The sequence below is a fragment of the Arachis stenosperma genome, chromosome 4 (assembly GCF_014773155.1).
Source record: "Arachis stenosperma cultivar V10309 chromosome 4, arast.V10309.gnm1.PFL2, whole genome shotgun sequence".
Classification (NCBI taxonomy): domain Eukaryota; kingdom Viridiplantae; phylum Streptophyta; class Magnoliopsida; order Fabales; family Fabaceae; genus Arachis; species Arachis stenosperma.
The window spans coordinates 91,813,085-91,885,173 of record NC_080380.1 but is presented as its reverse complement, the minus strand read 5'-3'; the positions used below and the strand labels follow the sequence as shown (position 1 = coordinate 91,885,173).

The 72,089-nt window shown below is 41.8% G+C and overlaps 2 protein-coding genes and 2 non-coding genes across 4 annotated transcripts in view; 1 reads left to right on the top strand and 3 right to left on the bottom strand.

The window, feature by feature from the left end:
* The window catches only part of LOC130975198 (uncharacterized), a 393-nt gene extending 270 nt beyond the window's left edge, over window positions 1-123 (bottom strand). The window contains exon 1 of the mRNA XM_057900021.1: window positions 1-123. This exon is cut by the window's left edge and continues 270 nt beyond it. Coding sequence (XP_057756004.1) covers window positions 1-123 — 123 coding nt within the window.
* Window positions 124-12,086: 11,963 nt separating this feature from the next.
* On the top strand, window positions 12,087-12,194 carry LOC130978828 (small nucleolar RNA R71). Its single transcript, XR_009086440.1, has one exon. It is a non-coding gene; the product is annotated as a small nucleolar RNA R71 (small nucleolar RNA).
* Window positions 12,195-39,504: 27,310 nt separating this feature from the next.
* LOC130978667 (small nucleolar RNA R71) lies at window positions 39,505-39,612 on the bottom strand. The gene has a single exon (XR_009086286.1). It is a non-coding gene; the product is annotated as a small nucleolar RNA R71 (small nucleolar RNA).
* A 30,652-nt stretch (window positions 39,613-70,264) lies between these two features.
* Window positions 70,265-70,663, bottom strand: LOC130975197 (uncharacterized). Its single transcript, XM_057900020.1, has one exon. It carries the CDS (start codon window positions 70,661-70,663, stop codon window positions 70,265-70,267), a length of 399 nt encoding a protein of 132 aa, XP_057756003.1.
* Window positions 70,664-72,089: the final 1,426 nt, after the last annotated feature.

Here is a 72,089-nt window from a genome sequence, read left to right as displayed (position 1 = left end):
CTTATCATGCATAGCCTTCATCTTTCCTTTGTATAGCCTGGAGTTATCGTATGCTTCTGGGCGAAGGTTCTCTAATTCTTGTAGTTTCATTTTTCTTTCAGCTTCAGTCTTCTCAAATCCCATGTTGATTTCTCTCACTACCTAGAATGCCATGTATTCCACCTCCACAGGGAGGTGGCAAGCCTTCCCGTATACTAGGCGGAAAGGAGCTCATCCCGATTGGTGTCTTGTATGTTGTCCGATATGCCCAAAGCGCATCTTGTAGCCTGGTGCTCCAGTCCTTCCTATGAGGCTTGACTATCTTCTCCAGGATACGCTTTATCTCTCTGTTAGACACCTCTGCTTGTCCGTTAGTCTGCGGGTGGTAGGCAGTTGCTACCTTGTGGACAATCCCATGCTTCTTCAGTAGTCCTGCTAATCTCCTATTACAAAAGTGAGTGCCTTGATCACTCACGATTGCTCGTGGTGATCCAAAGCGACAGATAATATGGTTTCTAACAAATGAGACAACAGTGTTAGCATCATCAGTATGGGTAGGAATGGCTTCCACCCATTTAGAAACATAATCCACAGCTAACAATATATAAAGATAACCACTAGAGTTTGGAAATGGACCCATGAAGTCAATGCCCCAAACATAAAAAATTTCACAGAATGGCATAATTTGTTGGGGTATCTCATCCCTCCTGGATATATTCCCAAACCTTTGACATGGGGAACAAGATTTACAGAAGGCAGTAGCATCTTTAAAAAGAGTGGGCCACCAGAATCTACATTCTAAAATTTTTCTAGCTGTTCTTTAGGGGCCAAAATGTCCACCACTCTCTGAGGAGTGGCAGGCCTCTAAAATGGACTGGAATTCTGATTGAGGTACACACCTTCTAATTATTTGATCAGCACCATACCTCCACAAATATGGGTCATCCCATATATAATATTTGGACTCGCTTTTTAGCTTGTCCTTCTGATGCTTTGTAAAATTAAGAGGGAATGTATGACTAACTAGATAATTAGCTACAGGTGCATACCAAGGATCTACTTCAGATACTGCATGCAAGCTATCAAATGGAAAAGCATCATTGATAGGAGTGGAGTCAGCCTTATTGTGCTTAAGGCGACTCAAGTGGTCGGCTACTAAATTCTGAGAACCACTCCTATCCTTAATTTCTAAATCAAATTCTTACAGCAGTAGTATCCAACGTATTAGCCTTGGTTTGGACTCGTTTTTAGCTAATAAATATTTTAGAGCTACATTGTCTGAGTACACTACCACCTTAGTACCAAGTAAGTGGGCTCGGAATTTATCCAAAGCAAAAACAATGGCTAGAAGCTCTTTTTCAGTGGTAGTGTAATTGGACTGAGCAGTGTCTAATGTCTTTGAAGCATATGCAATTACAAAAGGATCCTTACCTGCGCGCTGGGCCAGCACCGCTCCTACAGCATGGTTGGAGGCATCACACATAATCTCAAAGGGTTGGCTCCAGTCTAGTCCTCTCACAATTGGAGCTTGAGTCAAGGCGATCTTCAGCTTATCAAATGCTTCCATGTAGGCCTCACTCAACTCAAACTCAGCATCCTTCTGCAGCAGTCTAGATAAAGGAAAAGCTACCTTACTGAAGTCCTTGATGAATCTCTGGTAAAAACCTGCATGGCCAAGGAACGAATGGACTTCCCTCACAGAGGAGGCGTAAGGTAAACTAGAAATGACATCTACCTTTGCTGGATCTACAGAAATACCAATATTAGAGACAACGTGTCCTAGAACAATACCTTGTTGGACCATAAAATGACACTTTTCAAAATTCAAAACAAGGTTTGAACTAACACACCTGTCTAATACTCTAGCTAAACTATCCAAGCAAAGGCTAAAAGAATCACCATACACACTAAAGTCATCCATGAAAACTTCCATACAGTCTTCAAGGAGATCTGAGAAAATACTCATCATGCATCTTTTGAACATTGTCGGTGCATTACATAAGCCAAAAGGCATCCTCTTATACGCATAAATTCCAAAGGGACATGTAAAAGTAGTTTTCTCCTGATCTTCAGGAGCTATATGAATCTGAAAATAGCTAGTGTAACCATCTAGAAAACAGTAGTGTGATTTACCTGACAGGCGATCAAGCATCTGATCGATAAATGATAAGGGGTAGTGATCCTTACAAGTGGCCTAGTTGAGACGCCTGTAATCAATGCATACCCTCCAGGCGTTCTGCACCCTAGTCGCAATGAGCTCTCCATGCTCATTCTTTACTGTTGTGACTCCAGATTTCTTTGGAACCACTTATACTGGGCTGACCCATTCGCTGTCTGAGATTGGGTAGATGATGTCTGCCTTTAGTAGTCTGGTCACTTCCTTCTTGACAACCTCTAAGATGGTGGGATTCAGTCTTCTTTGGGGCTGACGGACAGGCCTTGCTCCCTCTTCTAAAAATATTCTGTGCTCATAAACTTGAGGCCTGATGCTTACTATATCTGCCAAGCTCCACCCAATTGTTTTCTTATGTCTTCTTAGCACACTAAGCAGTTGCTCCTCTTGTTGGGAAGAGAGTTCCCTTGCAATGATAACTGGGAGCTTCTGGTTATTCTCAAGGTAAGCATACTTGAGGTGGGGCGGAAGGGGCTTTAACTCCAATCTCTGCTCATGGTTAGGCACTTGATCATCTGGAGCTAGTGACGGTTGTAATGTGTCTCTGTCTTGTCTAGGGGATGTCCCTACACTTGCACCTTGCTCCATGTGACTCTCCTCAACTTTCTCCTGATGAACTGCAGCTACAGTCTCATCAATGACGTCACACTGGAAGATGGAATGGTCTTCCGGAGGATGCTTTATAGCCTCATTCAGATTGAAGCTCACTGCTTGGCCGTCTATCTCAAAGGAATAAGTTCCTGAGAATGCATCCAGCTTGAACTTTGAGGTCTTCAAGAATGGTCTTCCGAGCAAGATGGATGACAGTCTTCCTGAGTCATTTTGGGGCATCTCCAAGATGTAGAAGTCAATAGGAAATGTGAGCCCCTTGATGCTCACCAGTACGTCCTCAGCAATTCCAACCACTGTAATAATGCTTTTATCTGCTAACATAAAATGAGCTACTGACCTTTTTAAGGGAGGGAGCCTCAAAGTATCATATATAGACAAAGGTATAATACTCACGCACGCTCCTAAATCACACATGCAGTCATAAAATATTACAACCCCAATGGTACAGTTAACCATGCATGGACCTGGGTCATTACATTTTTCAGGTATATCCCCCATTAAAGCAGATATAGAACTACCTAAAGGAATACTTTCTAATTCATTTATCTTATCCTTATGCATGAACAAATCCTTTAGAAACTTCGCATATTTAGGTACTTGCTAAATAAAATCAAAAAAGGGAACAGTTACCTCAACCTTTTTGAAGATTTCTACCATTTTTGGGTCAAGTTCCATCTGCTTTCTGGGCTTTCGTGCAAGGTGTGGAAAAGGGATAGGGATGGCGTCTCTAGGAGCTTGAGCTTCTTTCGGTGTGCCATTCTCTGGTTAAGTCACTTCTTCTTCAACCATGTCTTGTACTTCATCTTCCTCTTCAACATCCTCCACTTCAACCATGTCTTCAGCTGGGGCATGTTCTTGTGGTCTCGGTAACGTAAGCGGAAATTGGCAGATTAAGAATTAATTAGAGAAATGGCATTGCGAGTACAGTTCTTAACCGGTAGAAATCCACTTATCAATTTAGAAAAGGGTTGTCACAAATTTTAGAAATAAAATACTGAGAGTATGAGTCCCAGGTCTTCTCCCAATGAGTTGTAGGAAGATGTGCTATTTTATCAATCAGAGGTTTTCAAAAGGGGTTTTGAGTTTGATGAACAGAAAATTAAATTAGAGAAATTATATGATTTAAATAAAATCTTGACCGGGAGAAGATTAATTGGAAGTTCTATCCTTGTTGGAATTTTGTCAAGATCAATTAATAATTAGTCATTGTTTTCATTTAGTTAACCCTCAACGAATGAAGGAAAGTCAAATTAAAAGTCAATTTCTATTCACAAGTCCTAATCCTCTCCCTTGGGAAGGATTAGAGTTAGTGACTAACAAGCCAACCAACAATGAATCAATTATAATTAAACTCTTGAGTATTCCAACTCAAGGTTCTCCTTTTAATCAACTCCCAATCAAGTTGGGAAACTACTCCATCATAATAAATGTAGACTTCACAGAATCAATGGGAGAAATAAGAGAAGACATAATAAACAATAATGAAAAAGATTTATTAAAAGTAAAAATAGGTTTGTATTAATAAACTATAAAAATAATCTAATGTCAACTCTGGAAAAATTAAGAATATGGAAGAGTAAATGAAAAGTAAATAACAAACTATGGTGACCAGTTCCGGAGGTAGACTCTTCTCAAAAGCTAAAGCCAAAAATCTTCAAATCCTAATTTATGAATGTCAAAGAGAGAAAACCTAGGGGAGAAGTAAAATCAGATCTAAAAAAAACTTGAAATTATGCGGAAAGAATTGTTGTTGTTGTCTTTGCATGTTCCCTGGCTCTAATCTGTATTTCTGGGCTGAAAACTGGGTTGAAATGCGGCCCAGAATCTGTGCCAGCGACTTCTGTAATTCTGCAGATTGCGCACGTCACGCGGCCGCGTCGTCCACGCGTTCGCGTCACTCAGAGTTTTTCGTACCACGCGTGTGCGTCGTCCACGCATTCGCGTCATTCGTTCAGCTTCCATTTCGAGCGGTTGCATGAGCCATGCAACCGCGTGACTTCTCGCTGGTCATCTCCTCAATTCCTTGTGTTCCTTCCACTTTTGCACGCTTCCTCTTTATTCCTTATGCCATTCCTGCCATATGAAGCTTGAAACACTTAACACACAGATCACGACATCGAATGGTACGAAGGAAGATAAAAATATACAACTAAAAGGTCTTTAGGAAGCAAGTTTTAAATCACAGAATATTTTTAGGAACGAATTGTAAATACATGCAAATCATATGAGTAAGTGGGCTAAGACTTGATAAAACCACACAATTAAACACAATATGAATCACAAAATAGCGGTTTATCAACCTCCCCACACTTAAACATTAGCATGTCCTCATGCTAAGTTGAAGGAGATAAATATGAATGAAGAGGGACATTGGTGCACGAAATTGTGATCATCAACAATGGCGCCAAAAACTTGGTAGCACTCTCAAACGTGAATCACACTTAGTCACAACTCCGCACAACTAACCAGCAAGTACACTGGGTCATCCAAGTAATACCTTACGTGAGTAAGGGTCGATCCCATGGAGATTGTTGGTATGAAGCAAGTTACGGTCATCTTGTAAATCTCAGTTAGGCGGATAGTAAATGTTATGGAGTTTTCGAATAATAATAATAAATAAGCAGAAAATAAAGATAGAGTTACTCATGTAATTCAATGGTGGGAATTTCAGATAAGTGTATGGAGATGCTTGTCCCTGTTGGATCTCTGCTTTCCTACTACCTTACTTCAATCCTTCTTATTCCTTTCCATGGCAAGCTGTATGTAGGGCATCACCGTTGTCAATGGCTACATCCCATCCTCTCAGTGAAAAAGGTCCAAATGCTCTGTCACGGCACGGCTAATCATCTGTCGGTTCTCGATCATGTTGGAATAGAATCCCTTGATTCTTTTGCGTTTGTCATCACGCCCAACAATCGTGAGTTTGAAGCTCGTCACAGTCATTCAATCCCTGAATCCTACTCGGAATACCACAGACAAGGTTTAGACTTTCTGGATTCTCATGAATGCCGCCATCAATCTAGCTTATACCACGAAGATTCTGATTAAGGAATCCAAGAGATATGCGCCTGGTCTAAGGTAGAACGGAAGTGGTTGTCAGTCATGCGTTCAAAGGTGAGAATGATGATGAGTGTCACAGATCATCACATTCATCATGTTGAAGTGCAAGGAATATCTTAGAATAAGAACAAGCAAAATTGAATAGAAAATAGTAGTAATTGCATTGAAACTTGAGGTACAGCAAAGCTCCACACCCTTAATCTATGGTGTGTAGAAACTCCACCGTTGAAAATACATAAGTGATGGTGGTCCAGGCATGGCCGAATGGCCAGCCCCCATAAATGTGATCACTAGCCTCCTAAGATGAATAATAGAATAAAACTGAGACCAAAGATGTAACGTGGTCAAAAGACACTGAATACAATAGTAAAATGTCCTATTTATACTAGACTAGCTACTAGGGTTTACAAAAGTAAGTAATTGATGCAGAAATCCACTTCCGGGACCCACTTGGTGTGTGCTTGGACTGAGCTTGAGCTTTACACATGCAAAGGCTTCTTTTGGAGTTGCACGCCAAGTTGTAACGTGTTTTTGGCGTTCAACTCTGGTTCGTGACATGTTTCTGGCATTTGACTCTAGAATGCAGCATGGAACTGGCATTGAGCACCAGTTTACGTCATCTAATCACGAATAAAGTATGGACTATTATATATTGCTGGAAAGTTCTGGATGTCTACTTTATAACGCCGTTGAGAGTGTGCCATTTGGAGTTCTGTAGCTCCAGAAAATCCATTTCGATTGCAGGGAGGTCAGATTCCAACAGTATCAGCAGTCCTTTGTCAGCCTCCTTATCAGTGTTTTGCTCAGGTCCCTCAATTTCAGCCAGAAATTACCTGAAATCACAGAAAAATACACAAACTCATAGTAAAGTCCAGAAATGTGAATTTAGCATAAAAACTAATGAAAACATCCCTAAAAGTGGCTAGATTATACTAAAAACTATCTAAAAACAATGCCAAAAAGCGTATAAATTATCCGCTCATCAGACATGTAAGACTGGTGCACGAAATTGTGATCACTACAACTTCGCACAACTAACCAGCAAGTGCACTGGGTCGTCCAAGTAATACCTTACGCGAGTAAGGGTCGATCCCACGGAGATTGTTGGTATGAAGCAAGCTATGGTCACCTTGTAAATCTCAGTCAGGCAGACTCAATTGGGTATGGTGATAAACGAATAAAGCATAAAGATAAAGATAGAGATACTTATGTATATCATTGGTGAGAGCTTCAGATAAGCGAATGAAGATGCCTTCCCTTCAGTCTCTCTGCTTTCCTACTGTCTTCATCCAATCCTTCCTACTCCTTTCCATGGCAAGCTCATGTAGGGTTTCACCGTTGTCAATGGCTACCTCCCATCCTCTCAGTGAAAATACGTCCCTGATGCTCTGTCACAGCATAGGCTAATCATCTGTCGGTTCTCGGTCCGGCCGGAATAGAATCCAGTGATTCTTTTGCGTCTGTCACTAACGCCCCGCCTTTCGGAGTTTGAAGCACGTCACAGTCATTCAATCATTGAATCCTACTCAGAATACCACAGACAAGGTTTAGACCTTCCGGATTCTCTTGAATGCCGCCATCAGTTCTCGCCTATACCACGAAGATTCCGGTTAAAGAATCCAAGAGATATTCACTAGAGCCTTGGTTGCTTGTAGAACAAAAGTGGTTGTCAATCACTTTTGTTCATGAGTGAGAATGATGATGAGTGTCACGGATCATCACATTCATCAAGTTGAAGAACAAGTGATATCTTGGACAAAGAACAAGCGGAATTGAATAGAAGAACAATAGTAATTGCATTAATACTCGAGGTACAGCAGAGCTCCACACCTTAATCTATGGTGTGTAGAAACTCCACCGTTGAAAATACATAAGAACAAGGTCTAGGCATGGCCGAATGGCCAGCCTCCCAAAGAGGGTTCAATCATCAAAACATGATCAAAGATGAAAATACAATAGTAAAAGGTCCTATATATAGAAAACTAGTAGCCTAGGGTGTACAGAGATGAGTAAATGACATAAAAATCCACTTCCGGGCCCACTTGGTGTGTGCTTGGACTGAGCAATGAAGCATTTTCGTGTAGAGACTCTTCTTGGAGTTAAACGCCAGCTTTTATGCCAGTTTGGGCGTTTAACTCCCATTTAGGTGCCAGTTCCGGCGTTTAACGCTGGAATTTCTGTAGGTGACTTTGAACGCCGGTTTGGGCCATCAAATCTTGGGCAAAGTATGGACTATCATATATTGCTGGAAAGCCCAGGATGTCTACTTTCCAACGCCGTTGAGAGCGCGCCAATTGGGCTTCTGTAGCTCCAGAAAATCCACTTCGAATGCAGGGAGGTCAGAATCCAACAGCATCTGCAGTCCTTTTCAGTCTCTGAATCAGATTTTTGCTCAGATCCCTCAATTTCAGCCAGAAAATACCTGATATCACAGAAAAACACACAATCTCATAGTAAAGTCCAGAAAAGTGAATTTTAACTAAAAACTAATAAAAATATACTAAGAACTCAACTAAAACTACTAAAAACATACTAAAAACAATGCCAAAAAGCGTACAAATTATCCGCTCATCACAACACCAAACTTAAATTGTTGCTTGTCCCCAAGCAACTGAAAATCAAATAAGATAAAAAGAAGAGAATATACTATAGACTCCAAATTATCAATGAAACTAAGCTCCAAATTAGATGAGCGGGACTAGTAGCTTTTTGCCTCCGAACAGTTTTGGCATCTCACTTTATCCTTTGAAATTCAGAATGATTGGCTTCTTTAGGAACTCAGAATCCAGATAGTGTTATTGATTCTCTTAGTTAAGTATGATGATTCTTGAACACAGCTACTTATTGAGTCTTGGCTGTGGCCCAAAGCACTCTGTCTTCCAGTATTACCACCAGATACATACATGCCACAGACACATAATTGGGTGAACCTTTTCAGATTGTGACTCAGCTTTGCTAGAGTCCCCAATTAGAGGTGTCCAGGGTTCTTAAGCACACTCTTTTTGCCTTGGATCACAACTTCATTTCTTTCTTTTTCTTTCTTTCTCCCTTTTTTTTTCGTTTTTCTCCTTCTTTTTTTTTTTTTATATTCACTGCTTTTTCTTGCTTCAAGAATCATTTTTATGATTTTTCAGATCCTCAGTAACATGTCTCCTTTTTCATCATTCTTTCAAGAGCCAACAATTTTTAACATTCATGAACAACAAATTCAAAAGACATATGCACTGTTCAAGCATACATTCAGAAAACAAAAAGTATTGTCACCACATCAAACTAATTAAGCTAGTTTTAGAGATGAATTTGAAATCCTGTACTTCTTGTCCTTTTGTGATAAAAACAGTTTTCATTTAAGAAAGGTGATGGATTCATATTCATAGCTTTAAGGCATAGACACTAAGACACTAATGATCATAAGACACAAACATGGATAAACATAAAGCATAATTTTCGAAAAACAGAAAAGCAAAGAACAAGGAGATTAAAGAACGGGTCCACCTTAGTGATGGCGGCTTGTTCTTCCTCTTGAAGGTCTTATGGAGTGCTTGTGCTCCTCAATGTCTCTTCCTTGTCTTTGTTGCTCCTCTCTCATGATTCTTTGATCTTCTCTAATTTCATGGAGGAGAATGGAGTGTTCTTGGTGCTCCACCCTTAGTTGTCCCATGTTGGAACTCAATTCTCCTAGGGAGGTGTTGATTTGCTCCCAATAGTCTTGTGGAGGAAAATGCATCCCTTGAGGTATCTCAGGGATCTCTTGATGAGAGGGGTCTCTTGTTTGCTCCATCCTTCTCTTAGTGATGGGCTTGAGGTCATGCCTTCTCAGTTGAACCGGCTTTGGATGCCATAAATGGTTATGGAAAAACAAAAAGCAATGCTTTTACCACACCAAACTTAAAAGGTTTGCTCGTCCTCGAGCAAAAGAAGAAAGAAGAGAGTAGAAGAAGAAGAAATGAGGAAGAAGGGAGTGGCTTTGTGTTTCGGCCATAGAGGGGGAGAAGTGGTGTTTAGGTGGTGTGAAAATGAAGGAGTGAAGAAGGGTTTATGAGGAAGAGGTATTTGAGGTGATTGGTGAATGGGTGAAGAAGAAGAGAGAGTGTGGTGGGTTGGTGGGGATCCTGTGGGGTCCACAGATCCTGAGGTGTCAAGGAAAAGTCATCCCTGCACGAAATGGCACTCAAAATCACGTTTTGTGCCAAATTTGGCGTTAAACGCCGGGCTGGTGCCCATTTCTGGCGTTTAACGCCAGGTTCTTACCCTTTCCTGGCGTTTAACGCCAGTCTGGTGCCCCTTTCTGGCGTTAAACGCCTAGAATGGTGCCAGACTGGGCGTTAAACGCCCAACTGCTAGCCTCACTGGCGTTTAAACGCCAGTGAGTTCTTCCTCCAGGGTGTGCTATTTTTCTTCCTGTTTTTCATTCTGTTTTTGCTTTTTCAATGGATTTTGTGACTTCTTATGATTATCAACCTACAAAAAACATAAAATAACAAAAGAAAATATATAAAATATAATCATTGGGTTGCCTCCCAACAAGCGCTTCTTTACTGTCAGTAGCTTGACAGAGGGCTCTCATGGAGCCTCACAGATACTCAGAGCAATGTTGGAACCTCCCAACACCAAACTTAGAGTTTGAATATGGGGGTTCAACACCAAACTTAGAGTTTGGTTGTGGCCTCCCAACACCAAACTTAGAGTTTGACTGTGGGGGCTCTGTTTGTCTCTGATTTGAGAGAAGCTCTTCATGCTTCTTCTCCATGATGACAGAGGGGTATCCTTGAGCCTTAAACACAAAGGATTCTTCATTCACTTGAATGATCAGTTCACCTCCATCAACATCAATCACAGCCTTTGCTGTGGCTAGGAAGGGTCTGCCAAGGATGATGGATTCATCCATGCACTTCCCAGTCTCTAGGACTATGAAATCAGTAGGGATGTAATGGTCTTCAACTTTTACCAAAACATTCTCTACAAGTCCATGAGCTTGTTTTCTTGAGTTGTCTGCCATCTCTAGTGAGATTCTTGCAGCTTGTACCTCAAAGATCCCTAGCTTCTCCATTACAGAGAGAGGCATGAGGTTTACACTTGACCCTAAGTCACACAGAGCCTTCTTGAAGGTCATGGTGCCTATGGTACAAGGTATTGAAAACTTCCCAGGATCTTGTTTCTTTTGAGGTAATTTCTGCCTAGACAAGTCATCCAGTTCTTTGGTGAGCAAAGGGGGTTCATCCTCCCAAGTCTCATTTCCAAATAACTTGTCATTTAGCTTCATGATTGCTCCAAGGTATTTAGCAACTTGCTCTTCAGTGACATACTCATCCTCTTCAGAGGAAGAATACTCATCAGAGCTCATGAAAGGCAGAAGTAAGTCTAATGGAATCTCTATAGTCTCATTTTGAGCCTCAGATTCCCATGGTTCCTCATTGGGGAACTCAGAGGAGGCTAGTGCACACCCATTGAGGTCTTCCTCAGTGGCGTCCACTTCCTCTCTTTCCTCTCCAAATTCGGCCATGTTTATGGCCTTGCACTCTCCTTTTGGATTTTCTTCTGTATTACTTGGAAGAGTACTTAGAGGGAGTTCAGTAATTTTCTTACTCAGCTGTCCCACTTGTGCCTCCAAATTCCGAATGGAGGACCTTGTTTCAGTCATGAAACTTTGAGTGGTTTTGATTAGATCAGAGACCATGGTTGCTAAGTCAGAGGAGTTATGCTTAGAATTCTCTGTCTGTTGCTGAGAAGATGATGGAAAAGGCTTGCCATTGCTAAACCTGTTTCTTCCACCATTATTGTTGTTGAAACCTTGTTGAGGTTTCTCTTGATTTTTCCATGAGAAATTTGGGTGATTTCTCCATGAAGAATTATAGGTGTTCCCATAGGGTTCTCCTAGGTAATTCACCTCTTCCATTGAAGGGTTCTCAGGATCATAAGCTTCTTCTTCAGATGAAGCTTCCCTAGTACTGCCGGGTGCATTTTGCATTCCAGACAGACTTTGAGAAATCAAATTGACTTGTTGAGTCAATATCTTGTTCTGAGCCAGTATGGCATTCAGAGTATCAATCTCAAGAACTCCTTTCTTCTGACTTGTCCCATTGTTCACAGGATTCTTTTCAGAAGTGTACATGAATTGGTTATTTGCAACCATTTCAATGAGCTCTTGAGCTTCTGTAGGTGTCTTCTTCAGATGAAGAGATCCTCCAGCAGAGCTATCCAAGGACATCTTGGATAGTTCAGACAGACCATCATAGAAAATACCTATGATGCTCCATTCAGAAAGCATGTCTGAAGGACATTTTCTGATCAATTGTTTGTATCTTTCCCAAGCTTCATAGAGGGATTCACCATCCTTCTGTCTGAAGGTTTGGACTTCCACTCTAAGCTTACTCAATTTTTGAGGTGGAAAGAACTTTGTCAAGAAGGCATTGACTAGCTTTTCCCAAGAGTCCAGGCTTTCTTTAGGTTGAGAGTCCAACCATGTCCTAGCTCTGTCTCTTACAGCAAAAGGGAATAGCATAAGTCTATAGACCTCAGGGTCTACCCCATTAGTCTTGACAGTGTCACAGATTTGCAAAAAGTCAGCTAAGAACTGATGAGGATCTTCCAATGGAAGTCCATGGAACTTGCAATTCTGTTGCATTAGAGAAACTAATTGAGGCTTAAGCTCAAAGTTGTTTGCTCCAATGGCAGGGATAGAGATGCTTCTCCCATAGAAGTCGGGAGTAGGTGCAGTAAAGTCACCCAGCACCTTCCTTGCATTGTTGGCATTGTTGTTGTTTTCGGCTGCCATGGGTTCTTCTTCTTTGAAGAATTCGGTCAGGTCCTCAACAGAGAGTTGTGCCTTAGCTTCTCTTAGCTTCCGCTTCAAGGTCCTTTCAGGTTCAGGGTCAGCTTCAACAAGAATGCCTTTGTCTTTGTTCCTGCTCATATGAAAGAGAAGAAAACAAGAAAATATGGAATCCTCTATGTCACAGTATAGAGATTCCTTGAGGTGTCAGAGGAAAAGAAAAGTAGAAGACAGAAGTAGAAAATTCGAACTTATCAAAGAAGATGGAGTTCGAATTTTGCATTAAGGAGTAGAGTTAGTTCAGAAATAGAAGGATGTGAGAAGAAGGGAAGTAATTTTCGAAAATTAAGTAAAAGATTTTGAAAACATTTTTGAAAAACACTAATTGATTTTCGAAAATAAAAGTGGAAAAAAAATCAAGTGATTTTTGAAAAAGATTTTGAAATTAGAAATCAAAAAGATTTGATTGAAAACTGTTCCGAGGGTTACCTGAAACGTGTAGCTCGGTCGTCTGGCAAGACCCGAGGTAGGGGTTCCGTGACCCGAGCTTGGTGTGCTGAGCGGCTGGGGGTTGTACCTGCAATGACACTCCGATGCTTAAGTTAGCATGGGTCCAAGCAGATATTGAGTAGAATTAGAGTATGAGTTATACCTGGGTGCTCCAGTGTATTTATAGTGGTTGGTCGTGATCTTCCCTGGATAAGATATTCTTATCTTATCTTATCTTTGGGAGTCTTATCTCTATCTTTTGTGGAACCGCCTTTCCTAGGCCTTTTTCGGCCTTTAGGTTTTGGGCTTCGTTCCTTTTGATGGGCCTTCTTCTTTATTTGTCCGAGGTCCGACCTTAGGCGTGGGCCTTTGGGACGAGGTCGGACCTTCTGCGAACTTCCCGAGTTTGGAGAGCTCGGTCAGGGTATGAACAGTGCCTCTGTCCGAGTTCGTCCTTTTGAGAGGTCGATCTCGGGCATAGTCGTCTTTTCAAAATTTGAAAATGGCCGTTTCAGTATTTATTGCTTTTTACCGTTTCTCCTCGATTTCCGTTCGGGCTCTGTGAAGGCATTATTTATTTGCCCCTTTCCTCATTTTCTTTGTTTATTCTGTTCTCTTTCCCTTTTTCTGGGTTTTTCGCCACCTCTCTTTCGAGCATCTTCCTTCTTTCTCTGTTCTTCTTCTCCGATTCTGTGCGTTGTTTTTCGGGGTTTCCTCTGCGCCGCTGTTTTCGTTCTTCTTGCATCGGAGCTCGTCGTCTTCTTCCTTTCTTCCAGGTTCGTTTCTCGTCTTTACTTTCGCTGTGCACATATGCTTTTGTTTCTTTTTCTTCTATGCTGGGGTCGCCCCGAAAAGAGGCGCCGCCATTGTTTTGGTTGTTTGTATGTGGGGGGGGCTCTTTTCTCTTGGTACTTTGTTTTCGGGTTACTGCATTTTTTCTTCTAAAAGAACTTTTGTTTTCTTGTTTCTGCTGAATGGGTTTTTTGCTGTCTGCCTATTATGTGATTTTTGGCTTGCTGTTGTATTCTTCTTTGTAGGCAAGAGTTTTTATGTCTCGAAAGGTGTTTCAAGCAATGTCGACCAAGATTCCGAGTGGTCTTGGTTGGGTAGATCCTGTTCCTCTAAGGGTCCCTTCTGTTGTAGATTCTGAGTATCTAGTTAGGTTCCGTAGGGAGTGTAGTATTTGTGAGAACAGGGAGTCTGAGCGGGATTATGAGCTAGTAGCCCCGGAGTCCGAGGAGAGAGTGTGCTTCCCGCCTTTAGAAAGTTCCGAGAAGCTATTCTTTTATGCTTACGATTGTTTTTTCTCTAAGCTGGGTGTACGACTTCCTTTTACCGACTTGGAGTCCGAGGTCCTTTGGTCTTGTAACCTTGCCCCTACGCAACTCCATCCAAATTCTTGGGCGTTTTTAAAGCTGTTTCAACTTTTGTGTCAGTTTTTGGGCGTCTCCCCTTCTGTTTCTCTTTTTTCCTATCTGTTCGTGTTGACGAAGCCGGGGTCGGGTGTTGGGAAGGTGTCCTGGGTCTCTTTTAGGGCTAACCAGGGAAAGAAGTTTTGTACCTTGTATGATGAGTCGTTTCATGATTTCAAGAACTACTATTTCAAGGTCCGGGCTGCTGGAGATGTCCGACCTTTCTTTCTAGATGAGAGTGGGGAGCCTTCTTTTCCTCTTTGTTGGCAGGAGAATGTAGTGTCGGTGAAGTATACTTTTGAGAGTCTAGATGAGGTGGAGCAGGCTTTTGTGGGTGTGTTGAGCAGTTTATGGGGTCGGGCACCTCACTTGGATACGAAGAAAATGTTGGGAGATCCAAGCCTTCTCCGTTCTGAGTTAGGTAGTTCCCGACCTCTTTGAGATTTCATCTTAGTATTTGGCTTCGTTTTGGAGGTTTTTCTGTTGTGATAATCCCTTTCTTTTGTTTCTGCAGAGATGTCTTCTCAGGCTGATTCCATGAAGTTCCTTCGTCGGTCGAAGAAGTCTGCGGCTGCTCGGAATATCGAGGCTGAGGCTTCTGCCCGATCTTCTCCGCAGAAGACTACCGTGGGTGTTCAGACTCGGTCGAAGACCATTCCGACTCCTCAGTTCCGAGCTATAACTCAAGATCCTCCGACCTCCGGACCCGGTCACCTTTCCCCGTCTTCGACCTCGGGTCCTCCCCCCAAGAAACAGAAGACCTCTCAAGAGCTTGCCGGTTTCAATGATAAGGATTTTGACGCTCTTGGTTGGATTGAGCAGCACATTCTCCCCCAGACCTTTATTTCTACTGATGATGCGTCTATGGAGCATCACTTTCAGTATATGGCGCGGAGCTGTGTTCGGATGGCTAGTCTTCATGCCGCTATTGCTCGGGAGTTCAAGAAAGCTCCCCTTGGGGCGACCAGCTCCCGACTTGAGAAGGCACGGTCCGAGCTTGATAAGATTAGTCAACTGAAGGCTGCCAGGATTACTGAGCTGGAGGCCTCTTTGGAGGAAGAGAAAACTAGGGCCACCGCGGCTGTGGCGGCGGCGAAGACATCTGAGGAGATGGCGAGGGTGGCGACGGAGAACTATACTAAGCTGTATGCCGAGCTTGTGGAGACGAAGGAGAAGTTGCAGTCTGCTCGGGATGATTTTTACGAGCTGGAAGATAATGTGGCCAAGGGTATGGATGCTATGTTTGTGAATTTGAGGGATCAGGTCCGGGTTCTTGCTCCCGACCTGGATCTGAGCTTATTCAGTACGGAAAACATTGTTGTGGAGGGAAAGATTGTTCCTGCTCCTGCCGAGGATGAGGTTCCGGTGTCCGACCACAAGGCTCCGGTGTCCGACCCCGAGGTTCCGGTTGTGAACCCGACTTCACCTTTGGCTGAGGATAGATCTGGTGTGGAGGTTTCAAGCCGGGATGATGGTGCTGTCGATGCAGTCCCGATTTCGATGTTCCCTCCGCAGCCTTCTGTTGATGCGGAGACCGGAAAGGACCTTGATCCTCTGTGATCTTTTTAGTGGTTTGCCCGGCCTGTGGGCTTTTTGTTGGATGGCTTTTGTGAACACTTTTGGACACCTTTTGCTTTTATTTAGCCACTTGTGGTGACTTTATTATGCGGTGTTTGTGTCTTGACCTTTGGTTTCTGCCTTCGTGCTTTTTAGTTGTTTTTCGAATAACAACTTTTTAGCTAGCGTTTTGACTTTATGTTTCCGCTTTCGTGCTTTTTAGTTGTTTTTCGGATAACAACTTTTTAGCTAGCGTTTTGACTTTTATGTTTCCGCTTCCGTGCTTTTTAGTTGTTTTTCGGATAACAACTTTTTAGCTAGCGTTTTGACTTTATGTTTCCGCTTCCGTGCTTTTTTAGTTGTTTTTTCGGATAACAACTTTTTAGCTAGCGTTTTGACTTTATGTCTCCGCTTTCGTGCTTTTTAGTTGTTTTTTCGGATAACAACTTTTTAGCTAGCGTTTTGACTTTATGTCTCCGCTTTCGTGCTTTTTAGTTGTTTTTCGGATAACAACTTTTTAGCTAGCGTTTTGACTTTATGTCTCCGCTTTCGTGCTTTTTAGTTGTTTTTCGGATAACAACTTTTTAGCTAGCGTTTTGACTTTATGTCTCCGCTTTCGTGCTTTTTAGTTATTTTTCGGACAACAACTTTTTAGCTAGCGTTTTGAAACTTCTTTCGATTTCGTTCTTTTCGCTTTGTACTTTTTAGTTGCTTTTTGTAAAGCAACTTTTTAGTAAGCGTTTTTCGAAATCCTGGTTCTTGCCGTTTTAAGGCTTCTTTCTCGGGCCGAGCTTTTTCTCGGACATCGGGTGCTCGAGTACCTCCTTTTTGTTGGGTCCGACTTTGTCGTTGGTCGGTTCTTTTGAGTTATTTCTGTAATCTCTTTTTATTTGGCTTTTTGAGCCATTTTAGAGTTACTTTATAACTTTTCCCTTTGTTGGGTCCGACTTCGTCGTTTGGTCGGCCTTTTTAAGTTATTTTTGTAACCTCTTTTTTATTTGGCTTTTCGAGCCATTTCAGAGTTACTTTATAACTTCTCACATTAATTTGAACCTCGTCGCTTTATCTTTGCCGACCTTGTATGGTCTCTTGGCAAATGATTTTTTGCGTTTTGCCGAGCATAAATTAATGCGCCTTGGTGGGGTACTTTCTAGGATTTGCTTCATCATGAGGAAGAGAAAATAGAGAAATTTGATTAGTATTAAAAAGAAAGAATATTTACAAAGTGTTTACCCTTTAGGTCGGGTATCCTACTTAACCGGGTGTCTCATTAAAAAACCCTTGTAGGGAAAAAGAGTACACCTCGGGTTAAGTTTTTCTAGCTGTAGTACCGTCTTAGATTACAGGCGTGCCAGGTCCTGGGCAGCTCATTGCCTTCTAGGTCGGATATTTTGTAGTAGCCTGTCCCTAAGACTTCTGTTACCTTGTAGGGCCCTTTCCAATTTGCGGCTAGCTTTCCTTCTCCCGACTTTTGTGTTCCGATGTCATTTCGGATTAGAATCAGGTCGTGACTGGAGAAGCTTCGCTTTATTACCTTTTGATTGTATCTGAGGGCCGTTCGCCGTTTTAAGGCTTCTTCTCGGATTCGGGCTCTTTCTCGGACCTCGGGGAGGAGGTCGAGTTCTTCCCTTTGTGCCTGTGGGTTGCCTCTTTCGTTGTAGAAGATGACTCTGGGCGACCCTTCATCTATTTCGATAGGAATCATTGCCTCCATCCCGTAAGCTAGCCGGAATGGGGATTCTCCCGTTGTAGAGTGCGGGGTTGTCCGATATGCCCATAGTACCTGGGGGAGTTCGTCGGCCCACGCCCCTTTGGCCTCTTGGAGTCTTCGCTTTAACCCGGCCAAGATGACTTTATTTGCAGCCTCTGCTTGTCCATTGGCTTGTGGGTGCTCGACCGATGTGAATTGCTGTTTGATTTTTAGTTCGGCCACCAAGTTCTGAAAACTTGTGTCCGTGAACTGTGTTCCATTGTCTGTTGTGATGGAGTAGGGGACTCCGAACCTCGTGACGATGTTTTTGTATAGGAATTTACGGCTTTTCTGAGCCGTAATAGTGGCTAAGGGTTCGGCTTCGATCCACTTTGTGAAGTAGTCGACCCTTACTATGAGGTATTTGACTTGCCCCGGTCCTTGTGGAAACGGGCCGAGAAGGTCGAGTCCCCATTTTGCGAAGGGCCATGGCGCAGTGATGCTGATAAGGTCTTCGGGCGGTTCCTTGTGAAAATTGGCGTGTTTTTGGCAGGGGGGGGCATATTTTCACAAACTCTGTCGCGTCTCTTTGTAAGGTCGGCCAGTAGAACCCGGCCCTGACTACTTTCTTGGATAGTGCCCGAGCTCCGAGATGGTTCCCACACATGCCTTCGTGGACTTCTTCGAGGACGCCCTTTGTTTCTGAGGTCGGAACGCACCTAAGGAGGGGGTTTGAGAATCCTCTTCTGTATAATACGTCGTGAATTAGCGTATAATTCTGGGCGTCCTTTGTAAGCCTTTTAGCTTCTTTTCTTTCTATGGGGAGAGTTCCTGACTTCAGGTAGTTGAGTATGGGGGTCATCCATCCTTGCTGTTGGTTGGATATATTTAACGTTTCTTCCTCTCTTAGCACGGAGGGAGATTGTAGGGTTTCTTGGAGAAGACTTCTGTTGTTGCCTCCGGGCTTGGTGCTAGCGAGCTTCGAGAGGGCGTCTGCCCGGGCATTTTGTTCCCGAGGTATGTGCTGGATTTGTATTTCCGGGAAGTGTCGTAATTGTGCCTGTGTTTGGTCCAGGTATTTTTTCATAGTAGGGTCTTTGGCCTGGTAACTTCCATTTACTTGTGATGTGACGACCTGGGAGTCGCTGAAGATCGTGATTCTCTGGGCTCCGACCTCTTCGGCTAGCTTTAGTCCTGCTAGTAGGGCCTCGTATTCGGCTTGGTTGTTTGAAGCCTGGAACTCGAATTTTAAGGATAGCTCTATCCGTGTTCCTTGGTCGCTTTCGAGTATAACACCGGCTCCGCTTCCTGTTTTGTTTGAGGACCCGTCGACATACAGATTCCACGAGAGTGGGGTTCCCGGGGTCTCAGTATATTCTGCGATGAAGTCGGCTAGATATTGAGATTTTATGGCAGTCCGGGCTTCATAGTGGAGGTCGAACTCGGACAGTTCCACCGCCCATTGTAGGATTCGTCCTGCCATGTCTGTTTTTTGTAGGATGTGTCTCATGGGTTGGTTCGTCCGGACTTTGATGGTGTGGGCTTGAAAGTAGGGACGGAGCCTCCGAGCCGTGAATACTAGGGCGTAGGCGAATTTCTCTATTTTCTGATAGTTTAATTCGGCCCCTTGTAGTGCCTTGCTTACGAAGTATATGGGGTGTTGTCCTTGGTCATTTTCTCGTATTAATGCTGAAGCAACTGCCCGATGTCCGACCGAGAGGTATAATACGAGCTCTTGCCCTTTTAAAGGTCGGGTTAGGATTGGTGGCTGCCCGAGGAATTCCTTGAATTCTTGGAAGGCTTTTTCGCACTCCGGGGTCCATGAGAAGGGTTTCCCTTTCTTTAGGAGTGAGTAGAGAGGTAGTGATTTTATCGCTGATCCTGCCAAGAATCTTGATAGGGCGGCTAGCCTTCCATTTAGTTGTTGTACTTCTTTGACACACGTCGGGCTCTTCATTTTGAGTATCGCTTGGCATTTGTCCGGGTTTGCTTCGATGCCTCTTTGAGTCAGCATGAAGCCTAAGAACTTTCCGGTTTCTGCGGCGAAGGTGCACTTGGTCGGGTTAAGTCTCATGTTGTGTTTCCTGAGGGTGCCGAAGACACTTGTAAGGTCGGGAACCAAGTTTCTGTCTTCTTGTGTCTTTACCAGCATATCGTCGACGTACACTTCTAGCTGTAGCCCGATGTGCTCTGAGAATACTTTGTTCATTAGCCTCTGGTAGGTTGCCCCGGCGTTCTTCAGCCCGAAGGGCATTACTACGTAGCAGTAGTTTGCCCTTGGGGTTATGAACGAGGTCTTTTCTTGGTCGGGTCCGTACATCGGGATTTGATTGTATCCCGAGTATGCATCCATGAAGGAGAGATATCTGTAGCCTGAGGCTGCGTCGACTAAGGCGTCGATGTTTGGTAATGGATATGGGTCTTTGGGGCAGGCTTTGTTGAGATCCGTGTAATCGACGCACATCCTCCATTTTCCGTTGGGCTTTTTTACCAGGACCACGTTTGCGAGCCATAGGGGATATTTTACTTCCCTAATGAATCCTGCATCTAGCAGTGCTTGTACCTGTTCTTCTATTGCCTGCATGCGCTCGGGTCCGAGTTTCCGGCGTCTCTGTTGGATGGGTCTGGATCCCGGGTATACTGATAGCTTATGGCACATCAGGTCGGGACTTATGCCTGGCATGTCGGAGGCCTTCCAGGCGAAGAGGTCGGAATTCTCCCTTAAGAGGGTTATGAGTTCCTCCTTTAGGCCTGCTTCGAGGTTTGCTCCAATGTTTGTTACTTTTTCAGGTGTGTTCCCGATTTGGATCCTTTCGGTTTCTCCCTCTGGTTGTGGCCGAAGGTCTTCTCGGGTTTGAACTCGCCCGAGTTCTATTGTGTTGACTTCTTTCCCTTTTAGGCTTAGACTTTCGTTGTAGCATCGCCGTGCTAATTTTTGGTCGCCTTTTAGGGTGGCGATTCCCTTTGCGGTAGGGAACTTCATACAGAGGTGTGGGGTTGAGACCACAGCTGCCAGTCTGTTTAGGGTTGGTCGCCCAATGAGGGCATTGTATGCTGAGGTAACGTCGACTATAATGTAGTCGATGCTTAACGTTTTAGATTGCTCGCCTCTTCCGAAGGTAGTGTGTAGCGAGATGTATCCTAAGGGGTGGATCGGGGTGTCCCCTAGCCCAAATAGGTCGGAGGGATAGGCCTTTAGCTCTTTTTCTTCAAGTCCGAGCTTGTCGAAGGCCGCTTTGAACAGGATATCTGCTGAGCTTCCTTGGTCAATCAGGGTTCGATGTAAGTTGGCGTTTGCTAGGATAATGGTGATCACCATAGGATCGTCGTGGCCGGGTATTATCCCCTGAGCATCTTCTTGGGTAAATGAGATGGTTGGCAGCTCGGGCAGGGGATTGTCTTCTCGGACATGATAGATCTCTTTGAGGTGTCTTTTTCGCGAGGATCTGGATGTTCCTCCGCTTGCAAAACCTCCGTTTATCATGTGTATGTGCCTTTCAGGGGTTCGCAGGGTCTGTTCGGCCCGATCCTCGTTATCTCCCCTCCTTCTCTTTTTGGTCTCTTCTCCTTTTCCGCTATGTATCTGTCGAGTTTTCCTTCTCTGGCTAGCTTTTCATAACATTCTTCAGGTCGTGGCAGTCATTAGTAGAATGACCGTAGAGCTTGTGGTATTCACAGTATTCGGACCGATTTCTCCCCGCTCTTGTGTTTTAAAGGTCGGGGCGGTGGGATTTTTTCGGTGTGGCATACTTCTCTGTAGACGTCTACCAGGAAAACTCGGAGGGGAGTGTAGCTATGGTACTTCCGTGGTTTGTCCGAGTTGGACTCTTCTTTCTTTTTCTGTTCTCGATCTCGGTCTCGGAGTGGGTAGGTTGATTCCTTCCTAGAAGAGTCTCTTAGCTGGGAGGTTTCCTCCATGTTGATATATTTTTCTGCCCGCTCTTGCACCTCGTATAAGGAGGTCGGGTATCGTTTGGATAGGGATTGGCTAAATGGTCCTTCTTTTAGGCCGTTTGCTAGTCCCATGATGGCTGCTTCAGTGGGCAAGTGTTGTATGTCCAGGCAGGCTTTGTTGAATCGCTCCATGTATTCTCGGAGAGTTTCTTGGTTACCCTGTTTGATCCCGAGTAGACTGGGGGCATGTTTTGCCTTGTCCTTTTGAATAGAGAACCTTGTTAGGAATTTTTTGGTTAGGTCCTCGAAGCTGGAGATTGATCCTGGTGGCAGGTTGTCGAACCACTTCATGGCCGACTTGGTGAGAGTGGTGGGGAAGGCTTTGCACCGAATCGCGTCGGAGGCGTCGACCAGGTACATTCTGCTTCGGAAGTTGCTGAGGTGGTGACTTGGGTCGGTGGTGCCGTCGTAGAGATCCATATCAGGTGGTTTTAAGTTTCGCGGTACCTTCTCCTTCATGATCTCTTGCGTGAAGGGATCATGGTTGTTTCGGGGGTGGTGCCGCGTTCCGTCCGGTCTTTCAACTCGGCCTCTATCTTCCGCAGCTTTTCTTCTAACTCTCTGCGCTTGCGAGCTTCCCTTCTCAAATCTTGTTCAGTTTCTTTCTGCTTTTTTATGTCCTCTTCGAGTTGTTTCAGTCGGTTTTGCTGTGCCGTACTGCTTCTAGAATTTCTGAGCTCTCTTCTTTTTCGGGATTTTGTGGATTTTTGTTTGGAAGTGATGTCTTTGGGCGATTCTGTTTGTTTCCTCCTGGAGTGCGTGGTGATAGAGGGCTGTCCGGTCGTTCTCCGGTGTCAATTTCCTCTTCTTGTTCTGATGTAGCGTGGTTATTGTTGGGAGGGTCGTCCGCCATGGTAAAGGGATGACTTCCAGGGTCCCCGGCAACGGCGCCAATGTTCCGAGGGTTACCTGAAACGTGTAGCTCGGTTGTCTGGCAAGACCCGAGGTAGGGGTTCCGTGATCCGAGCTTGGTGTGCTGAGCGGCTGGGGGTTGTACCTGCAATGACACTCCGATGCTTAAGTTAGCATGGGTCCAAGCAGATATTGAGTAGAATTAGAGTATGAGTTATACCTGGGTGCTCCAGTGTATTTATAGTGGTTGGTCGTGATCTTCCCTGGATAAGATATTCTTATCTTATCTTATCTTTGGGAGTCTTATCTCTATCTTTTGTGGAACCGCCTTTCCTAGGCCTTTTTCGGCCTTTAGGTTTTGGGCTTCGTTCCTTTTGATGGGCCTTCTTCTTTATTTGTCCGAGGTCCGACCTTAGGCGTGGGCCTTTGGGACGAGGTCGGACCTTCTGCGAACTTCCCGAGTTTGGAGAGCTCGGTCAGGGTATGAACAAAAACTATTTTGAAAAAAATGTGGTTAAGAAGATATGATTGGTTTTAAAAAGATGTGATTGAAAAGATATGATTTGAAAACAATTAAAAAAAAGATTTGATTTTAAAAATTAATGACTTGCCTAACAAGAAAAGATATGATTCAAACATTAAACCTTTCTCAACAGAAAAGGCAACATGAAATGTTCAATCAAATCATTAATTGTTAGTAAGTATCTTTGAAAAAGGAAAGAAATTAATTTTGAAAAAGATTTGATTTTGAAAAACTTTGAAAACTTGAAAAAAAATTGATTTTGAAAACAAAATCTTCCCCCTTGTGCCATCCTGGCGTTAAACGCCCAGAATGGTGCACATTCTGGCGTTTAACGCCCAAACTACTACCCTTTTGGGCGTTAAACGCCCAACCAGGCACCCTGGCTGGCGTTTAAACGCCAGTCTGTCTTCTTCACTGGGCATTTTTGAATGCCCAGCTTTTTCTGTGTGATTCCTCTGCAGTATGTTCTGAATCTTCAATTCTCTGTATTATTGACTTGAAAAGACACAAATAAAAAATATTTTTGGATTTTTAATAATGAGGAATAATCAAAATGCAACTAAAATCAAATAACAATGCATGCAAGACACCAAACTTAGCAGTTTGTATATATGGGAAACAACAAAACACTCAAGTCAATAGAATTCAAAGATCAAAACAAGAAAATCATCAAGAACAACTTGAAGATTAATGAAGACACATGCATGAATGCAGTAAGAACAGAAACATGCAATTGACACTAAACTTAAGATGAGACTCTAGACTCAAACAAGAAATATTTTTGGATTTTATGCTTTTGTAATTTTTTTTTGGTTATTTTTCGAAAATTAGGTGAAAAGGAAAATAAAGGTATCAAAATTCTTAATGAGAATTCCAGGAATCATGCAATGTTAGTCTAAAGCTTTAGTCTAAAGGAATTAGACATAGCTAGCTAAGCTTCAGCAAGACATTGCATTCAAGAGCTAAATTGATGATGATCAATCAGCTTTGGTGATGATAAGAACATCACCTTGAAACACTAGAATTCATTCTTAAGAACTCTAAAAAAAATACCTAATCTAAGCAACAAGATGAACCGTCAGTTGTCCATACACAAACAATCCCCGGCAACGGTGCCAAAAACTTGGTGCACGAAATTGTGATCACTACAACTTCGCACAACTAACCAGCAAGTGCACTGGGTTGTCCAAGTAATACCTTACGCGAGTAAGGGTCGATCCCACGGAGATTGTTGGTATAAAGCAAGCTATGGTCACCTTGTAAATCTCAGTCAGGCAGACTCAATTGGGTATGGTGATAAACGAATAAAGCATAAAGATAAAGATAGAGATACTTATGTATATCATTGGTGAGAGCTTCAGATAAGCGAATGAAGATGCCTTCCCTTCAGTCTCTCTGCTTTCCTACTGTCTTCATCCAATCCTTCCTACTCCTTTCCATGGCAAGCTCATGTAGGGTTTCACCGTTGTCAATGGCTACCTCCCATCCTCTCAGTGAAAATACGTCCCTGATGCTCTGTCACAGCATAGGCTAATCATCTGTCGGTTCTCGGTCCGGCCGGAATAGAATCCAGTGATTCTTTTGCGTCTGTCACTAACGCCCCACCTTTCGGAGTTTGAAGCACGTCACAGTCACTCAATCATTGAATCCTACTCAGAATACCACAGACAAGGTTTAGACCTTCCGGATTCTCTTGAATGCCGCCATCAGTTCTCGCCTATACCACGAAGATTCCGGTTAAAGAATCCAAGAGATATTCACTAGAGCCTTGGTTGCTTGTAGAACAAAAGTGGTTGTCAATCACTTTTGTTCATGAGTGAGAATGATGATGAGTGTCACGGATCATCACATTCATCAAGTTGAAGAACAAGTGATATCTTGGACAAAGAACAAGCGGAATTGAATAGAAGAACAATAGTAATTGCATTAATACTCGAGGTACAGCAGAGCTCCACACCTTAATCTATGGTGTGTAGAAACTCCACCGTTGAAAATACATAAGAACAAGGTCTAGGCATGGCCGAATGGCCAGCCTCCCAAAGAGGGTTCAATCATCAAAACATGATCAAAAGATGAAAATACAATAGTAAAAGGTCCTATATATAGAAAACTAGTAGCCTAGGGTGTACAGAGATGAGTAAATGACATAAAAATCCACTTCCGGGCCCACTTGGTGTGTGCTTGGACTGAGAAATGAAGCATTTTCGTGTAGAGAATCTTCTTGGAGTTAAACGCCAGCTTTTATGCCAGTTTGGGCGTTTAACTCCCATTTAGGTGCCAGTTCCGGCGTTTAACGCTGGAATTTCTGTAGGTGACTTTGAACGCCGGTTTGGGCCATCAAATCTTGGACAAAGTATAGACTATCATATATTGCTGGAAAGCCCAGGATGTCTACTTTCCAACGCCGTTGAGAGCGCGCCAATTGGGCTTCTGTAGCTCCAGAAAATCCACTTCGAATGCAGGGAGGTCAGAATCCAACAGCATCTGCAGTCCTTTTCAGTCTCTGAATCAGATTTTTGCTCAGATCCCTCAATTTCAGCCAGAAAATACCTAAAATCATAGAAAAACACACAATCTCATAGTAAAGTCCAGAAAAGTGAATTTTAACTAAAAACTAATAAAAATATACTAAGAACTCAACTAAAACTACTAAAAGCATACTAAAAACAATGCCAAAAAGCGTACAAATTATCCGCTCATCAAAGACTCATGCAATGCAATGCAACCTATATACATATGAATGCAACTATATGAGTTTGTCTACACGATTAAAAATAGATAAGTTCTCTAAGACAAAATATGGGCCAGATTTCACTAATTCAAATCACATAGTAAAAGCAGGTAAATTTGTAAGAAGATAGCTTGTGAAGGCAGGGAACACAGGATCGAGCATTGAACCCTTACTGTTGGTGCGTATGCACTCTAATCATCTCTAGTAAATGGGTAATCACTCTATCCTTCTCTAATCATGCTTTCAAAAATTTTGTTTTTCACCTAATCAATCAACGATTTTAAAGTGCTAATGCAAACATCATGAGGTCTTTTCATGGTTGTAATGGGGCTAAGGTAAGGGTGAGGGTACACATATGGCTAAGTGAGCTTATACATTGAATCCTTAATTAACCTAAGCTCTCACCTAACATACATATATTCTATATAATTTCAACATTCATCTTAGCTACCCAAAATCTCCTTTTCATATTCCATACTCATGCATCAACCTTAATTTTAATTTTATCATATGTGCATTGATTATTAAACTTTGACTTATCATTGGGGTGAGTTTGTCCCCTTATTCACTAAAGTAAAATTTTTTTTTATCAATGCACATAGATTTGTAATCTTTCTTTTATGGTTTCACATGAATAGGTACCCAAATTCCCTTTATTTTATCATGACATATTTTCTATTACCCTTTATTCCCACAATTTTCCCATACTCAGTTAACACAAATTCTATCTTAAGCTAACCAAAGATTCAATTGGGATTTTTCATTATTTTTCTGCTTAAGGCTAGTAATGTGGTAAAATATAGAACAAATGGGATTAAAAATGGCTCAAAGTGGTTAACAATGGTAATTAAAAGGGTCGGCTTATTTAGGATACGTGAGCTAAACAAATAATAGCCTCAATCATATGCATGCACATAACACATTAACATTGGACATATAGGATAAAACAAAATTCAGATTACAATCATAGAGAAGTAAACACACGAGAAATAAAAATGTTTATGGCTAAATAGTGTAACCATGTATTTAGGCTCAAAATCTCACAGGTTGTGTGTTCTTTTAGCTCAAAAATCCTGTTCCAATTTCAACTTCAAACAAATTTAACATAAATATTTTTATTTAAATTAGTAAAATTTTCAAAAAATATATGGTCTTAAAAGAAACTTATTGTCTTTTCAATCAGGTAGAACATGCATGCAAATAACCTAATAATATGCAATCTATCATATTCTAAAGAAAAAGAAATTGGTGTTAAGGGGAAAGAATTACCTCCGGAAGTCAAGTATTGACCGACCTCCCCACACTTAAGGCTTTGCACCGTCCTCGGTGCCATCTGTCAAGAACAAGGGTGGGCTGGTGGCAGTATCTCCACAGTCGGGACCGTCATGGCTCCCTGTGCTGGTAAAGGAAGTGGAGTCCAGAGTGCTTGGGTCCTCGTCAGGTCTGTGGTTGCATGTGAGTAGCTCCTTGAGGTATTTCAATCGGTGGTGGTTGCAGCGCTCTCGTAGCTTCACTTTCTGGTCTTGCCAGTCCAACCTCTCCAGTATTTTTTGCAGCAGCTGACTAGTAGAAGGTGAAATGTCTACAGCATATTCTGCTGACTGGCTGGTAGTGGCTAGTGGTGGCCGGAGATATCTCCCATTAGGGACATATTGATCATCCCGTGGAAGTATGGCTTTGGTGTCCCCGGCTCTGTAGGAGACTCCGGCTGCGGAGACAAGGTCTGAGACCAAGGTGGGGAAAGGTAGGTTGCCCGCGATTTGCACATATCCCATAGCATTCTGGATGTGTCTTGGTAGATGAGTCCTCTTTAAAAGAAGAGGCTATGGCAGTAACTACTGATCCTAATCCTCAAGAACAGATTATTGAACTTAATCAGCAATTACTTCTTATGACAAAACAATTAGCAAAATTTAAAGAAATGCTCCAAGACACTAAAAAAGCTAACAAGAATATGGAAGCACAATTGGATCAGACAAAACAGCAGCTATCTAAACAAATAACAGAAGAATGCCAAGGTATTCAATTAAGGAGTGGAAAGACATTGAATGTTTCAACTCAAAGCAGCAGAAAGCCAAGAAAGGAACAACTGACAGAGGATGACCAACCCACTGCCCAAAATCCCTCTGAGGACAGTAAGAGCCCAGAGAGGAATGATTCTGGCGTTCAAACGCCAGAAAAGGGTAAGAAAGTGGCGTTAACCACCCAATGGATAGCCAAATCTGGCGTTCAAACACCAGAAAAGGGTTGCAATCTGGCGTTAAACGCCAAAAAAGCACCCAATCCTGGCATTCAAACGCCACAAAGGGATCAGACACCTGCAAGTGCTGATAGTAACCCCTCTAAGAAGGCTTCTCCAACCACCTCTGTAGGTAATAAACCTGCAGCAACTAAGGTTGAAGAATATAAAGCCAAGATGCCTTATCCTCATAAACTCCGCCAAGCAGAACAGGATAAACAATTTGCCCGCTTTGCAGATTATCTCAAGACTCTTGAGATAAAAATCCCATTTGCAGAGGCACTTGAGCAAATACCCTCTTATGCTAAGTTCATGAAAGAGATCTTAAGTCATAAGAAGGATTAGAGAGAAACTAAAAAAGTTTTTCTCACTAAAGACTGCAGTGCAGTCATTCTGAAAAGCTTACCAGAGAAGCTTAAAGATCCAGGAAGCTTTCTGATACCATGCACATTAGAAGGTGCTTGTACCAAGACAGCTCTATGTGACCTTGGGGCAAGTATCAACCTAATCCCTGCATCCACTATCAGAAAGCTCTGCTTGACTGAAGAGGTCAAACCAACCCGGATATGTCTTCAACTTGTTGATGGCTCTATTAAATACCCATCAGGCATAATTGAGGACATGATTGTCAAGGTTGGGCCATTCGCCTTTCCCACTGACTTTGTAGTACTGGAAATGGAGGAGCACAAGAGTGCAACCCTCATTCTAGGAAGACCCTTCCTAGCAACTGGACGAACTCTCATTGATGTCCAAAAAGGGGAAGTAACCCTGAGAGTCAATGAGGATGAGTTCAAGTTAAATGTTGTCAAAGCTATGCAGCATCCAAACACATCAAATGACTGCATAAGCGTTGATATTATTGACTCCTTGGTGGAAGAGATCAATATGACTGAGAGTCTCGAATCAGAACTAGAGGACATCTTTAAAGATGTTCAGCCTGATTTGGAGGAACCAGAGGAAATAAAAGAACCTCTGAAAATTCCTCAGGAAGAGGATAAACCTCCTAAATCCGAGCTCAAACCACTACCACCATCCCTGAAATATGCATTTCTGGGAGAAGGTGACACTTTTCCGGTGATCATAAGCTCTGCTTTAAATCCACAGGAAGAGAAAGCACTAATTCAGGTGCTGAGGACACACAAGACAGCTCTTGGGTAGTCCATAAGTGATCTTAAGGTCATTAGCCCAGCAAGATGCATGCACAAGATCCTATTGGAAGATGATGCTAAGCCATGGTTCAACCACAAAGGCAGCTAAATCCAGCCATGAAGGAGGTGGTGCAGAAAGAGGTCACTAAGTTACTAGAGGCTGTGATTATTTATCCTATTTCTGATAGCCCCTGGGTGAGCCCTATCCACGTTGTCCCCAAGAAGGGAGCCATGACAGTGGTTCAAAATGAAAAGAATGAACTGGTTCCCACAAGAACATTTACAGGGTGGCGTATGTGTATTGACTACAGAAGGCTCAATACAGCCACCATAAAGGATCATTTTCCTTTACCATTCATAGACCAGATGCTAGAGAGACTAGCAAGTCATGAATACTACTGCTTTTTGGATGGCTATTCAGGTTACAACCAAATTGCAGTAGATCCTCAGGACCAAGAGAAAATAGCATTTACATGTCCTTCTGGAGTATTTGCCTACAGAAGGATGCCTTTTGGTCTGTGCAATGCACCTGCAACCTTTCAGAGGTGCATGCTCTCTATCTTCTCTATGGTAGAAAAATTCCTGGAAATCTTTATGGATTACTTCTCAGTATTTGGAGACTCATTCAGCTCCTATCTTGATCATCTAGCACTTGTCCTGAAAAGGTGCCAAGAGACTAACCTGGTCTTAAACTGGGAGAAATGTCACTTTATGGTGACTGAAGGAATTGTCCTTGGACACAAAATTTCAAGCAAGGGAATAGAGGTGGATCAAGCAAAGGTAGAAGTAATTGAAAAATTACCACCACCTGCCAATGTTAAGGCAATCAGAAGCTTTCTGGGGCATGCAGGATTCTACAGAAGGTTTATAAAGGATTTTTCAAAAATTGCAAAACCTCTAAACAACCTGCTAGCTGCTGACACACCATTTGTATTTGACACAGAGTCTCTGCAGGCGTTTGAGACCCTGAAAGCCAAGCTGGTCACAGCACCAGTCATCTCTGCACCAGACTGGACATTACCATTTGAACTAATGTGTGATGCCAGTGACCATGCCGTTGGTGCAGTATTGGGACAAAGGCATGATAAGCTTCTACACATCATTTATTATGGCAGCCGTATTCTAAATGATGCACAGAAGAACTACACAACCACAGAAAAGGAGTTACTTGCAGTGGTTTATGCCATTGACAAGTTCAGATCTTATTTAGTAGGATCAAAAGTGATTGTGTACACTGACCATGCTGCTCTTAAATATCTACTCACAAAGTAGGATTCAAAACCCAGGCTCATAAGATAGGTGTTGCTTCTGCAAGAGTTTGATATAGAAATAAGAGACAGAAAAGGGACAGAGAATCAAGTAGCTGATCACCTGTCCCGGATAGAACCAGTAGCAAGAGCATCCCTCCCTCCTACTAAGATCTCTGAAACCTTTCCGGATGAACAATTGTTTGCTATTCAGGAAGCTCCGTGGCTTGCAGACATTGCAAACTATAAGACTCAAGGTTCTCCTTCTACCACCATGGAGAGGAAGCATGAAAAGCTTCTTTCAATACAGAGTCAAACAAAACCCCCACATTCAAACTCTAAGTTTGGTTTTGGGAGGCCACAACCAAACTCTAAGTTTGGTGTTGAAAGGCCCCAATCATGCTCTGAGTATCTGTGAGGCTCCATGAGAGCCCACTGTCAAGCTACTGACATTAAAGAAGCGCTTGTTGGGAGGCAACCCAATTTTATCAATTTATTTCCAATTGTTATTTAATGTTTTCTGTAGGTTGATGATCATGTGAAGTCACAAAAACAATTGAAAAAGCAAAAACAGAATGAAAAACAGAAAGAAAAATTGCACCCTGAAGGAAAAGCTTGCTGGCGTTTAACGCCCAGTCTGGCACCATTCTGGGCGTTTAACGCCAGAAAGGGGCACCAGACTGGTGTTTAACGCCAGAAAAGGGCAAGAAGCTGGCGTTAAACGCCAGAAATGGGCAGCAGCCTGGCGTTTAACGCCAGGATTGGTAGCAAGGGGCGTTTTGCACGCCACATGGTGCAGGGATGAGAAATCCTTGACACCTCATGATCTGTGGACCCCATAGGATCCCACCTACCTCACCTCTTTTTCTCTCCTCTTCAAACCCTTCCATAACACTCTTCCCCAAAATAACCTCACCCAATCACCTCCAGTACCCCTCCAAAACCATCATATAAACCACCTACACCCACCCACTCAAATTCAAACCATCACTCCTTCCTTTTCCCACATCATAACCACCTAAAACTCCCCTAGGCCGAACCACTCACACCTCTCCATCTCATCTATTTTCTTCTTCTTTTACTCCCTCTTCTCTTCTTTTGCTCGAGGACGAGCAAACCTTCTAAGTTTGGTGTGGTAAAAGCGTTGCTTTTTGTTTTTCTATAAACATGTATGACATTTAAGGCCAGAGAAACCTCTAGAAAGAGGAAAGGAAAGGCAAAAGCTTCCACCTCTGAGTCTGGGAGATGGAGAGATTCATCTCAAAAGCTCATCACTAAGAAAAGGATGGAGCAAACAAAAGCTTGAGCAAATTTCTCATCATGAAATCCCTGAGATTAGAAAAGATCAAAAAGCTATGAGGGAAGAGCAACAAAGACAAGGAAGAGACATAGACGAGCTCAAAAGCACTCCATAAGATCTTCAAGAGGAAGAACAAGCCGCCATCACTAAGGTGGACCCGTTCTTTAATTTCCTTATTCTTTATTTTCTGTTTTTCAAATTTTTATGCTTTATGTTTATCTATGTTTGTGTCTTTAGTACATGATCATTAGTGTCTTAGTGTCTATGCCTTAAAGTTATAAATGTCCTATAAATCCATCACCTTTCTTAGATGAAAAATGTTTTTAATCACAAAAGAACAAGAAGTACAGGATTTCGAATTCATCTTTGAAACTAGTTGAATTAGTTTGATGTGGTGACAATACCTTTTGTTTTCTGAATGAATGCTTGAACAGTGCATATGTCTTTTGAATTTGTTGTTCATGAATTTTAAAATTGTTGGCTCTTGAAAGAATGATGAAAAAGGAGACATGTTACTGAGGATCTGAAAAAATCATAAAAATGATTCTTGAAGCAAGAAAAAGCAGTGAATTCAAAAAAAAAAAGAGAGCAAGCAGAAAAAGCCAATAGCCCTTTAAACCAAAAGGCAAGGATAATAAAAAGGGATCAAAGGCTTTGAGCATCAGTGGATAGGAGGGCCTACAAGAATAATATCCTGGCCTAAGCGGCAAAACCAAGCTGTCCCTAACCATGTGCTTGTGGCGTGAAGGTGTCAAGTGAAAACTTGAGACTGAGCTGTTAAAGTCGTGATCCAAAGCAAAAAGAGTGTGCTTAAGAACCCTGGACACCTCTAATTGAGGACTCTAGCAAAGCTGAGTCACAATCTGAAAAGGTTCACCCAGTTATGTGTCTGTGGCATGTATGTATCCGGTGGTAATACTGGAAAACAGAGTGCTTTGGGCCACGGCCAAGACTCATAAAGTAGCTGTGTTCAAGAATCAACATACTATACTAGGAGAATTAACAACACTATCTGAATTCTGAGTTCCTATGGATGCCAGTCATTCTAAACTTCAAAGGATAAAGTGAGATGCCAAAACTGTTCAGAGGTAAAAAGCTACTAGTCCTGCTCATCTAATTGGAGCTAAGTTTCATTGATAATTTGGAATTTATAGTATATTCTCTTCTTTTTATCCTGTTTGATTTTTAGTTGCTTGGGGACAAGCAACAATTTAAGTTTGGTGTTGTGATGAGCGGATAATTTATACGCTTTTCGGCATTATTTTTAGTATATTTTTAGTATGTTTTAGTTAGTTTTTATTATGTTTTTATTAGTTTTTAATTAAAAATCATATTTCTGGACTTTACTATGAGTTTGTGTGTTTTTCTGTGATTTCAGGTATTTTCTGGCTGAAATTGAGAGACCTGAGCAAAAATCTGATTCAGAGGCTGAAAAAGGACTGCAGATGCTGTTGGATTCTGACCTCCCTGCACTCGAAGTGAATTTTCTGGAGCTACAGAAGCCTAATTGGCGCGCTTTTAATTGCGTTGGAAAGTAGACATCCTGGGCTTTCCATCAATGTATAATAGTTCATACTTTGCTCGAGATTTGATGGCCCAAACCGGCGTTGCAAATCAGCTTCAGAATTTACGGTGTTTAACGCTGGAACTGGCACAAAAGTTGGAGTTAAACGCCCAAACTGGCACAAAAGCTAGCGTTTAACTCCAGGAAAAGTCTCTACACATGAAAGCTTCAATGCTCAGCTCAAGCACACACCAAGTGGACCCCGGAAGTGGATTTTTACGTCATTTACTCATTTCTGTATATCCTAGGTTACTGATTCACTATAAATAGGATCTTTTGACATTGTATCTTTACCTCATGACACTTTACACGTTTCATATTGTACCTTCTACGGCATGAGTCTCTAAACCCCATGGTTGGGGGTGAGGAGCTCTGCTGTGTCTTGATGGATTAATGCAATTACTACTGTTTTTCATTCAAACACGCTTGTTTCCATTCTAAGATATCACTTGCTCCTCAACTTGATGAATGTGATGATCCGTGACACTCATCATCATTCTCACCAATGAACGTGTGCCTAACAACCACCTCCGTTCTACTTTAGATTGAGTGGATATCTCTTGGATTCTTTAGCCGGAATCTTCGTGGTATAAGCTAGAATATATTGGCGGCCATTCTTGAGGATCCGGAAGGTCTAAACCTTGTCTGTGGTATTCTGAGTAGGATTCAGGGATTGAATGACTGTGACGAGCTTCAAACTCGCGATTGTGGGGCGTTAGTGACAGACATAAAAGAATCACTGGATTCTATTCCGACATGATCGAGAACCGACAGATGAATAGCCGTGCTGTGACAGAGCGCATTGAACATTTTCACTGAGAGGATCGGAGGTAGCCATTGGCAATGGTGAAACCCTATATACAGCTTGTCATGGAAGGAGCCTTGCGTGTATGAAGAAGAAGACAGTAAGAAAGCAGAGATTCAGAAGATAGAGTATCTCCAAAACCTCAACCTGTTCTCCATTACTGCAAAACAAGTATTTATTTCATGTTCTTCTACTTTTTACAATTAAACCTGAGAATTATTGATCTCCTGACTAAGAGTTACAAGATAATCATAGCTTGCTTCAAGCCGACAATCTCCGTGGGATCGACCCTTACTCACGTAAGGTATTACTTGGACGACCCAATGCACTTGCTGGTTAGTTGTGCGGAATTGCAAAAGTGTGATTGCAATTTCGTGCACCAGTAGATTTAGAGGTTGGTCTATGAGGATGCACCATAGTAGAACGGCCATGTCTGCAGTGAAGGAGGACTCATGAGTGCTCGGAAAGACGTAATGGGACATAATCTGTGCCCATACGTGAGCCTCTAAGGTGAGTGCGGAAGCCGATATTCCCTTAGGACGGGAGCGATGGTATCCAAAAATCCATTTGCTGCCAGGTTGTGCGATAACTCTGAGAACAGCGTCCCAGTCAAATTTGTACGCCTGGCACTTGCGTGCGGCTTCTTGAAATGCGTCCAATCCTTTTGGGGGAGGGGAAGATCTAAGGCTCACTGAATGGGCTCTTCTGTAATGGGAACTTGCTTCTGATGGACATAAACAGACTACAGGGTTGGTAGGTGGAAATTGGAGTAGAACTCAACTACCCAAGAAAGATTAACATGTCGTGGCTGTCTTTGTAGGAATCCCCAATGTCTTTGTGCAATTTGCGGCTCAATAATTTCGGCAGTACGAGGTGGAAGGATAAGAAGGTGTTCGTTGTTGTAATGCCGAGCAGCCAGAATGGGGAACATCTACTCACAGTAGCGATTGGGAAAACGTGCAGTGTCCTTTGCTGGGAAGGCTTTCTCCTTTTCATCGACCTTTACAATCCTTTTAATTCTTTTTGTTGAGGGCTTAACTACAGTTGAAGATGGCTCTGCCACTAATGCTCTTTTAGTTCCTTTCCTTGCTGTGAATTTGGGGGTAGCTTTCTCCTTGCCTTTCTTGGTGGCTATCCTGAAAGGAAACGAGGAGAGACATGAATAATGCAAGGGTTATAGTAAGGAAAAGAACGGAAAAGGTGGTAATCAATACACAGGAATGGATAATGATGTGAACACATGGTCATGACTACATGTGACAAATCAACAACGAAAATATAGCAAGTGCATGTGATGACAGTTAAATGCAAGGTGTTTATTGGCATGTTGGCAAGGGCATGAGTAGCATAGATCAAGCATTCAATGTCCAAGTTAGATTACCAAGTCTTTCAAAGTAACAATATGCTTGTAATAACAATTATATTTAATTAATAAAATATAAGAAGGGTTTTGTGAAAAGCAGGCATTTAGAGTAGTAGATGGAAAGAAATCTAAAAATAGTGCAAAATGCCATATGGGCATTTTCACAAACACATAGCATGCATGTCAAATAAGGTATGAAAAAAATATTAATTTTGAACATGCAAGTAACCTGATGAGCGGATAATTTGTACGCTTTTTGGCATTGTTTTTAGTATGTTTTTAGTAGTTTTAATTGAGTTCTTAATATATTTTTATTAGTTTTTAATTAAAATTCACTTTTCTGGATTTCACTATGAGTTTGTGTGTTTTTCTGCGATTTCAGGTATTTTCTGGCTGAAATTGAGGGACCTGAGCAAAAATCTGATCCAGAGACTGAAAAGGACTGCAGATGCTGTTGGATTCTGACCTCCCTGCACTCGAAGTGGATTTTCTGGAGCTACAGAAGCCCAATTGGCGCGCTCTCAACGGCGTTGGAAAGTAGACATCCTGGGCTTTCCAGCAATATATGATAGTCCATACTTTGCCCAAGATTTGATGGCCCAAACCGGCGTTCAAAGTCACCTACAGAAATTCCAGCGTTAAACGCCGGAACTGGCACCTGATTGGGAGTTAAACGCCCAAACTGGCATAAAAGCTGGCGTTTAACTCCAAGACAAGTCTCTACACGAAAATGCTTCATTGCTCAGCCCAAGCACACACCAAGTGGGCCCGGAAGTGGATTTCTATGTCATTTACTCATCTTTGTACACCTTATGCTACTAGTTTTCTATAAGTAGGACCTTTTACTATTGTATTTGAGATCTTCTGATCTTTAGAACCTTTTCTTTAGATCTTTTGATCACTTTGGGAGGCTGGCCATTCGGCCATGCCTAGACCTTGTTCTTATGTATTTTCAACGGTGGAGTTTCTACACACCATAGATTAAGGTGTGGAGCTCTGCTGTACCTCGAGTATTAATGCAATTACTATTGTTCTTCTATTCAATTCCGCTTGTTCTTTGTCCAAGATATCACTTGTTATTCAACTTGATGAAGGTGATGATTGACACTCATCATCATTCTCACCTATGAACAAGGTGACTGACAACCATTCTTGTTCTACAAGCATTCGAGGCTTGGTGAATATCTCTTGGATTTCTGATTGCATGATGCATGGTTGATCGCCTGACAACCGAGTGCTCGCCTGACAAACGAGCCAGCCATTCCGTGAGATCAGAGTCTTCGTGGTATAGGCAAGAACTGATGGCGGCATTCAAGAGAATCCGGAAGGTCTAACCTTGTCTTGGTATTCTGAGTAGGATTCAATGATTGAATGACTGTGACGTGCTTCAAACTCCGAAAGGCGGGGCGTTAGTGACAGACGCAAAAGAATCACTGGATTCTATTCCGGCCGGACCGAGAACCGACAGATGATAGCCTATGCTGTGACAGAGCATCAGGACGTATTTCCAATGAAAGGATGGGAGGTAGCCATTGACAACGGTGAAACCCTACACAAGCTTGCCATGGAAAGGAGTAAGAAGGATTGGATGAAGACAGTAGGAAAGCAGAGAGACAGAAGGGAAGGCATCTTCATACGCTTGTCTGAAGCTCTTACACCAATGATATACATAAGTATCCCTATCTTTATCTTTTATGTTATTTTCGTTCATCACCATACCCATTTGAGTCTGCCTGACTGAGATTTACAAGATGACCATAGCTTGCTTCATACCACCAATCTCCGTGGGATCGACCCTTACTCGCGTAAGGTTTATTACTTGGACGACCCAGTGCACTTGCTGGTTAGTTGTGCGAAGTTGTGTTTATGCCATGGTATTGAGCACCAAGTCTTTGGAGCCATTACTAGGGATTGTTTGTGTTTTGAAAAGTATTGATCACAATTTCGTGCACCAAGTTTTTGGCGCCGTTGCCGGGGATTGTTCTTGTGTATGGACAACTGACGGTTCATCTTGTTGCTTAGATTAGGAATTTATTTTTTTTCGAAATTCTTGAAGATGAATTCTAGAGTTTCATGATGATTTGCTGAAATCTGGCTGGCTGTAAGGCCATGTCTAATTTCATTGGACCGAGGTTTCAACTTATCATCACAAGAGCTTGTTGATCTTGCTTGTGGAGCAGAGATCTGCTAAGGCTTGGCTGGCTGTGAAGCCATGTCTAATTCCTGGACCGGAGTCTTAGACTAGCATTGCACTGATTCCTGGAATTCTCATTAAGAATTTTGATGTTTTCACTTAATTTTCGAAAAACACAAAAAAAATTAGAAAATCATAAAAACCAAAAATATTTCTTGCTTGAGTCTAGTGTCTCATCTTAAGTTTGGTGTCAATTGCATGCATTCATTCTTGTGTCTTAAGGATCTTCAAGTAATTCTTGATGATTTCTTACTCTGATCTTTGAATTCTCTTGACTTGAGTGTTTATGTGTCTCATGTAGTGTCAGTAGTATACAAACTGCTAAGTTTGGTGTCTTGCATGCATTGTTATTTGATTCTTGTTGCATTTTGATTATTAAAAATCCAAAAATATTTTTAATTTGTGTCTTTTCAAGTCAATAATACAGAGAATTGAAGATTCAGAACATACTGCAGAGGAATTATACAGAAAAAGCTGGGCATTTGAAAATGCCCAGTGAAGAAGGCAGACTGGCGTTTAAACGCCAGCCAGGGTACCTGGTTGGGCGTTTAACGCCCAAAAAGGGTGCATTTTGGGCGTTAAACACCAGAATGGATACCATTCTGGGCGTTTAACGCCAGGATGGTGCTAGGGGGAAGATTTTGTTTTCAAAATCAATTTTTTCAAGTTTTCAAAGTTTTTCAAAATCAAATCTTTTTCAAATCATATCTTTTCAATCAAATGTTTTCAAAATCAATTTCTTTCCTTTTTCAAAGATACTTACTAACAATTAATGATTTGATTGAACATTTTTTGCCTTTTCTGTTGAGGAAGGTTTTATGTTTGAATCATATCTTTCTTGTTAGGCAAGTCATTTATTTTTAAAATCAAATCTTTTTAAAAATGTTTTTCAAATCATATCTTCTCAATCACATTTTTTAAAACCAATCATATCTTCCTAATCACATCTTTTTCAAATAAGTTTTCAATCAAATCTTTTTAACTTCTAATTTCAAATCCTTTTTCAAAAATCACTTGATTTCTTTTCCACTTTTGTTTTCGAAAATCAATTAGTGTTTTTCAAAAATGTTTTTCAAAATATTTTAATTAATTTTCGAAAAAATTACTTCCCTCCTTCCCACATCCTTCTATTTATGGAGTACCACTCCCTCTCAATGCACAATTCGAACCTTAGTTAATTAAAGTTCGAATTCTTCTTCTCCTTCTTCTTTCTATTTCTCTTTTCCTCTGACACCTCAAGGAATCTCTATACTGTGACATAGAGGATTCCACATTTTCTTGTTCTCTTCTCTTTCATATGAGCAGGAGCAGAGACAAAGGCATTTTTGTTGAAGCTGACCCTGAACCCGAAAGGACCTTGAAGAGAAAGCTAAGAGAAGCCAAAGCACAACTCTCTTTAGAGGACCTGACCGAATTCTTCAAAGAAGAAGAAGACATGGCAGCCGAAAACAACAATAATGCAAACAATGCAAGGAAGGTGCTGGGTGACTTTACTGCACCTACTCCTGATTTTTATGGGAGAAGCATCTCTATCCCTGCCATTGGAGCAAACAACTTTGAGCTTAAGCCTCAATTAGTTTCTCTAATGCAACAGAATTGCAAGTTCCATGGACTTCCAATGGAAGATCCTCATCAGTTCTTAGCTGAATTCTTGCAAATCTGTGACACAGTCACGACTAATGGGGTTGACCCTGAGGTCTATAGACTGATGCTATTCCCTTTTGCTGTAAGAGACAGAGCTAGAATATGGTTGGACTCTCAACCTAAAGAAAGCCTGGACTCTTGGGAAAAGCTAGTCAATGCCTTCTTGGCAAAGTTCTTTCCACCCCAAAGATGGAGTAAGCTTAGAGTGGAAGTCCAAACCTTCAGACAGAAGGATGGAGAATCCCTCTATGAAGCTTGGGAAAGATACAAACAATTAATCAGAAAATGTCCTTCTGACATGCTTTCTGAATGGAGCATCATAGGTATTTTCTATGATGGTCTCTCTGAACTGTCCAAGATGTCTTTGGATAGCTCTGCTGGAGGATCTCTTCATCTGAAGAAGACGCCTACAGAAGCTCAAGAGCTCATTGAAATGGTTGCAAATAACCAATTCATGTACACTTCTGAAAGGAATCCTGTGAACAATGGGACAAGTCAGAAGAAAGGAGTTCTTGAGATTGATGCTCTAAATGCCATATTGGCTCAGAACAAAATATTGACTCAACAAGTCAATTTGATTTCTCAAAGTCTGTCTGGAATGCAAAATGCACCAAGCAGTACTAAGGAGGCTTCATCTGAGAAAGAAGCTTATGATCCTGAGAACCCTTCAATGGAAGAGGTGAATTACCTAGGAGAACCCTATGGTAACACCTATAATTCTTCATGGAGAAATCACCCAAATCTCTCATGGAAGAATCAAGAGAGACCTCAACAAGGTTTCAATAATAATGGTGGAAGAAACAGGTTTAACAATGGCAAACCTTTTCCATCATCTTCTCAGCAACAGACAGAGAATCCTAAGCAGAACCCCTCTGACTTAGCAACCATGGTCTCTGATCTAATTAAAACCACTCAAAGTTTCATGAATGAAACAAGGTCCTCCATTAGAAATTTGGAAGGACAAGTGGGACAGCTGAGCAAGAAAGTTACTGAACTCCCTCCAAGTACTCTCCCAAGCAACACAGAAGAAAATCCAAAAGGAGAGTGCAAAGCCATCAATATGGCCGAATTTGGAGAGGATAGAGAGGAAGTGAACGCCACTGAGGAAGACCTCAATGGGTGTGCACTAGCCTCCAACGAGTTCCCCAATGAGGAACCATGGGAATCTGGGACTCAAAATGAGACCATAGAGATTCCATTGGACTTACTTCTGCCTTTCATGAGCTCTGATGAGTATTCTTCCTCTGAAGAGGATGAGTATGTCACTGAAGAGCAAGTTGCTAAATACCTTGGAGCAATCATGAAGCTAAATGACAAGTTATTTGGAAATGAGACTTGGGAGAATGAACCTCCTTTGCTCACCAAAGAGCTGGATGACTTGTCTAGGCAGAAATTACCTCAAAAGAGACAAGATCCTGGGAAGTTTTCCATACCTTGTACCATAGGCACCATGACCTTCAAGAAGGCTCTGTGTGACTTAGGGTCAAGTGTAACCTCATGCCTCTCTCAGTAATGGAGAAGCTAAGGATCTTTGAGGTACAAGCTGCAAAAATCTCACTAGAGATGGCAGACAACTCCAGAAAACAAGCTTATGGACTTGTAGAGAATGTTTTGGTTATGATTGAAGACCATTACATCCCTACTGATTTCATAGTCCTAGAGACTGGGAGGTGCATGGATGAAACCATCATCCTTGGCAGACCCTTCCTAGCCACAGCAAAGGCTGTGATTGATGTTGATGGAGGTGAACTGATCATTCAAGTGAATGAAGAATCCTTTGTGTTTAAGGCTCAAGGATATCCCTCTGTCACCATAGAGATGGAGCATGAAGAGCTTCTCTCAAATCAGAGTCAAGAAGAGCCCCCACAGTCAAACTCTAAGTTTGGTGTTGGGAGGCCACAACCAAACTCTAAGTTTGGTGTTGAACCCCCACATTCAAACTCTAAGTTTGGTGTTGGGAGGTTCCAACATTGCTCTGAGTATCTGTGAGGCTCCATGAGAGCCCTCTGTCAAGCTACTGACATTAAAGAAGCGCTTGTTGGGAGGCAACCCAATGATTATAATTTATATAGTTTCTTTTGTTATTTTATGTTTTTTGTAGGTTGATGATCATAAGAAGTCACAAAATCCATTGAAAAAGCAAAAACAAAATGAAAAACAGGAAGAAAAACAGCACACCCTGGAGGAAGATGTTGCTAGCGTTCAAACGCCAGTAAACCTAGCAGTTGGGCGTTTAACGCCCAGTCTGGCACCATTCTGGGCTTTTAACGCCAGAAAGGGGCACCAGACTGGCGTTAAACGCCAGAAAAGGGCAAGAACCTGGCGTTAAACGCCAGGAATGGGCACCAGCCCGGCGTTTAACGCCAGAAATGGCTCAAAACGTGATTTTGAGCAACATTTGGTGCAGGGATGACTTTTCCTTGACACCACAGGATCTGTGGACCCCACAGGATCCCCACCAACCCCACCACCACTCTCTCTTCTTCCCCCATTCACCAATCACCTCAATACCTCTTCCCCAAAACCCCTTCACCTATCAAATCCCATCTTTCTCTTCACCACTCACATCCATCCTTCATAAAACCCCACCAACCTCACCCTTCAAATTCAAACCACTTTCCCTCCCAAACACACCCAATATGGCCGAACCCCATCTCCCCTCTCTCCTATAAATACCCTTCTTCACTCCTTCATTTTCACACAACCAAAACACCACTTCTCCCCCTCTTTGGCCGAATACACCACCATCTCCCTCTTCCTCATTTCTTCTTCTTCTACTCTCTTCTTTCTTCTTTTGCTCGAGGACGAGCAAACATTTTAAGTTTGGTGTGGTAAAAGCGTTGCTTTTTCGTTTTTCCATAACCATTATGGCATCCAAGGCCGGAGAAACCTCTAGAAAGAGGAAAGGGAAGGCAAAAGCTTCCACCTCCGAGTCATGGAAGATGGATAGGTTCATCTCAAGGGTGCATCAAGACCACTTCTATGAAGTTGTGGCCTTGAAGAAGGTGATCCCCGAGGTCCCCTTTTTACTCAAAAAGGGTGAATATCCGGAGATCCGCCATGAGATCCAAAGAAGAGGTTGGGAAGTACTTACCAACCCCATTCAACAAGTTGGAATCTTGATGGTTCAAGAGTTCTATGCCAATGCATGGATCACCAAGAGCCATGATCAAAGTATGAACCCGGATCCAAAGAATTATCTTACTATGGTTCGGGGGAAATACTTGGATTTTAGTCCGGAAAGTGTGAGGGTGGCGTTCAACTTGCCTATGATGCAAGGAGATGAACATCCTTACACAAGAAGGGTCAACTTTGATCAAAGGTTGGACCAAGTCCTCACAATCATATGTGAAGAGGGCGCACAATGGAAGAGAGATTCAAGAGGCAAGCCGGTTCAATTGAGAAGGCATGACCTCAAACCCGTGGCTAGAGGATGGTTGGAGTTTATCCAACGCTCAATCATTCCCACTAGCAACCGGTCCGAAGTTACTTTAGACCGGGCCATCATGATCCATAGCATCATGATTGGAGAAGAAGTGGAAGTTCATGAGGTTATAGCCCAAGAACTCTACAAGGTAGCGGATAAGTCCTCTACCTTGGCAAGGTTAGCCTTTCCTCACCTCATTTGTCACCTCTGTTATTCAGTTGGAGTTGACATAGAGGGAGACATCACCATTGATGAGGATAAGCCCATTACCAAGAAAAGGATGGAGCACACAAGAGACCCCTCTCATCATGAGATCCCTGAGATGCCTCAAGGGATGCACTTTCCTCCACAAAACTATTGGGAGCAACTAAACACCTCCCTAGGAGAATTGAGTTCCAACATGGGACAACTAAGGGTGGAGCACCAAGAACACTCCATTCTCCTCCATGAAATAAGAGAAGATCAAAGAATCATGAGAGAGGAGCAACAAAGGCAAGGAAGAGACATTGAGGAGCTCAAGCACTCCATAGGACCTTCAAGAGGAAGGAAGAGCCGCCATCACTAAAGGTGGACCCGTTCCTTGATTTCCTTGTTCTTTATTCTTCTGTTTTTCGAATTTTAGTGCTTATGTTTATCCATGTTTGTGTCTTATGATCATTAGTGTCTTAGTGTCTATGCCTTAAAGTTATGAATGTCCTATGAATCCATCACCTTTCTTAAATAAAAACGTGCTTAATTGAAAAGAACAAGAATTGCATGAATTTTGAATTTTATAACAGTTTAATTATTTTGATGTGGTGGCAACACTTTTGTTCTCTGAATGTATGCTTGAACAGTGCATATGTCTTTTGAATTTGTGGTTCATGAATGTTGGCTCTTGAAAGAATGACGAAAAAGGAGACATGTTACTGAGGATCTGAAAAATCATAAAAATGATTCTTGAAGCAAGAAAAAGCAGTGAACACAAAAAAAAAGAGAAGCAAAAAGCAAACGAAAAAAAAAGGAGAAAAAAGGAAAGAGAAAGAAAGAAATAAAGTTGTGATCCAAGGCAATAAGAGTGTGCTTAAGAACCCTGGACACCTCTAATTGGGGACTTTAGCAAAGCTGAGTCACAATCTGAAAAGGTTCACCCAATTATGTGTCTGTGGCATGTATGTATCCGGTGGTAATACTGGAAGACAGAGTGCTTTGGGCCACAGCCAAGACTCAATAAAGTAGCTGTGTTCAAGAATCATCATACTTAACTAGGAGAATCAATAACACTATCTGGATTCTGAGTTCCTAAAGAAGCCAATCATTCTGAGTTCCAAAGGATAAAGTGAGATGCCAAAACTATTCAGAGGCAAAAAGCTAAAAGCCCCGCTCATCTAATTAATACTGATCTTCATAGATGTTTTTGGAGTTCATTGCATATTCTCTTCTTTTTATCTTATTTGATCTTTAGTTGCTTGTGGACAAGCAACAATTTAAGTTTGGTGTTGTGATGAGCGGATAATTTGTACGCTTTTTGGCATTGTTTTTAGTATGTTTTTAGTAGTTTTAATTGAGTTCTTAATATATTTTTATTAGTTTTTAATTAAAATTCACTTTTCTGGATTTCACTATGAGTTTGTGTGTTTTTCTGCGATTTCAGGTATTTTCTGGCTGAAATTGAGGGACCTGAGCAAAAATCTGATCCAGAGACTGAAAAGGACTGCAGATGCTGTTGGATTCTGACCTCCCTGCACTCGAAGTGGATTTTCTGGAGCTACAGAAGCCCAATTGGCGCGCTCTCAACGGCGTTGGAAAGTAGACATCCTGGGCTTTCCAGCAATATATGATAGTCCATACTTTGCCCAAGATTTGATGGCCCAAACCGGCGTTCAAAGTCACCTACAGAAATTCCAGCGTTAAACGCCGGAACTGGCACCTGATTGGGAGTTAAACGCCCAAATTGGCATAAAAGCTGGCGTTTAACTCCAAGACAAGTCTCTACACGAAAATGCTTCATTGCTCAGCCCAAGCACACACCAAGTGGGCCCGGAAGTAGATTTCTATGTCATTTACTCATCTTTGTACACCTTAGGCTACTAGTTTTCTATAAGTAGGACCTTTTACTATTGTATTTGAGATCTTCTGATCTTTGGAACCTTTTCTTTAGATCTTTTGATCACTTTGGGAGGCTGGCCATTCGGCCATGCCTAGACCTTGTTCTTATGTATTTTCAACGGTGGAGTTTCTACACACCATAGATTAAGGTGTGGAGCTCTGCTGTACCTCGAGTATTAATGCAATTACTATTGTTCTTCTATTCAATTCCGCTTGTTCTTTGTCCAAGATATCACTTGTTATTCAACTTGATGAAGGTGATGATTGACACTCATCATCATTCTCACCTATGAACAAGGTGACTGACAACCATTCTTGTTCTACAAGCATTCGAGGCTTGGTGAATATCTCTTGGATTTCTGATTGCATGATGCATGGTTGATCGCCTGACAACCGAGTGCTCGCCTGACAAACGAGCCAGCCATTCCGTGAGATCAGAGTCTTCGTGGTATAGGCAAGAACTGATGGCGGCATTCAAGAGAATCCGGAAGGTCTAACCTTGTCTGTGGTATTCTGAGTAGGATTCAATGATTGAATGACTGTGACGTGCTTCAAACTCCGAAAGGCGGGGCGTTAGTGACAGACGCAAAAGAATCACTGGATTCTATTCCGGCCGGACCGAGAACCGACAGATGGATAGCCTATGCTGTGACAGAGCATCAGGGACGTATTTCCAATGAAAGGATGGGAGGTAGCCATTGACAACGGTGAAACCCTACACAAGCTTGCCATGGAAAGGAGTAAGAAGGATTGGATGAAGACAGTAGGAAAGCAGAGAGACAGAAGGGAAGGCATCTTCATACGCTTGTCTGAAGCTCTTACACCAATGATATACATAAGTATCCCTATCTTTATCTTTTATGTTATTTTCGTTCATCACCATACCCATTTGAGTCTGCCTGACTGAGATTTACAAGATGACCATAGCTTGCTTCATACCACCAATCTCCGTGGGATCAACCCTTACTCGCGTAAGGTTTATTACTTGGACGACCCAGTGCACTTGCTGGTTAGTTGTGCGAAGTTGTGTTTATGCCATGGTATTGAGCACCAAGTCTTTGGAGCCATTACTAGGGATTGTTTGTGTTTTGAAAAGTATTGATCACAATTTCGTGCACCATAACCCTTATAAAAATAATATATAACTGTTAAATAAGTCCTAAACAATTCACAAGCAACATATAAAAATAATGACCCAAATAAATCTCCAACACCAATAGGAGGAAGAAGAAAGAAAAAGAAAACATGGGTAGGGAAAGTAGAAAGAGAAAAAAAGAAAACATGAAAATAAGAAGAAGAATGAAAAAGTAGGGAGAGAAGAAGAGAAGAAAAACCTTGATAATGGTGGTGGAAAAGAGGGAGTAGAAGGGAGAAAGAAGGGAGAGAGAAGGAAGGGGGGAAAAGAAATAAGATTGGGGGAAGAAAAGATGAGACAATCTGGCAGATTTGAATGAGTTGGGCAGCGCAAGCGACGCGGGCGCATGGTGCACGCGGTCGCGTGGAAGGCCCTTGAAAGAAATGACGCGGACGTGTCGATCACGCGGACGCGTGATATTGATGAATGGATTTTTGACGGTTTAGAATTTCACTAATGAAATCTCATTGTAAAGTATAGTTTCTAAACCAACAATAACCCTTTCATACAAAAAGTTGTTTGTCACAAGTACAAACCCCTAAATTTATAAACCGAAGTATTGGACCTCGGGTCGTTCTCCCTAGGAATTACAATAAAGTGTCTTGTTATTGGTTATGAGTTATTTTGGGGTTTTGGATAAGAAGCATGAAAAGTAAATGGCAATGAAAATAAACTAACAACTATAAAAGGCTCTTGGCAAGGTATGAAAATTAGAAGTCCTATCCTAGTTATCCTTCTCAATTGTGATGAGAATTGTTCATTGCTACCACTTAGTTAACCTCTAACCATGGAGGGAAGTCAAGTGGATGAATCAATTTGATTCCTCAAGTTCTAATCAACTCCTAAAGGAATGACTAGCTTTAGAGACATTCAAATCAATTAGCAACTTCTAATTATCAATCAACAAGGGAATTAGATAACTAAAGAGTCACTAATTACTCTACCTAGGCCAAGAGGAACAAAATCTACACTAGGATTCAACCAAGCATTTCATCAAACACTTGGAAGGCACAAAAGGAAAGCATAGTAAATCAACAACAAGAATGAAATCTAACAACAATTATTACAAAGAATTTAACAACAACAATCAAGGAAATCACAATTATCATGAATTACCTCAAGCATTATTGAAAGAAAACAAATGAACAACAATCTATCCAAAACAAAATGAAGAATTACAATTATTAAAGTACATAACTAGAAAGAGGAAGAGGGGAAGATTAGAACTTGATGAAGGAAAAGTGAATTGAAGCATGAATTAAACCTAGATCTAAGAGGAGAGATTAACCTAATCCTAATCCTAGAGAGAAGTGAGAGCTTCTCTCTCTAAACTACTCTAAACTAAAGCTATGACTAATGGTAACTAACATCTAATGTCTTCCTCCTTCAATCCTTGATTCTTTTATTCCTTTCTATCAGTAATTGGCACCAAAATGGGTTCAGAAACCCTCTCAAATCGCCAGGCACGTGTTGCTTTAATGAAGTCATGTGCGGTCATCGACACATGCGCGCATGGTACGCGTGCGCGTCCCTGGCCGATTCTGCAATGTGCGCGCGAGCGCCTTGTGCGCGTGCGCGTGCTTGGTCAAGATCAATTCTTTGGTTTTTGTGCTTCTCTCCACTTGCATGCTTTCTTCCTTGCTCCCTTGATCCATGTCTAGCCTATTTCAACCTGAGATTACTAGCAAACACATCAAGGCATCTTATGGAATCAAGGATGAATTAAAATTATCAAATTAAGGGCTTAAAAAGCATGTTTTTACACTTAAGCACAAATACGGGAGAGATAACAAAACCATGCCAATTCATAGGCTAAATGCGAGAAAAGGTCATCAAAATACTCTAAATTCAGTACAAGATAAACCCTAAAAATGGGATTTATCAACCTCCCCACACTTAAACCTTAGCATGTCCTCATGCTAAAATAAGAAGGAACTAAGAGGTATGACATTTATTGAATGCAACTATGAGTCCTATCTAAATGCAACTACCTAAACTGAATGCAAATGCTTAGTTCAAACAAATCAATTCCCAAGAGACATGCATAAGCACAATAGCTAGGGCAATAGGAGTTAAGTCCCAACCACAATTGTATCGAATTATCAAAAAGAGTTCAAGCTTGCAAGAATATAAATAATATGGGTGAACACATGCACTTGAACTTTGGAACCCTCACCGGATGTGTATCCACTCTATTCACTCAAGTGTTTTAAGGGTTAATTCGCTCAATTCTCCTCTAATCATGCTTTCCAAAATTTGATTTTTCTTCTAACAATCAACATTTATTCAATGCATGCATACATTCATCATGAGGTCTTTCATTTAGGTTGTAATGGGGTTAGGGTCAAGGTAGGATCATTTATGGTTAAGTGGACTAGAGTTTAGATCTTTGATTAGTATAGACTTTCCCACCTAACTATATAATGACCTATACAAATTCAAACTATTTTAACTACCCATTCTTCACTTTTTTCTTACATATTCATGCATCTTATTTCTTGATTCATAACACTTATGCATTGATTCCTTTTTATTGAACTTCACCTTGGGGCATTTTGTCCCCTTTTTTTTTCTTCTCTTTTCATATTTTTTTATATCCCTTTTTTTTATACTTTGTACAAGGACGTCAATTGCATAAGGTCTTATACATTTAATCAATACATGAATATGTTCCCAATTCCTAAATATGGAAGTGTACTACCCCTTTTTATCCCATCCAATGTTCCCAAGCCTCACCAACTTTGAATAATAAACACTCTCACTAGCCTAGGCTAATCAAGGATCCAAACAAGGACTTTTCATTGGTTTTCCGCCGTGGGCTTGTAATGTGCTAAAATGAAGATAAGTTGGTTAAGCATAGGCTCAAATTGGCTAACAATGGAGAGTAAAAGGTAGGCTATTTGGGTAAGTGCGCTAACGAAATAATGGCCTCAATCATACAAATGCATAAATACAAGGAATAAATGGACATATAGAATCAAGCAAATCAAGGATCACAATCATAGAAAGAGAACAATTTCACACAAGAATGGAAAATAAGTGGTTATAAAATGTAACCACATCAATAGGCTCAAGTCTCACAAGCTTGTGTTCTTAATTCAATACATGCTTCACAAAGTATGAATTCAAGCAAGTTTCACCAAAATTTTTCTTCAATCAATTGGGTTAGTGCCCTATAATTAAATTTCTTGAAAAATCTCATTATTTGACTAAGCATTATTGTGATTGAAAAATTCAAAAATTTCCTTAGTTTCCCTTTCCTTTTCTGCTTAAAACCAATTTCTTATGCAAAAAGGGTGACTAAGTTTTTGCAATTCAAAGTATGATTTCTAATCACAACCACAAACTAAAAAGAAAGATATGCAAACATGTATAAAGAAAAATCCAACTAAAAGTATGAAATCTATCATCTAAAACATCTAAAGATATCCATAAGCATCAAAAAATCTAAAATCCAAAATAAGCAGTAAAAGTATCCATAGCGAACCAAAATAGCAAGAGTATCCAAAATAAGCTCAAAATGCATCAAATATATACAAAAGGTATGCAAAATAAGATAACTAGGAAAGTGGCCAAAATATTCACTGGTCCTCTAATGGTGCTACCGGTGACCTCCCCACACTTAAGACCAAGCATCGTCCTCGATGTTAAACCGGAGGATCAGTGGAAGGTACAACGGTAGCTGCTGAATTTGGCTGAGGCTGCAGAATTGGCTCCTCATGGGTCTGTGGTGTCTCTGTAGTGTGAGGAGCAGCTGAAGGTGCATCCTGCTGAGTCGGTGCATCCGCATCCTCCTCCTGATGATCCTGCTCATCGGAGACCGGAGAGTCGGGAAGCAGAGGTAATTCAGCGCCGAGGGAGATGAGTGCCTGATCCATCCGGTCCAGTCGGCGTCTGACATGGAGCCTCTCGCGCTCCAAAAACCGAAACAGGCGCTGGACCAGTAGGTAAGTGGGCTCAGGTGCTGAAGGAGGAACTGTCGAAGAAGATGGAGCTGCTGCTGTAGAAGAGGATGCGGCTGCTGTAGAGGCTGAAGGTCCAACTGTCCCCACTACTGCTCTAGCCCTGGAACGGCGTCTAGCTGGTGGCTTCTCGTGTACCCAACCACCCCAAGGAATAGTAACCTCCTTCTCATCGTCATCTGGGGGTGGTGGTATCACATCATCATCCAACCAGGGGACCTCAGCTATGGCGGCCATACTAGTGACCAAAGTAGGGAATGGAAGTAGGTCACGAATATGCGCTCACCACATACACTGCCAGATCAGTCGAGGAAAATAAACATCCTTCCCCTCCATAACACACCCAATCAGCAGTAGCATCTCCATAGGGATCTCAGAGAAGTGAGTGGTGGGTAAGACACAGTGGGCAAATATCATCTGCCAAGTCTTGGCCTCTCTAGTCAGCTGAGCAAAGAGCATCCCCTTAGGCTTAGTGTTGTTCGCATCCATGACCCATGTAGCATCTGGTTAACCGATCATGCGCTTAAGCGCCTCATAGTCAAAGGTCATGCTGTGAATAGCCAACTCAGCCTGCTGATGGGCGCAGGTGCCATCAGGAAGATGTCGGCACTGCAATGCCTCCTCTATAGCAGTCTCAGTAATCATGACCTCTCTACCCCTCAATTGAACTGAATCCAAAGTGGGACGGAAGAAGTTGCAATAAAACTCCTTCACCCAAGAAATATTGATATCCCCCAAATCTCTATCAACAAAATCCATACCCAACTCTAGGATCCGACTAGTAATAGAGCGTTGTACATCATTGGGAAGGACAAGCTTCTTCTCGGTATTCAGTTTCGTCATCCGATACTTGGAAAGGCGAAGCTCACAGTAAAGATTGGGGAACTTAGTTGGGTCAGTAGAAGGTAACAGTTGATTTTCCTTTTCTTCGTCATTGAAAGGATTCTTAGCATAATTCTTGTAAATGGAGGGAAGAGAGGGTGTAGAATGTTTTCTTTTCTTGGAGGAAGTGGCTATAGCCTTTCCTTTATCTGACATCCTGAAAAAGACAAATATGATAGCAATTAAACATGTAGCATATAGCAATTAAAAGCAACTCCAAGATGTAAGATGAAGTATTGAAAACTTGGTGTGCAAATTAGCATAGGCGGAAATATAAACCAAGAAATCAACACATCCAACAAAGTACACAATTTTTAAAGAATAGGCATGTTCATCATCATAACTCAAAGGAATGGTTAATGAATCGAGTAAAGAGAAATGAAGTGAGTAGGTTAAACAAGTTAGTGAGTAAGAGGTGAGAGTGATAGTTAGTGTTATGATGAAAGAAAGCTTGCCAACAAAAGGATTCACAAAATGCATACAATGTGATGGTTACTAAAGTCAACAACTCTTATTCATTAAGCAATGAAATCATCGTACCTTTGAAGGAATGGTTAAAGAGGGTTAAATGTGAGTAGAAGTTAAATGGCTAACGAAATTAGTGAGTTAAAAAAATGTGGATTAGTGGCATGATGACATTTAGGCTCAAAGAGAATAGGAGTCGTGGCTCATATTCACAATGTTCAAGGCCAATCCCGGAAGTCAAAAGTAACGAGAATTAGTCCAAAATTATAATAAAGGCCAAAATGAAATTAAATTTCTTGAAAATTGGGCAGCATCTCGGCTTAAAATTGGACGTTCCCAGATGGCAACATAGCACAACTAGCACGATTACAATATCAACTAATCACAGCAGCAATAAGAAAGTATCCAGGCAACACAGATTGCATACAGAGCAATTCAAAATTGGCACTTATCAGACAAGTGATCAAACAGAATATAAGCACAAACGGAGCACTTATCAGGCTTAGAATCCTCTATCCAGTCCTAGCTACCTAACCGCAATTATTTCTAACTAATCCTAACATGCAACATTTCAAACTCTAACTAACTATCATTAAGCAGTAGCTAACAGTAATGAAAATTAATGAACACAGAGTTGAAGTATGGAACCTGGGGCAGAGTGAAATAAATGGAAATGGAACTAGGAAGTAGTGGTGGCAGAGAAATGAGCTGGGCGCAGGACGCCGCCGCGGAGGGTGGCGGTTACGGTGGCGGAGCAGTGGTGGTGCTTGGTGCGAGAGAGCAGAGGGCAGAGTGAGTGGATGAGAGAGAGAAAAGACGAGTAGGAGTTGGTTTGTGGAGAGAGAGAGAGAGAGGCTAGCCGTGCGGTGGTGGTGACGGCGGCAGAGGTTGATGGTGGGAAGAAGAAGATGATGAGAGAGAAGAGAGAGTGCGCGACTGCGCAATGCCCTTCGCGTATTAGGGTTATCCTATTTTTGAATCGACGCGAGCGCGCACCGTGCGCGTTCGCGTACATTGAAGAAAATAAGGACCTACGCGTGAGCGTACAGCGCACTCAAGCGTGGATGGGCAAACTTTACAACGGCGCGTGCGCGCACTGGGTTGGGCTCGAGGCTCAGAGTGGGCTTGACGCACGCCCAACTCTCTGGCCAAACGCTTGGAGTGGCAGCATCATATAAGGGACGCGCACGGTGGTGCACGAAATTGCAATCACACTTTTGCAATCCCGCACAACTAACCAGCAAGTGCACTGGGTCGTCCAAGTAATACCTTGCGTGAGCAAGGGTCGATCCCACGGAGATTGTCGGCTTGAAGCAAGCTATGGTTATCTTGTAAATCTTAGTCAGGATATTAAAAATTATCAGCATTGATTGTAAAAAGCAAAAGAACATAAAATGATTACTTGTTCAGCAGTAATGGAGAATAGGTTGAGGCTTTGGAGATGCTCCATCTTCTGAATCTCTGCTTTCCTACTGTCTTCTTCATCAAACACGCAAGGCTCCTTCCATGGCAGGCTGTATGTAGGGTTTCACCGTTGTCAGTGGCTACCTCCCATCCTCTCAGTGAAAATGTTCCTATGCTCTGTCACAGCATGGCTAATCAGCTGTCGGTTCTCGGTCAGGCCGGAATAGAATCCATCGATCCTTTTGCGTCTGTCACTAACGCCCCGCCTGCTAGGAGTTTGAAGCACGTCACAGTCATTCAGTCATTGAATCCTACTCAGAATACCACAGACAAGGTTTAGACCTTCCGGATTCTCTTGAATGCCGCCATCAGTTCTAGCTTATACCACGAAGATTCTGGTTAAGGAATCCAAGAGATATCTACTCAATCTAAAGTAGAACAGGGGTGGTTGTCAGGCACATGTTCATAGTTGAGAATGATGATGAGTGTCACGGATCATCACATTCATCCGGGTTAAGAGCAAGTGATATCTTAGAATGGAAGCAAGCATGATTGAATAAGAAACAGTAGTAATTGCATTAATCCATCAAGACACAGCAGAGCTCCTCACCCCCAACCATGGGGTTTAGAGACTCATGCCGTGGAAGGTATACAATGAAATGTGTAAAAATGTTATGAGGTACAGATACAATGTCAAAAGATCCTATTAATAGTAAACTAGTATCCTAAGGTTTACAGAAATGAGTAAATGGCAGAAAAATCCACTTCCGGGCCCACTTGGTGTGTGCTTGGGCTGAACAATGAAGCATTTTCGTGTAGAGACCTTTTCTGGAGTTAAACGCCAGCTTTCATGCCAGTTTGGGCGTTTAACTCCAAGTTTTATGCCAGTTCCGGCGTTTAACGCTGGAATTTCTGAGGCCGATTTGCTACGCCGATTTGGGCCATCAAATCTTGGGCAAAGTATAAACTATCATATATTGCTGGAAAGCCCAGGATGTCTACTTTCCAATGCCGTTGAGAGCGCGCCAATTGGGCTTCTGTAGCTCCAGAAAATCTACTTCGAGTGCAGGGAGGTCAGAATCCAACAGCATCTGTAGTCCTTTTCAGTCTCTGAATCAGATTTTTGCTCAGAACCTTCAATTTCAGTCAGAAAATACCTGAAATCACAGAAAAACACACAAACTCATAGTAAAGTCCAGAAAAGTGAATTTTTAACTAAAAACTAATAAAAATATACTAAAAACTAACTAAAAGATACTGAAAACATACTAAAAACAATGCCAAAAAGCGTACAAATTATCCGCTCATCACAACACCAAACTTAAATTGTTGCTTGTCCCCAAGCAACTGAAAATCAAAATAGAATAAAAAGAAGAGAATATACTATAGACTCCAAAATATCAAAGAAACATATCTCCAATTAGATGAGCGGGACTAGTAGCTTTTTGCCTCCGAACAGTTTTGGCATCTCACTCTATCCTTTGAAGTCCAGAATGATTGGCATCTATGAGAACTCAGAACTCAGATAATGTTATTGATTCTCCTAGTTAAGTATGATGATTCTTGAACATAGCTAGTGTATGAGTCTTGGCTGTGGCCCAAAGCACTCTGTCTTCCAGTATTACCACCGGATACATACATGCCACAGACACATAATTGGGTGAACCTTTTTAGATTGTGACTCAGCTTTGCTAGAGTCCCCAATTAGAGGTGTCCAAGGTTCTTAAGCACACTCTTTTTGCCTTGGTTCACAACTTTATTTCTTTCTTTTTCTTTTTCTTCTCTTTTCTTTTCTTCTCTTTTCTTTTCTTCTCTTTTTTTTCGAAATTTTTTTTTTTTTAGCTTTTTCTTGCTTCAAGAATCAATTTGATGATTTTTCAGATCCTCAATAACAGTTCTCTTTCTCCTCATTCTTTCAAGAGCCAACAATTTTAACATTCACACAACAACAAATTCAAAAGACATATGCACTGTTCAAGCATACATTCAGAAAACAAAAAGTATTGTCACCACATCAAACTAATTCAACTAGTTTCAAGGATAAATTTCGAAATCCTGTACTTCTTGTTCTTTTGTGATTAAAGCATTTTTCATTTAAGAAAGGTGATGGATTCATAGGACATTCATAGCTTTTAGGCATAAACTTCAAATTTTATTAATTATGAATTAAGAACAAGACTCAGAAAATAAATATAAGATGAAACTAGAAATAGAAAGCAAAAAAAAAACGCAAAACATAGGCTCCTAATGATAGAGGTTTTCACAGAGTTAGGACTCAACAACCTTGATTTTGAGAAGTGGATGCTCCCTCAGCTTGAGAGGAGAGCTTTTGGCGTTTCATCTCTTGGAGTTCACGCCCCTGCTTCTCTTGTTCCTTCAGCAATTTGCAGAGCATGCAGTTCTGATTCTGCTGTTCTTCCTTAAGTTGCTCCATAGTCTCTTGCAACTTGGTGATAGATGCTTCTAGGCTGGCCCAGTAGCCAATTTCAGGAAATTCAGGGAGGAACTCCTGCGCCCTCCTTTTGATAGAGTTGTCTTGCACTTGTCCTTCCATTGACTTCTTGGTGATTGGATGTTCAATGGGTATGAATTCATCTACTCCCATCTTCACCCCAGCCTCTTTACAGAGCAAGGAGATCAAGCTTGGATAAGCCAGTTTGGCTTCAGTGGAATTTTTATTTGCAATTGTGTAGATCTCACAAGCAATCACATGATGAACCTCCACTTCTTTTCCAAGCATAATGCAATGAATCATCACTGCTCTCTTGATGGTGACCTCTGAACGGTTGCTAGTGGGCAATATGGAACGCCCAATAAAGTCTAGCCAACCTCTTGCAATTGGTTTGAGGTCTCCCCTCTTGAGTTGGTTTGGGACACCCTTAGAATTGGTTATCCACTTAGTTCCAGGGAGGCATATGTCCTCTAGAACTTGATCCAACCCTTTATCTACTCTCACCATCCTCCTATTAAAGGAGTCACGATCATCTTGCAGTTGAGGCAATTTGAAGATTTCTCTTATTTTGTCCAGATGGAAGTACATAACTTTCCCTCTGACCATGGTTCTGTAGGTATGGTAAGCGGTTCCAGTCATTCTCTGCTTATCTGTCAGCCACAGATTTGAGTAGAATTCCTAAACCATGTTCCTTCCAACCTTTGTCTCAGGATTGGTTAGAACTTCCCATCCTCTGTTTCGAATTTGCTCTTGGATCCCCGGATATTCATCTTCTTTCAGATCAAATTTTACTTCCGGGATCACTGACCTCAGACCCATTATTTTGTGATAATGGTCTTCATGTTCTTTGGTTAAGAACTTCTCTTGATTCCAAAGATTCTTTGGATTATTCTCTTTCTTGCCTCTTAAATTGGTTTGTTTTCCCTTAGGAGCCATGATATTGATGAATCTTGGCTTAGTGATCACGGAAAAGCACACCAAACTTAGAGGTTTGCTTGTCCTCAAGCAAAAGAAAGGAAGGAAGAGAGAGGGAGGAAGAGGAAATTCGAATGGTGTGGTGGAAAGAGGGAGCCAAACGTGTATTTATAAGGTGGGGAGGGGAGTTTTCGAAAAAAGAGAGAGAAATTTGAAAGGAGATTTGAGAAGATATGGAAAGAATTTGAGAAAAGGGTGAAATTTTTGAACAATGTTTGTAATTGATTTGAAATAAATTTGAAGAATGGTTTTGATTTTTGAAGATTTGAAAGTGAATGATGAATGATTGAAGTGTGATTTTGTAGAAAAGTATGGGTAAGAAAAGGAAAGTTTGAAAAAATTTGATTTGAAAACAAAATTGTGGTCCCCCCACCTTGCTGGCGTTAAACGCCCAGAATGGCACCCATTCTGGCGTTTAACGCCCATTTGTTGCCCCTTTTGGGCGTTTAACGCCCAGCCAGGTGCCCTGGCTGGCGTTAAACGCCAGAAATCCTTTATCACTGGGCGTTTTTCGAAACGCCCAGGATGCTGCACACCTGGCGTTAAACGCCCAGAATGGTGCCCATTCTGGCGTTTAACGCCCAAAATGGCACCATTCCTGGCGTTAAACGCCCAGAATGGTACCCATTCTAGCGTTTAACGCCCAAAATGTCCCTTACTGGCGTTTTTTCGCCAGTAAGCTCATTTTCTCTGCTTTTTGAGCTGAATCCTTCTGTAACTCTGTGAATTCCTTCATTTTTGATACTTGCCTCTGTAAGAACAAATCATATAACCTCCTAATGACTGGGTTGCCTCCCAGCAAGCGCTTCTTTACTGTCTTTAGCTGGACCTTCACTGAGAATCACTCAAGTCTCAGTTTTGAGCATTCCTGCTCAAAATTGCCTTCAAGATAATGCTTGATTCTCTGTCCGTTAACAATGAACTTTCTGTCAGAATCAATATCCTGAAGCTCAACATATCCATATGGTGACACTCCTGTGATCACATACGGACCCCTCCACCGGGATTTGAGTTTTCCTGGGAACAATTTGAGCCTGGAGTTGAAGAGCAGAACTTTTTGTCCTGGCTCAAAGACTCTGGTTGACAATTTCTTGTCATGCCACTTCTTTGCCTTTTCCTTATAAATTTTTGCATTTTCAAAGGCATCGAGTCTGAACTCCTCTAGCTCATTTAACTGGAGCAATCTTTTTTCACCAGCTAACTGAGCATCCATGTTTAGGAATCTGGTTGCCCAGTAGGCTTTATGTTCCAGTTCCACAGGCAAATGACAGGCCTTCCCATACACCAGTTGGTATGGAAAAGTTCCTATAGGAGTCTTGAATGCTGTTCTGTATGCCCACAGAGCATCATCCAAGCTCTTTGCCCAATCCTTTCTTCGGGCTATCACAGTCCGTTCTAGGATTCTTTTTAGCTCTCTGTTAGAGACTTCAGCTTGCCTATTTGTCTGTGGATGATACGGAGTTGCTACTTTATGGCTGATTCCATATCTAACCATAGCAGAGTATAGCTGTTTGTTGCAGAAATGAGAGCCCCCATCACTGATTAGTACTCTGGGAACACCAAATCTGCTGAAGATGTGTTTCTGGAGGAATTTTAGCACGGTCTTGGTATCATTAGTGGGTGTAGTAATTGCTTCTACCCACTTAGATACATAGTCCACCGCCACCAGAATGTAAGTGTTTGAGTATGATGGTGGAAATGGCCCCATGAAGTCAATTCCCCATACATCAAACAATTCTATCTCTAATATCCCTTGTTGAGGCATGGCATATCCGTGAGGCAGGTTACCAGCTCTTTGGCAACTGTCACAGTTACGCACAAACTCTCGGGAATCTTTATAGAGAGTAGGCCAGTAGAAGCCACACTGGAGGACTTTAGTGGCTGTTCGCTCACTTCCAAAATGTCCTCCATATTGTGATCCATGGCAGTGCCATAGGATCCTTTGTGCTTCTTCTCTGGGTACGCATCTGCGGATTACTCCGTCAGCACATCTCTTAAAGAGATATGGTTCAACCCAGAGGTAGTACTTGGCATCTGAAATTAATTTCTTTCTTTGCACATTGCTGTACTCCTTGGGTATGAACCTCACAGCTTTATAGTTTGCCATATCTGCAAACCATGGAGCTTCCTGAATGGCAAAGAGTTGCTCATCTGGGAAAGTCTCAGAGATCTCAGTAGAAGGGAGGGACGCCCCAGCTACTGGTTCTATTCGGGACAGATGATCAGCTACTTGGTTCTCTATCCCTTTTCTGTCTCTTATTTCTATATCAAACTCTTGCAGAAGCAACACCCATCTTATTAGCCTGGGTTTTGAATCCTGCTTTGTGAGTAAGTATTTAAGAGCAGCATGGTCAGTGTACACAACCACCTTGGACCCTACTAGATAAGATCTAAACTTGTCAATGGCATAAACCACTGCAAGTAATTCTTTTTCTGTGGTTGTGTAATTCTTCTGTGCATCATTTAGAACACGGCTAGCATAATAAATGACATGCAGAAGTTTGTTATGCCTCTGTCCCAACACTGCACCAATGGCATGATCACTGGCATCACACATTAATTCAAATGGTAATGCCCAATCTGGTGTAGAGATGACTGGTGCTGTGACCAGTTTAGCTTTCAGGGTCTCAAACGCCTGCTGACACTGTGTGTCAAACACAAATGGCGTGTCAGCAGCTAGCAGGTTACTCAAAGGTTTTGCAATTTTCGAAAAATCCTTTATAAACCTTCTATAAAATCCTGCATGCCCCAGAAAGCTTCTGATTGCCTTAACATTGGCAGGTGGTGGTAATTTTTCAATTACCTCTACCTTTGCCTTATCCACCTCTATTCCCCTGCTTGAAATTTTGTGCCCAAGGACAATTCCCACAGTCACCATAAAGTGACATTTCTCCCAGTTTAAAACCAGGTTAGTCTCTTGGCATCTTTTCAGGACAAGTGCTAGGTGGTTAAGACAGGAGCTGAATGAGTCTCCATACACTGAGAAGTCATCCATGAAGACTTCCAGAAATTTCTCTACCATATCTGAGAAGATAGAGAGCATGCACCTCTGAAAGGTTGCAGGTGCATTGCACAGACCAAAAGGCATCCTTCTGTAGGCAAACACGCCAGAAGGGCAAGTAAATGCTGTTTTCTCTTGGTCCTGAGGATCTACTGCAATTTGGTTGTAGCCTGAATAGCCATCCAAAAAGCAGTAGTAATCATGACCAGCTAGTCTTTCTAGCATTTGGTCTATGAATGGTAAAGGAAAATGATCCTTTCTGGTGGCTGTATTGAGCCTTCTGTAGTCAATACACATGCGCCACCCTGTGACTGTTCTTGTAGGAACCAGTTCATTTTTTTCATTATGAACCACTGTCATGCCTCCCTTTTTGGGGACAACTTGGACAGGGCTCACCCAGGGGCTATCAGAAATAGGATAAATAATCCCAGCCTCTAGTAATTTAGTGACCTCTTTCTGCACCACCTCCTTCATGGCTGGATTTAGCCTCCTCTATGGTTGAACCACTGGTTTGGCATCATCCTCCAACAGGATTTTGTGCATGCATCTAGCTGGGCTAATGCCCTTAAGATCACTTATGGACCACCCAAAAGCTGTCTTGTGTGTCCTTAGCACTTGAATCAGTGCTTCCTCTTCCTGTGGATTCAAAGCAGAGCTTATGATTACTGGAAAAGTGTCACCCTCTCCCAGAAATGTGTACTTCAGGGAAGGTGGTAGAGGTTTGAGTTCAGGTTTGGGAGGTTTATCCTCCTCCTGAGGAATTTTCGAAAATTCCTTTGCTTCCTCTAGTTCTTCTTGATCAGGTTGAGCATCTTTGAAGATGTCCTCAAGCTCTGATTCTAGGCTTTCAGCCATATTGATCTCTTCTACCAGAGAGTCAATAATGTCAGCGCCCATGCAGTCATTTGGTGTGTCTGGATACTGCATAGCTTTTACAGCATTCAACTTGAACTCATCCTCATTGACTCTGAGGGTTACTTCCCCTCTTTGTACATCAATGAGGGTTCGTTCAGTTTCTAGGAAAGGTCTTCCTAGAATGAGAGTTGCACTCTTGTGCTCCTCCATTTCCAGCACCCAAAGTCAGTGGGAAAGGCAAAGGGCCCAACCTTGACAATCATGTCCTCTATTATGCCTGATGGGTGTTTAATGGAGCCATCAGCAAGTTGGAGGCATATCCTGGTTGGTTTGACTTCTCCAGCCAACCCAAGCTTTCTGATAGTGGATGCAGGTATTAGATTGATGCTTGCTCCAAGATCACATAGAGCTGTCTTGGTGCAAGCACCTTCTAATGTGCATGGTATCATAAAGCTTCCAGGATCTTGAAGCTTTTCTGGTAAGCTTTTCAGAATGACTGCACTGCATTCTTCAGTGAGAAACACTTTTTCAGTTTCTCTCCAATCCTTCTTATGACTTAAGATCTCTTTCATGAACTTAGCATAAGAAAGTATTTGCTCAAGTGCCTCTGCAAACGGAATCTTTATTTCAAGAGTCCTTAGATAGTCTGCAAAGCGGGCAAATTGCTTATCCTGTTCCGCTTTGCGGAGTTTCTGAGGATAAGGCATCTTGGCTTGATATTCTTCAACCTTAGATGCTGCAGGTTTATTCCTTACAGAAGTGGTTGAAGAAGTCTTGTTAGAGGGGTGATTATCAGCACTCTCAGGTGTCTGATCTTCCCTTGGCGTTTGAACGCCAGGAATGGGTGAATGGTGCGCGAAATTGTGATTCACTACACAACTTTGCACAACTAACCAGCAAGTGCACTGGGTCGTCCAAGTAATACCTTGCGTGAGCAAGGGTCGATCCCACGGAGATTGTTGCTATGAAGCAAGCTATGGTCACCTTGTAAATCTCAGTCAGGCATACTCAAATGGGTATAGATGATGAATAAAGCATAATGATAAAGATAGAGATACTTATGTATATCATTGGTGAGAGCTTCAGACAAGCGTATGAAGATGCCTTCCCTTCCGTCTCTCTGCTTTCCTACAGTCTTCATCCAATCCTTCTTACTCCTTTCCATGGCAAGCTTATGCAAGGGTTTCACCGTTGTCAGTGGCTACCTCCCATCCTCTCATTGGAAATGTTCAACGCACCCTGTCACGGCACGGCTATCCATCTGTCGGTTCTCAATCAGGCCGGAATAGAATCCAGTGATTCTTTTGCGTCTGTCACTAACGCCCCGCCTTCAGGAGTTTGAAGCACGTCACAGTCATTCAATCATTGAATCCTACTCAGAATACCACAGACAAGGTTAGACCTTCCGGATTCTCTTGAATGCCGCCATCAGTTCTTGCCTATACCACGAAGATTCCGGTTAAAGAATCCAAGAGATATTCACTAGAGCCTCGTATGCTTGTAGAACAAGAGTGGTTGTCAGTCACTTTGTTCATGAGTGAGAATGATGATGAGTGTCACGGATCATCACATTCATCAAGTTGAAGAACAAGTGATATCTTGGACAAAGAACAAGCGGAATTGAATAGAAGAACAATAGTAATTGCATTAATACTCGAGGTACAGCAGAGCTCCACACCTTAATCTATGGTGTGTAGAAACTCCACCGTTGAAAATACATAAGAACAAGGTCTAGGCATGGCCGAATGGCCAGCCTCCCAAAGAGGGTTCAATCATAAAAACATGATCAAAAGATGAAAATACAATAGTAAAAGGTCCTACTTATAGAAAACTAGTAGCCTAGGGTGTACAGAGATGAGTAAATGACATAAAAATCCACTTCCGGGCCCACTTGGTGTGTGCTTGGGCTGAGCAATGAAGCATTTTCGTGTAGAGACTCTTCTTGGAGTTAAACGCCAGCTTTTATGCCAGTTTGAGCGTTTAACTCCCATTTAGGTGCCAGTTCCGGCGTTTAACGCTGGAATTCCTGAGGGTGACTTTGAACGCCGGCTTGGGCCATCAAATCTTGGGCAAAGTATGGACTATCATATATTGCTGGAAAGCCCAGGATGTCTACTTTCCAACGCCATTGAGAGCGCGCCAATTGGGCTTCTGTAGCTCCAGAAAATCCACTTCGAGTGCAGGGAGGTCAGAATCCAACAGCATCTGCAGTCCTTTTTAGTCTCTGGATCAGATTTTTGCTCAGGTCCCTCAATTTCAGCCAGAAAATACCTGAAATCACAGAAAAACACACAAACTCATAGTAAAGTCCAGAAAAGTGAATTTTTGCTAAAAACTAATAAAAATATACTAAAAACTAACTAGATCATACTAAAAACATACTAAAAACAATGCCAAAAAGCGTACAAATTATCCGCTCATCAGTGAAGTTTGGGCATTAAACGCCAACTTCTCTCCCTTTTCTGGCGTTTGAACGCCAGAACTGGGCAAGGAATGGGCGTTTAACGCCAACTTTCCTTCCCTTTCTGGCGTTTGAACGCCAATAACATTCCTCTCTGGGCTCTTACTGTCCTCAGAGGGATTTTGAACAGTGGTTTGGTTATCCTCTGTCAATTGTTCCCTGTTTGGCTTTTTGCTCTTTTGAGCAGTGGTATTCAGTGTTCTCCCACTCCTCAGTTGAACTGCTTGACATTCTTCTGTTATTTGTTTAGATATTTGCTGTTTTGCTTGATTCAACTGCAGTTCTATGTTCTTGTTAGCAACCTTAGTATCATGGAGCATTTCTTTAAATTCTGCTAACTGTTCTGTCATCAGGAGCAATTGTTGATTAAGCTCATTCATCTGTTCCTGGGGATTAGGATCAGTGACTAATGCCATGACTTCCTCCTTTGGAACGAACTCATTGCTAGAATATAAGTATTGGTTTCTAGCAACAGTGTCTATAAGCTCTTGAGCTTCTTCAATTGTCTTTCTCATGTGTATGGATCCACCAGCTGAGTGGTCTAAAGACATCTGAGCTTTTTCTGTAAGCCCATAGTAGAAGATGTCTAACTGTACCCACTCTGAAAACATTTCAGAGGGGCATTTTCTAAGCATACCTCTATACCTCTCCCAGGCATTATAAAGGGATTCATTATCCTCTTGTTTAAAGCCTTGGATGTCCAGCCTTAGCTGTGTCATCCTCTTTGGAGGGTAAAAATGATTCAGGAATTTGTCTGACAACTGTTTCCATGTCTTTATGCTTGCTGTAGGTTGGTTATTCAACCACCTTTTAGCTTGATCCTTTACAGCAAATGGAAACAGTAATAGTCTGTAGACATCCTGATCTACCTCTTTATCATGTACTGTGTCAGCAATTTGTAAGAACTGTGCCAGAAACTCAGTAGTTTCTTCCTGTGGAAGACCGGAATACTGGCAATTTTGCTGCACTATGATAATGAGTTGAGGATTTAGCTCAAAGCTGCTTGCTTTGATGGGAGGTGTACAGATGCTACTCCCATATGCAGCTGTAATGGGGTTAGCATATGACCCCAGAGTCCTTTTGGACTGATCAATCCCTCTTAGGTCCATAATGGATAAAAGGGAAATGATAATGATTGCAAACAGATAAATTTTGTTTTTTTTTTTTTGAAATAAACGAAAAAAATTAAAATAAAATAAAAGAAAATTAAGATAGAAATTCGAAAATCAAAAAGAAAATAAGATCAAAGCAAATTGAGAACTGAATCAAATAGTTAATTAAAAAGATTTTGAAAATAGCAATTAGAAAGATATGATTGAAAAAATTTTTATGAAAAAGATTTGATTTTTGAAAAGAGGAAAGAGAAAAACACAAAAAGACACCAAACTTAAAATTTTTAGAAAATCAAACACTAATTTTCGAAAATTTTAAAGGAAAAACACAAAGAGAACACCAAACTTAGAATTTTTATGAATCAAAAAGGGACTAAGAACATGCAAAAACGAAAATCAAGAGAAAAATAAAAGCATGCAAAAGACACCAAACTTAAAATATGAAACTAGACTCAACTAAAAGACTCTAAACCAACACAAATAAACAGTCCTAATCTAAGCAACAAGATAAGCCGTCAGTTGTCCAAACTCGAACAATCCCCGGCAACGGCGCCAAAAACTTGGTGCACGAAATTGCAATCACACTTTTGCAATCCCGCACAACTAACCAGCAAGTGCACTGGGTCGTCCAAGTAATACCTTGCGTGAGCAAGGGTCGATCCCACGGAGATTGTCGGCTTGAAGCAAGCTATGGTTATCTTGTAAATCTTAGTCAGGATATTAAAAATTATCAGGATTGATTGTAAAAAGCAAAAGAACATAAAATGATTACTTGTTCAGCAGTAATGGAGAATAGGTTGAGGCTTTGGAGATGCTCCATCTTCTGAATCTCTGCTTTCCTACTGCCTTCTTCATCAAACACGCAAGGCTCCTTCCATGGCAAGCTGTATGTAGGGTTTCACCGTTGTCAGTGGCTACCTCCCATCCTCTCAGTGAAAATGTTCCTATGCTCTGTCACAGCATGGCTAATCAGCTGTCGGTTCTCGGTCAGGCCGGAATAGAATCCATCGATCCTTTTGCGTCTGTCACTAACGCCCCGCCTGCTAGGAGTTTGAAGCACGTCACAGTCATTCAGTCATTGAATCCTACTCAGAATACCACAGACAAGGTTTAGACCTTCCGGATTCTCTTGAATGCCGCCATCAGTTCTAGCTTATACCACGAAGATTCTGGTTAAGGAATCCAAGAGATATCTACTCAATCTAAAGTAGAACAGGGGTGGTTGTCAGGCACATGTTCATAGTTGAGAATGATGATGAGTGTCACGGATCATCACATTCATCCGGGTTAAGAGCAAGTGATATCTTAGAATGGAAGCAAGCATGATTGAATAAGAAACAGTAGTAATTGCATTAATCCATCAAGACACAGCAGAGCTCCTCACCCCCAACCATGGGGTTTAGAGACTCATGCCGTGGAAGGTATACAATGAAATGTGTAAAAATGTTATGAGGTACAGATACAATGTCAAAAGATCCTATTAATAGTAAACTAGTATCCTAAGGTTTACAGAAATGAGTAAATGACAGAAAAATCCACTTCCGGGCCCACTTGGTGTGTGCTTGGGCTGAGCAATGAAGCATTTTCGTGTAGAGACCTTTTCTGGAGTTAAACGCCAGCTTTCATGCCAGTTTGGGCGTTTAACTCCAAGTTTTATGCCAGTTCCGGCGTTTAACGCTGGAATTTCTGAGGCCGATTTGCTACGCGGATTTGGGCCATCAAATCTTGGGCAAAGTATGGACTATCATATATTGCTGGAAAGCCCAGGATGTCTACTTTCCAATGCCGTTGAGAGCGCGCCAATTAGACTTCTGTAGCTCCAGAAAATCCACTTCGAGTGCAGGGAGGTCAGAATCCAACAGCATCTGCAGTCCTTTTCAGTCTCTGAATCAGATTTTTGCTCAGAACCTTCAATTTCAGTCAGAAAATACCTGAAATCACAGAAAAACACACAAACTCATAGTAAAGTCCAGAAAAGTGAATTTTTAACTAAAAACTAATAAAAATATACTAAAAACTAACTAAAAGATACTGAAAACATACTAAAAATAATGCCAAAAAGCGTACAAATTATCCGCTCATCACACGGCAAGTGCGCGTTCGTGTATATTGAGGAATTGTCGTAAGGTGCGCTAGCGCGATGCGTGCGCTCGCGTCTATTCCACTTTTAGACATATGGGTGCGCACGCGGCGAGTGCGCGTCCACGCAGATTGAGTTGGGCTAGAGGCTTAAGGTTGGCCCAGATCCAGCACAACTCTCTGGTGCTTGGCTCAAAATTTTGCAGCAGCAGATCGACGCGGACGCGGCAGGTGCGCGTCCGCGTGCACTTCCTTGTTCTAATGATTGGCGCGCACGCACGTAGTCCGCGTCAGCGTGGGTCATGTTGGGCTCAGGGCATAGTGGTTGCCCAAGAGAGGCCCAACTCTCTGGAATGTGGGTGATGATACATCCGCTCAGGGACGCGTGCGCATACATTGTGCGCGCGCGTCCACCCCCCCTCTTTTTTTTTTTTAAGTAGAAAAAAAATTATGCTCAGGTGCTCCCCATACTGCTCACAACTCTTTATTCATCTACTACTAAACACAAAAATGCAATTCACAAAAATGCAATTTGATATTATTCATCTACTACTAAACACAACATACATGTGAATATACTAACAATTAAGTTGTACAAACAAATTTATATGAAACATCTACCTAAAATGGTAACTCAAATCACTTATTAAGCAAATTTAAAAGAGAATGGAAAGAGTTTACCATGGTGGGGTGTCTCCCACCTAGCACTTTTAGTTTAAGTTCTTAAGTTGGACATTTTGAGGAGCTTATTGTCATGGTGGCTTATGTTTGTACTCATCCTTGAATCTCCAAGGATCTTTGCTTCTCAATTGGTTGACAGAAATTCCAACCATTTTCATCAAGCTTGGGCAAAGTTCTACCCAAGATATGAGTCCCCATAGTTGGTCTTCACATAGTGAACCGGGATCCCATATCTTATCTTCACACCCATCCGTTAGTTGAGTTTCATGATTTTTCCGTACGGGTGGTTGACATAAGGGTGATTGACACATAGAATTCTCTTTATTCCACCAATGCTTCCTTCTAGACCCATATACGGAGATTTCCGTTCCATCCTCATTCCTATACCTTAGAGTCTTGGCCTTTATGATTTTTATACCGAATTTCCAACCACTACACAACTCTCTCTTATTCCTAACTCCACAAAGAGCTCGAAGTTGACCATCATTTTCAATTAAACCATATTCAAGTGAGAAGTTAAAGCTTAGAGATAGAGATTTTACCCACTTAAATGTTGTATTCGATGGTAACTTGGGTAGGGAGGTTTCCCCACACTTAGACAATGCAAGGTCCACTTCCTTGTGCTCTTCAATTTCAACCTCTTTCCTTTTACTTGGCCTGGTGTTGTCTTCAAGAACTTCATCTTGCCCAATGGGAGGTGATTCAATTTTTGATAGGAATTCATTGATGAGTAAATCCATCTCTTGATCAACCTCTTCATATTCTTCAATTTCAATATACACCATGCCACTTTCGTCTTCCTTGGGAGGTTGTGCACACTCTTTTATAACTTCAACTTTATGTCCAATGGGAGAGAGTTCCATTGTAGAGAGAAATTCATCCATGATTGAATCCATCTCTTGATAAGCTTCTTCCAAGTCTCCAACGATGATATGCCTTGGAGGTTGCACACCCTCCTCAACATCAATATCAAGCTTTTTGGAAGAGTGCTCCGTGATGCTACATTCCCATGGAACTTCAACATCTCCTAATTCTTCAACCACTTCTTCCTTTTCTTCAATGATCATAGGCCCCTCCAATTGTTCCAACACAAAATTTGATTCCTCCTTTTCCACCGAATTTTCCAATTCCTCCTTCATACTTTGCTCTTCTTTTGACCTTTCACATGTGGTTACGGAATTACCTTGAGTCTTCAAATATTGGTGGGCTAGAGTGTGCACCACCTTGTTCAAATTGGTCACAAACTCAAGTGTATCCCGCTTCATGGCTTCTTGTCCTTGAAGTAACAAAGTGGGAGGATCGTTTATTGGGGCTTGTGGTGGGTAGGACGGTTCATCATTTTGGAGAGAGGGTTTATGGTAAGAGGGTGGTTCTTGGGAGTAATCTTGATAGAGTTGTGGTGGTTCTAAAGGTTCTTGCTCATAATGGTCATAAGAATATGGTATGGATGATTAATCATATGATGGATATGGATCATAGGAAGGTGCTTGGTATGGAAAGGCTTGTGAGAATGGTTGAGGGCTATGTTGAGGTTGAGATTCATAGGCATATGATGGTGATTGTTGAAAATCACAAGGAGATTCACCATAGCCATTTGATTGGTATGCATCATAGAATGGCTCTTCTTCATAGTGCATTGGTGGGGGTTGTTGCCAAGAGGATTGATCATATGCATATGGCTCCTCCCACCTTTGATTGTTCCAACCTTGATACACATTCTCATTGAAGTTCTCATCTCCTACAACATAGTTGTAATCACACTCATAGCCAAAGTGAGAATTCATGGTGGAAAGAGAAAATAAAATTCTACAACTAGCAAATAAGGCAAAAAGCAAGATATTCACACTATTCACATATGTACAATAACCAATAACATAACACCATTGCATTCCCCAGCAACGGTGCCATTTTGATGAATAGATTTTTGACGGTTTAGAATTTCACTAATGAAATCTCGTTGTAAAGTATAGTTTCTAAACCAACAATAACCCTTTTATACAAAAAGTTGTTTGTCACAAGTACAAACCCCTAAATTTATAAACCGAAGTATTGGACCTCGGGTCGTTCTCCCTAGGAATTACAATAAAGTGTCTTGTTATTGGTTATGAGTTATTTTGGGGTTTTGGATAAGAAGCATGAAAAGTAAATGGCAATGAAAATAAACTAACAACTATAAAAGGCTCTTGGCAAGGTATGAAAATTAGAAGTCCTATCCTAGTTATCCTTCTCAATTGTGATAAGAATTGTTCATTGCTACCACTTAGTTAACCTCTAACCATGGAGGGAAGTCAAGTGGATGAATCAATTTGATTCCTCAAGTTCTAATCAACTCCTAAAGGAATGACTAGCTTTAGAGACATTCAAATCAATTAGCAACTTCTAATTATCAATCAACAAGGGAATTAGATAACTCAAGAGTCACTAATTACTCTACCTAGGCCAAGAGGAACAAAATCTACACTAGGACTCAACCAAGCATTTCATCAAACACTTGGAAGGCACAAAAGGAAAGCATAGTAAATCAACAACAAGAATGAAATCTAACAACAATTATTACAAAGAATTTAACAACAACAATCAAGGAAATCACAATTATCATGAATTACCTCAAATTGCATTATTGAAAGAAAACAAATGAACAACAATCTATCCAAAACAAAATGAAGAATTACAATTATTAAAGTACATAACTAGAAAGAGGAAGAGGGGAAGATTAGAACTTGATGAAGGAAAAGTGAATTGAAGCATGAATTAAACCTAGATCTAAGAGGAGAGATTAACCTAATCCTAATCCTAGAGAGAAGTGAGAGCTTCTCTCTCTAAACTACTCTAAACTAAAGCTATGACTAATGGTAACTAACATCTAATGTCTTCCTCCTTCAATCCTTGATTCTTTTATTCCTTTCTATCAGTAATTGGCGCCAAAATGGGTTCAGAAACCCTCTCAAATCGCCAGGGACGTGTTGCTTTAATGAAGTCATGTGCGGTCATCGACGCGTGCGCGCATGTTACGCGTGCGCGTCGCTGGCCGATTCTGCAATGTGCGCGCGAGCGCCTTGTGCGCGTGCGCGTGCTTGGTCAAGATCAATTCTTTGGTTTTTGTGCTTCTCTCCACTTCCATGCTTTCTTCCTTGCTCCCTTGATCCATGTCTAGCCTATTTCAACCTGAGATTACTAGCAAACACATCAAGGCATCTTATGAAATCAAGGATGAATTAAAATTATCAAATTAAAGGCTTAAAAAGCATGTTTTTACACTTAAGCACAAATACGGGAGAGATAACAAAACCATGCCAATTCATAGGCTAAATGCGAGAAAAAGTCATCAAAATACTCTAAATTTAGTACAAGATAAACCCTAAAAATGGGGTTTATCAGATATGATTTGCGCTAGGGCGTGAGGGTAGCTTCGCGCTCGCACAACTCTCTGTGTGAAACATGTTTTTGCCAAATTTCAGGGTGACGCGGTCGCGTGGTTGACGCGATTGCGTGGATGGTCAGATTGAGAAAATGCCGCAGACGCGTGGGGCACGCGTTTGTGTGGCTAGACTTGTGCGACTAGCACAAGTGTAGCCCGGCTCTAGCACAACTCACTACCATACATTCTTTTACGTCGAATTGCAGAGCCACGCGTTCGCGTGGGGAGGCCATTTTACAAATGACGTGAGTGCGTCATCCACGCGGACGCGTGGGTCAAATGGTGCCAGGGGCATGCCTCCAGCCACATACCTGTGCAACTCTCTGTTCCTTTTCTTTAATGATGCGAAGGCACTATGACGCGAGCGCGTCGCATGCCTTGACCCCTTTTTTTTTATGCAGTATGCAATATGCGGATGAGATACAGAATATAGGCGTTAGTATTGAGAGGAGTTATTGACAAAGGAAGGTAAGGAGAGGGGAGGAACGATCATACTATGGTGGGTTGTCTCCCACCCAGCACTTTGCTTTAACGTCCTTAAGTTGGACGCTCCACTAGCTCAATCTTCTGCTGTGGGCGGATCTTCCAAGAAGAAGATCTCTAGTTCCTGGTTTTTCGCCATCGTTTCGCCATGGAATAACTTCAAGCGCTGTCCATTGACCTTGATAAGTTCAGAGCTTGAAGGATGGCTCAAGTGAAAGACTCCGTATGGTTTCACCTTTTCTACTCGATAGGGACCATCCCATCTGGATCTCAGCATGCCTGGCATGAGTCGTATTCTGGAGTTGTAAAGTAGGACTAAGTCCCCAGGTTGGAATTCTCTTCTCTTAATGCTCTTGTCATGCACAGCCTTCACCTTCTCTTTATACAGCCTGGAGTTTTCATAAGCCTCTAGGCGAAGGCTCTCTAATTCTTGCAGTTGCAACTTTCGTTCAGCTCCGGCTCTCTCATAGTCCATGTTGCACTCCTTTACTGCCCAGAAAGCCTTGTGTTCTAACTCAACTGGGAGGTGACAGGCCTTTCCGTAAACCAAGCGGAAAGGACTTATCCCAATTGGTGTCTTGTATGCTGTCCGATATGCCCAAAGCGCATCTTGGAGCCTGGTGCTCTAGTCTTTTCTATGAGGCTTGACTACCTTTTGCAGTATGCGCTTTATCTCTCTGTTAGACACATCTGCTTGCACATTAGTCTGGGGGTGATAGGCTGTTGATACTTTATGAATTATCCTATGCCTCTTTAGTAAACCTGTTAGTCTCCTGTTACAAAAGTGAGTGCCTTGATCGCTCACGATTGCTCGTGGTGATCCAAAGCGACAAATAATATGATTTCTAACAAAGAAAACAATAGTGGTAGCATCATCAGTACGGGTAGGAATTGCTTCCACCCATTTAGAAACATAATCTACAGCTAACAGTATAAAAAGGTGGCCATTAGAATTTGGAAATAGACACATGAAGTCAATGCCCCAAACATCAAAAATTTCACAGAAAAGCATAATTTGTTGAGGCATTTCATCCCTCTGGGATATATTACCAAACCTTTGGCATGGAGGACAAGATTTACAAAGGTCAGCAGTATCTTTAAAAAGAGTAAGCCACCAGAATCCGTAGTCTAAAACTTTTCTAGCAGTTCGTTGAGGGTCAAAATGTCCTCCACTCTCAGATGAGTGGCAGGCCTCTAAAATGGACTGGAATTCTGATTGAGGTACTGATGAGCGGATATTTTGTACGCTTTTTGGGGGTAATTTCATGTAGATTTTAGCATGTTTCAGTTAGTTTTTAGTAAAATAATATTAGTTTTTAGGCAAAAATCATATTTCTGGACTTTACTATGAGTGTGTGTATTTTTCTGTGATTTCAGGTATTTTCTGGCTGAAATTGAGGGAGCTGAGCAAAAATCTGACTTAGGCTGAAAAAGGACTGCTGATGCTGTTGGATCCTGACCTCCCTGCACTCGAAATGGGTTTTCTGGAGCTACAGGAGTCCAATTGGCGCGCTCTCAACGGCGTTGGAAAGTAGACATCCAGGGCTTTCCAGCAATATATAATAGTCCATACTTTGCGCGAAGATAGACGACGTAACTTGGCGTTGAACGCCAAGTACATGCTGCTGTCTGGAGTTAAACGCCAGAGAAACGTCATGATCCGGAGTTGAACGCCCAAAACACGTCAAAACCTGGAGTTTGACGCCAAGAAAGGCCTTTACACGTGGAAAGCTTTAGTCTCAGCCCCAGCACACACCAAGTGGGCCCCAGAAGTGGATTTCTGCACCAATTATCTTAGTTTACTCATTTTTCTGTAAACCTAGGTCACTAGTTTACTATTTAAACAACTTTTACAGACTTATCTTGTACCTCATGCTATTTTCAGATCTGAATTACATACT

Excerpts from the sequence above, each read along its gene's own strand:
- LOC130975197 (XM_057900020.1), bottom strand. The coding sequence starts at position 70,663 with ATGGACTATGAGAGAGCCGGAGCTGAACGAAAGTTGCAACTGCAAGAA.